We start from the raw sequence: 72,089 nt of genomic DNA on the forward strand, positions 1-72,089 counted from the left end.
CACTACAACCTTTCAATCCTAACTCTTACCCTTTGAGTTATCCTTCCTCTGAGTATGAAAGTTATAATCCAACCCCAATAGAGAAGAAACCTTCCCTAAAAGATGTGTTAAAAGAGTATTTTTTCAAATATAAGGTGGAGAGTTTTATTAGAGAAGAGAGAGAAAGGTTAGCTAGGACCTCAAGTGGTAGAGAATGAGGCCACTCTAAAGTAGATTGTTAATCAACTTAGTCTAATAGTTTATGCACTTTAAGCCTTGAATGAGGAGAATACTTCTGGTGCCACCAAGGTAGGGGAACCTAGGATTATTTACTTTGATGATGAGGATGAATTGGAGGGAAGCGAGTCAATTCAAGATGAAGGTTGTGAGTGTAGAAACTTGTGAAAGCCCTGAGCAGAAATGTGGATCGGTCAAAATTTTGTTTCCACATAATACCAAAATTTTATAGAAGAAAATATGCATAGAATCAACAATTTGCAACATGCCATAAAAGAAAATTAAATAAAAAATAAATTAGGGTCTGAAGAAACCCTTACATTTGAAGAACCTTTTCTTCTTGAATCCTCTTCTCCGGAATTGGTCATGAATAAAACGCAAACAAACCAAATTAGGCACCACAAATTAGAACCTTCTGTATTCTCTATTGGGATGAGAATCACTATGGAGTTTGTGGGCTCTTAGATATTTGGAAGAGAGAAAGAGAGATTTATAGGAGATTGAGAGGAAAGGGAAAGCAATCTGCGGAATGTTTTCCAAAGAATCCTACTATCTAGTTCTCTGTATGATTCCCTCTATAAAAAGAAAGCCACTCATAAAATTTCACGTAAAATCCCACTCATTACGTTAGTTGGGAGAGATCAGGGGAAGAAAGTTATTTCCCCCAATTAATTCAAAATTAAAATTAAAATAAAAAAATAATTAATTTTGATTTAAATAAAACTATTATATACATATAATAACTACCTTATTTTATATATATATATATATATGTATATATATGAAGGAACTATTATTCAAAGAGAACCAATGATTGGAAGCAAGATCTTTCCAAGCCCATTGTGAAAGAATAAACGTATTCACAAACATACAAGAACAGTTATGCAACTTAGAGAAAATTATAGCATGCTATCTTAATAAAATGCAGGGAATCAAGAAACATACCTTTGACGAACTCTTCTTCACGGATTCCCTCGATCTACACTGGTTCGGATCCCAGCAAAGTCTACATGATCACGAACACAACAAACACCCAATGTAATCAAGAACTATCTGATCCTCGAATGGAAAAGCTCGACACTACCACTCCATTTCCTTGGTATTCTCGGAGTGAAAATGCAGGAGGTATGGGCTCTATATGAATTTGGTAGAAGGAATGAGGATGTATACGATCGAGTAAGTGGGAGAATGGTTTAGTCTATCGTATAGATAGTAGGTACTCGATCGTTTAGCAATCTCTCGCTCTCGCTAGCAATCGTGTAGCAATCATCTAGCAATCTCTCGCTCGATCGATTAGGTCTCGCGCTCGATCATTTAGTCTCTCAAAACTATTGTATATTCTCTGTGACCGATCGATAAGTAATGAAGCGATTCTCACAAAAATGAAAACTCTTTTCATTTTTATTCTTCAGTTATCAAAAATTGAAAATAACCTCCCATTTCACGGTTAATGAAGAAAAGAAATAACCAACCAAACAATTATCTCATAATTTTTTTAATTATAAATAAATATAATAACTAACTTATCATATTATATTTATAACCTATAGTTGTAATATCACATCATACGTAATATTCGTTTCTCCTTTGTTTAATATAGATCATATTTATATCATTTCCTCCAATTAATGTATCTAATACATCAAATCAATTATATCACATATAATTGAACCAATTTAATTATACCATATATAATCAAATTCCCTCTTGTTATTTTGAATACTTCAAACTAACCCAAAAAATAATTCTCAACTTGAATCCATTGAGCTACCAAGGGGACCTTATGGACCTGTAGCTTGAAGTTTCAACGGTACATGAATAACTGACTAAATTCTTTAATCACGAGATCCACCATCCGTTAAATGTCAGGCACTCCACTAAAGATAAAGAGTTGCACTCTTCTCACTACATATATATTTCTGTGTCCTTTGAATATAACCAATCAACAGTACGATAACCCTTCATAGATCGTTCGTAAGTACAGTTGAGCTAATTTACCCTTTTTCCCCTGTAGTTACATCTAACTCCTTAAGTACCACTGATTCCTCTAATGAACAATACATCATAGTACTACCATGAGTGAATATCTCTCGAACCATGAGAAAGTGTGTGGTGTCACATCGTTCAAGCCTTGAAATCAACCCTTAAGGGAGCAATCTATCTGCTTACCCCTGCTTTGGAGAAGGAGTGAATTTCATTTCATGTAGCTGAGTTCCCATCTCCCCAATCAAACAAACCCCCAAAATGGAAGTTTTGAATCGCATTCTGGCCATTCGCACCCATGCAAATTGAAGGACCGCTCTCATAGGCAGGAGTTCCCAACTCACTTAGGATTAAGGTCATGTTACCTATGGTCATTCTAGTGAAACGAAAGTCTCTGTCATGAACGTCGTTATATAACAAGACCAAACATTTCCTGGTCCAGTCTTATACAAACTCCTTTGTATAGGATACCCTCGCTCACATATCTTCACATGAATGGTCAAGTAGTGAAAGAAAGAACCCAACATTCATTTCTTCATCAGACCATCTGTAGCACTTTACAACACTTGTAACATCTATAAAGGTCGTATCCGTAGTGTCACCAGGATAAGGTTTCCCTCTTTTATCCATATACTACAGACCATTTAGGTTATCACTTAAGACATGATCCACTTGTATGTCTCCACATGTATGCTTAAGTTACAACGATAACCAGGGATCTTAGTTTACTGGTTTGTGGTTAATGCAACTAAAATATCCCATATTTCATAGACAATAGTGAAGAAATTATCTCATATTATTACATCACAAATGTTTGTTTATACACATGTTTACATACTACAGGACTCTATGAGATTTAGGGCATCAACCCCAACAATCTCCCATTTATCCTAAAGTGAGTGGGTGTAAAGATAAATACAAGTACAAAACAATAAATTAGGGCACTAAGGCCCAGTACAAAATCTCCCACTTGCCCGAGTCCATCCACAGATGGTTCCATAGACCCATGCTCTAAAGGTGACCCTAAAAAACTGTAGCCGTGAGAGTCTTTATAAATGGGTCAGCAACATTGTGCTCTGACGCTATCTTTGTGACTATCATGTCCCCTCGATGCAAAATCTCGCGGATGAGATGATACTTTCGCTCTATATGTTTGTCATGCTTGTGACTCCTAGGTTTCCTGGAGTTTGCCACAATACCACTATTATCACAATAAATGGTGATGAGCCTAGACATGTCTGGAACGACTTACAAATCAGCCAGAAACTTCCTAAGCCAAACGGCTTTCTTACCAGCTTCAAAAGCCGCTACATACTCGACCTCCATCATGGAGTTAGCGATGCTTGAGGATTAAATCCTTAGATCCATACACAAGCATGTAGTCCCTCGTTCTCCAAAGATACTTGAAGATGTTCTTAATGGCAGTCCAGTGACCCTGTCCTGGATTAGACTGATATCTACTTACTATCCCCATAGCATAGCAGATGTCAGGTCTAGTACATAACATCACATACATAAAACTGCCAACAAAAGATGGATAGGGGACCCATCTCATTTCCTCAACCTCTTTCGGTGTCTTAGGACATTATTCCTTACACAATGTAACTTCATGCCAAAAAGGCAGTAGGCCCCTTTTGGAGTTCTGCATCAAGTACTTGATCAACATCTTGTCAATGTATGATGCCTGAGATAGCGTTAACACTTTGTTCTTTCAATCCCGAAAGATCTGAATACCAAGAACAAACTGAACCTCTCCCAAATTTTTCATTTGGAATTGGATCGCTAGCCAGTTCTTAATTGAAGTCAGTAAATCTACATCATTCCCAATGAGTAGGATATCGTCTACATACAATACTAGAAAAACTACTAAACTATTGATGATTTTCTTGTAGACACAAGGCTTATCAACATTTTGGTCAAAGTCGTAAGATTTGATCGCATTATCAGACCTTAAATTCAAACATCGAGACTTCTATTTCAGTCTATAAATGGACCGATTCAGTTTGTAAACCTTTTGCTCTTGACCTTGGGCTATGAATCCCTCGGGCTGTACCATATAAATGGTCTCCTCAAGATTACAATTCAAAAAGGCGATCTTGACATCCATTTGTCATATCTCATAGTCATAATATGAGGCAATGGACAGGAGGATGTGGGTAGACTTAAGCATGGCAACAGGCGAGAAACTCTCCTCATAGTCAACTCCCTCCACCTGGGTATAACCCTTTGCCACAAGTCTAGCCTTGAAGGTTTGCAACTTCCCATCAGCACCCATTTCCACTTGTAGATACATTTACAACCTATAGGTTTGACCCCATCAGGTTGATCAACAAGATCTCATACTAAGTTGATGTACATAGACTCCATCTCAAGATCCATAGCTTTAACCCATTCATCTCGATCAACATCCTCCATTGCCTTCTGGTAAGACAACGGATCCTCAACCTCACCATCGACTACCATAGCCAGGATTTCAGTGAAACCCATATAGCAAACAGGTGGGTTTGCAACCCTCCCAGTATGTCGAGGTTCCCTTAACTCTTGTGTCGATTGGACTTACTAGATGAACTTCCAGCAACAACTCTTATTGATGCAACAGACCCTTAACAACTCTTGTTGAGGTTTCAGTAGTTTCATTGGAAAGTTCACGCAACACGATTGTACTACGTGGACTATGCTCTCTCATATGATCAACCTCAAGGAAGGTAGCATTTTTCGACACAAACATCTTGTTTTCCTATGAATCATAAAAGTAACCTCCTCGTGTCCCTTTGAGGTAGTCTACAAATAGGCAGCCTCGAACATGGTTCCAGATTCTTAGGATTAGCCTTAAACACGTAGGTTGGGCAACCCCAGATGCGAAAGTGACGCAAACTAGCCTTACGCCTGTTACAGAACTCCAAAGCTGTTCTTACAACACTCTTGGAAGGAACACAGTTGAGGATATAAGTTGCAGTCTCTACTGCAAAACCCCAAAACAAGTCTGGTAAGGAAGCGTAACTTATCATCGACCGAACCATGTCCAACAGGGTTCTGTTTCTCCTCTCCTATACACCATTTTGTTGAGGTATACCAAGCGGTGAGAGTTGGGAAACGATTCCATGTTCTATCATATAGTTTTGGAACTCAAAATCCAAAGACTTTCCACCCCAATCTGATCGAAGTGTTTTAATCCGTTTATCTAATACGTTTTCAACTTTAGCCTTGAACTCTTTGAACTTTTCAAAGAATTCTGACTTTTGTTGCATCAAATAAACATACTCATACAGTGAGTAATCATCAATAAAAGTGATGAAATACTCGTAACCTCCCCTGGCTCACATATTCATCAGACCACAAAGGTCGGAATGCATTAACTCTAGAGGCTCTTCGGCTCGATAACCTTTTCCAGTAAAAATTCTTTTAGTCATCTTGCCTTCAAGGCATGCCTCGCACATAGGTAAAGAATTTTCCTGTAACTCGCTTAGAAGTTCATTCTTTACCAACCTCTCAATCCTATAGAGATTGATGTGTCTTAATCGAAGGTGCTAAAGTTGGGCATTTTCCTTAGGAGAAACTTTAAGTCGTTTATTTTGAGTTATGGCAATTTTAAACATCTCTATGTTATGGAGGGAATTTGTTGCTAATGACCTTAGCACATACAAATTATTTTCCAGTTTTTTTTAACAAATCTCAACACTATCTTTCAGAATAAACACTTTATTCACCGAAAAGTTGAGAGTATATTTACATTCAATCAAATACTTTAAAGAAACTAAGTTCCACTTTAACTCGGGAACAACATGTACATCATTTAGAATGATAAATTTATTCTGTAAATTCAACTGGAGCTCTTCCACTGCCATAGCTGAGACGACGTGCCCGGTCCCTACTCGCATCATCATCTCACCATCTTCAAGTTACCGTCAGGATCTAATCCCCTAAAAATAAGATCAAACATGATTAGTGGCCCCAGAGTCTATAATCCAGGCGGAATCATCATTCTTCACTAAACAAATTTTAAAAACTAGTAAATCATATTTACCTTGTTTTGCCTTGGCCTTAGCCTTATTCTTTTCCTTCAGCTAGCGAGGACAGTTCTGCTTCTAGTGGCCATTCTGGTTGTAATGGAAACATTTTCCTTTTTCAACCGGCATTAGTCACTTACCCCACTATGTCGCGGGTTGTGGGTTAGCAGGTGCTTTCCCTTTCCCCTTACCACCGTTCTTCTTCTTTCACTTGGTAGTGTTAGAAGTAAAGATGCAGACCTAGTTCCTGAGGTCGAACCTCGATGGAACTTCTTAGAAGATGAAGCAACATTTACCTCACCTTCCTTCTTCTCCTTGCTTTTCAGTAAGGATTGGAATGTCTACAACTCGTTGAGGAGGGTTATAAGGGAATAATCAACTTTGTTCAGCACAGTATTGCTGACAAAGTGTAGGAAGCTTTTCGGCAATGTTTGCAAAATGATGCTAACCTGGCTACCCTCATTGATGCAGGCCCCATTCATCTCTGCCACATTGAAGTGAACCATCATGTTCAGAACATGTTCTCGAATAGATGTACCCTCCTCCATTTTGGAGTTGAAGATGCATTTCAGAGCTTCATGCTTGAGCCATCCAGATGGTTATCCCAACATTCCCCGCAAGGACTTCATGATCTCATGCGCAGAGACCATAGGCTCATGCTTCTTGGCCAAAATGTCATTCAGACTGGCCAAGATGTAAGCTCAGGCCTTCTCATTCACCCGTGTCCATTTCTCCTATGCCTCTTGAACATTTCGAGTGGTGGTCTGAGTTGGAATAGAAGGACACTCCTCCATAAGGACAAACCTCAGGTCATCGATTATAAGAATGGTATTTATCATGTTTTTCCAACTAGCGTAGTTTTCGCCAGTTAGTTTGTCGGCACTTCATAGAGCTAACATGACGATATGCATTTTAAAGTTGCTGAAAAACATGAACAAACTTAATAAGTCTATGCATTACCACTTTTAACACCAATTTTAGTTTTAGCAAAATAGTTCTAATGTACCCTATCCCCCAGCAAGGCAGGACAAAAGTCACAAGTGGAGTGATCAATTGCCCATTCACTAGGATGAGACATTCTCAACCATTAGATAGAAATAACTCTTGTAACTAACTCTAACAGTCATCATTTTTCGGTCCAGAACTGTTAACCTTTAACAATTTCGCATAAGTGTAATCCCTCATTTTAGGCCCTAGACTCCCACCCTAATGTGTCCATCATAGGGAAAAAGCAGATTAGAATAAGAGAATAAAGTGACCTTATCCCACATAGGAGATCAGATAAAGAGTCGTGCAAAACTACCATCCTTTAGGGGGACACTCTTAAGGTGCCTCGAGACGATGCATGAAAACGTTATCTAACCTAATGAGAGAGACCGTGGGATATGTTGTCACACGTCCCGCTCCCATGTACTATGAATATTATCTCCCTTCACCTTGGTATTGACCTACCCAAATACCATCCTTTAGGGGGACACTCCCAGGGTGCCTTGTGGCCGAGGATAGATCTCACAGTGTGAACATTTAAGGGAAAACATGAAGAGGTTAAGTGAAGTATCATATACCCCAAGTACCTCCCACTAAATATTCTACCTAGGGATTCATTAACTTAAACAATCCGGCTACTGATTTTATCTAAGTGAGTTTAATTTTCTAAAAACCAACTCTTGCTTTTGATAATTAAACAAGTTCAAATCAAGTCCCATTAAACACTTTAACAGACTATCATCAAATTTGCATGCATGTAACAAATCTATCTAATTCACCTTTCCAGGTAGGTTCCCAGGTAGGGGTATTCCGTTTCCGCCCGCTTAAGTACCCCAGTCTGGACAAAACCTACCTTAGACAAAAGGTCCCTTATAGATAGATGTGGTACATTTTTAATCTTTTATTAGTCAATTTAATTTAATCCTATTAAACTGATAAAAAGAATAACTTAGGTTTCTAAACTCATTAAACACTTATGAAAGCCTAAGTTTGCATACATATCTTTCTTGTTGATTTTAGTTCTAATTTCCATTATAATACATATTAAAGGAAACAACCAAAATCATCCACATTGCTAAGCTATTCTAGGTATTTATAACTCTTATAAATTTAATCTATGTGTCATGCTTCATGCAATGTCCATTCATTACTATATATAACTCTTATAAAAAATGTAATGAACTGAGCATACATGTTTCCATACGCGCTTATACTATAACATTTATAATATAAAGATGATGCATGAATATGCTTAATGCATGCATAAATACAACTCTTATATTATATGATTTATGAGCATGCTTTTGAAGTAATTTCATCACGCAAGGTACTATATCATAACTCTTACAATATAGAAATGATGCATGACAAATGCATAACCTATGGCGGGATTTAAAACTATATGGCATACCATATAACATATAAAATAAATATACATCTCATGTACATTCACTAAAATTAATGGACCAGGATGATTTGTCTAAAAAACCAGAATTAAATCTATCTATTACATTAAAACATCGAGTAAACCAGTTCAAACGGGTGAATCAAGTCTTGAACCGCTCTAGTGAAGCCTCGCTCCTGATCGTGTAGCTTTTCCTTGTGATTCGCTAGTAAAATTTGTTGAGTAACCACGATCGTATAGCAACGATTGAGTACCTTTGACTATGCGATGAAGCATGAAGGCTACTTGATCGTGCAGCGCACCAAGTTTAAATGCAAGCCTAAACAATCGTGTAGAAGACAACTATGCCATGAAGCATAATCGTCTAGAAGATCGAGAAGCAAGTGTCGTGTAACATTTACTGAGTGATCGTGTAGCCAGTGACTATACGATGAAGCATGCTGGCCTACACGATCGTTTAGTGCGCGCGCGTACCATGCAACAAGTATCCCATACTCAACAATCATTTACCCCCATTGTTTACAAGATTGAGTAGCCAATGCAAACAGATTGAGTAAACACTTTACTTGTTCATTTAGCATCAGCCATATGATCGTTTACTAAATGCTACACAATCAAGTTAGAACTTTTCTACTCAGTTGTTTAGCCAAATCTAAACGATCATTTAGCCTAGGCTACACGATCTGACCAACTCTTGGCCTTCTTCTTCCTCGAAGAACAATGCATCTCCATGCCTTGAAGCTTCATCATGAGCGACTCTTATAGACTCAAACTCTTTGAATTACAGACTCGATAGCAAGTTAATATGCCCAAAAAAATATCAGAACAATCTGGCTCTGATACCAATTGAAAGAACTCTTATTCAAAGAGAACAAGTGAGTAGAAGCAAGATCTTTCCAGGCTCATTATGAAAGAATAACACATTCACAAACATACAGGACCAGTTATGCAACTTAGAGAAAATTATAGTATGCTATCTTAATAAAATGCAGGGAATCAAGAAACATACCTATGAAGAACTCTTCTTCACGGATTCCCTAATTTTTCACTGGTTTAGCATCCCAACAAAGTCTACATGATCACGAACACAACAAACACCCAATGTAATCACGAACTATCTGATCCTCGAACAGCAACCCTCGACACTACCATTTGATTTCCTTGGTATTTTCGGAGTGAGAATCTAGGAGGTGAGGGTTCTATATGAATTTAGTAGAGGGAAGGAGGATGTATATGATCGAGCTACACTATCGAGTAAGTGGGATAATGGTTTAGTCTATCGTATAGACAGTAGGTACTCGATCGTTTAATAATCCCTCTCTCTCGCTAGCAATCGTCTAGCAATCTCTCGCTCGATCGTTTAGTCTCTCGAAACTATCGTATAGTCTCTCATGAGCGATCGATAAGTAATGAAGCGATTCTCACAAAAATGAAAACTCTTTTCATTTTTATTCTTCAGTTATCAAAAACTAAAAATAACCTCCCACTTCGCGGTTAATAAAGAAAAGAAATAACCAACCAAACAATTATCTCATAATTGTTTTAATTATAAATAAATATAATAACTAACTTATCATATTATATTTATAACCTATAGTTGTAATATCACATCATACGTAATATTCTTTTCTCCTTTGTTTAATATAAATCATATTTATATCATTTCCTCCAATTAATGTATCTAATACATCAAATCAATTATATCACATATAATTGAACCAATTTAATTATACCATATATAATCAAATTCCCTCTTATTAATTTGAATACTTCAAACTAACCCAAAAACTGATTCTCAACTTGAATTCATTGAGCTACCAAGGGGACCTTATGGACCTGTAGCTTGAAGCTCTAACGGTACGTGAATAACTAACTAAACTCTTTAATCACGAGATCCACCATCCGTTAAATGTCGGACACTCCACTAAAGATAGACAGCTGCACTCTTCTCACTACATATATATTTCTGTGTCCTTTGAATATAACCAATCAACAGTACAATAACCCTTCACAGATCGTTCGTAAGTAAAGTTGAGCCAATTTATCGTTTTGCCCCATGCAAATCGAAGGACCGCTCTCATAGGCAGGAATTCCCAACTCACTTAGGATTAAGGTCATGTTACCTATGGTCATTCTAGTAAAATGAAAATCTCTGTCATGAACAACGTTATATAATAAGACCAAACATTTCCTGGTCCGGTCTTATACAAACTCTTTTATATAGGATACCCTCGCTCGCATGTCTCCACATGAATGATAAGGATTAGACCATCTGTAGCATTTTACAACACTTGTAACATCTACAAAGCGGGCCGTATCTGTAGTGTCACCAAGATAAGGTTTCACTCCTTTATCCATATACAATAGACCATTTAGATTAACACTTAAGACATGATCTACTTGTATGTCTCCACATACTTGCTTAAGTTATAACGATAACCGGGGATCTTAGTTTATTAGTTTGTGGTTAATACAACTAAAATATCTCATATTTCATAGACAATAGTGAAGAAAATATCTCATATTATTACATCACAAATGTTTGTTCATACACGTGTTTACAAACTACAAGACCTTACAAGATTTAGGGCATTAACCACAACACTATAGATTACATGACATAAAACATATAACCTATAATTTAATATTGTATAACATAAAATATAACCTATAATTTTACTTCTCTCATCAATGGTATTTAATATAAATCCCATTTATATTAAATTTAATTATATGAATCAAATTCATATAATTAATATTTGAATCATATTCAAATATTTATTTTCTCTCAAATAAACATTATATTATAATGTATCATAAAAAATGTGGTGGAAAAATGGTTTTCCATCTATCCCCACAACATGAAGCCAAACCTACAAAATAATCAACAATTTTTTACTCAAAAATCAAGACTGGTGGTTGGGTCAAATCTCTGTTTTACCCCCGAATTTACCTTTTGTTCCTTAAGTCCCCACTGATCCCCTAATGAACAATTGTTTTGTGATCCAATCACAAAACCGAGTCCCTCTTATGTCCACCCTTATGTCAAATTTCTTCTTAACTAAAACTCTCTTTAGTTTGTGTATTCAGTCTTCCATAAGTTAATTTGATACACTGGGTACATGTGAGGTTGTAATTATATGATATATGATTAAATAAAATTTATTATATAACATATAATTAATTCGCTCAAAGAATTTGAACGATTCAAATTAATCCAAAATTGATTCTCATTTAATCCCTATTGAGCTACAGAGGGGACCTCGTGAATCTGTAACTTGAAGCTCTAATGGTAGTTGAATAATTAATTAAACTTCTTTAATTAAATTATTCAACATCCATTAATTGTCGAACACCCTGATGCTTGATTTTGTGATGTGGATTATGGATGATATGCGATGATGAGATTTCATTGAGCACTCAAGTTTCCTTAGTTAAAACCAAGTGTAAACCCCACTGAGTTTCCTGGTAAGTCCAAGGTCAAACGCAGGGACTTGGGAAAACATATTACGATGGTAATTTTTATGTAAACCTTGCGATAACCGGTAACTTAATTAATTATTGGTTTGTTGTTGATTCCATTAATGAAAAAAATAAACAAATGCAGTGGATTTGAGAAAAGTCAGTTGTGTGATAGATGCACTGAGTATGTGGATGAACGGGTTGAGAAGGTCTTTAGCTAGCGTTACTTGGGAATGCGTCAGACTATGCGATCATGCTACAACCATGCACAGTAAGTCATTTTCCAATGCAAATGTGATGCTTCTAAGTCTAGGACGCATGTGTTGAATGCAAAAGTGTCTATAGAGCTTATTCCTAAGTCTCTACTCTTTTTCTATGCGATGATGCAAAATGCATAAAGGCAAGGTGACCGCATACAATCATATCCTATCTCTTGGATACATGCGATGCGTTAATAGCGAATAGTGCTTATTCCTAAGCTCCTATCTCTTAATTATGAATTCTAATCTGGCTTTCCCGAACCTAGATTCTAACCTGACCTTCCCAAGCCTAGATCATAGTCTTAGATTACCCTCCCGAGTATCTCTAATGGACGAATGAAGCATACATAATACAAGATAATCGCATAGAATGAAGATTTCCTAGTTGTGCTATCTAAATGCTTCTCAGTCCATTCAACTAATTTAGCTACTCATGCGTAAATAATAGAGAATGAACAGATATAGAGAAGTAGATTCCATTTCGATAAATGAGTGGAGTACAAAATAACAAAGGAAGTTAAAGGTAAAGAGCCTAGTAGCAATTCCTTGCTGACCGAGGCTTTTACACTGTAAATCTCTCATCGGTTCCAAAGATGTTCCTGCTTCCACAGGCGTTGGCCCTCTCTCTGTCCTTGAAGTAAAAGAAAATCTATGAACCAGGCTAAACTCGTAAGATGGTGAACTCGTGAACTCGTGAAACCCCTTTTCTAAAGGATGCCTTTGGTATTTATAGAACTTCTAGGGTGAACGGTGGCTTCTCTCTCATGATTGCTCAGATGGGACGGCTTTAATTTCCTGAATGATGTGCCGAATATTTCTCACCGAAAAGTTGGATGTACTTGTTATCGTTAGCGGCTGTCAACTTAATTCAGATTCGACTGTCATCAGCTTTCTGTCCCATCGCGATTAATTAGTCTTTCACCCAGATGCGCCCACCATGTTGAGTTGACCAAGTTGCGGCAATCCTTCTTGAGCGAATGTTTGCGAACACAATCACCGCAAAGCCTTGCAGTGAAGTTGCGCTCGACCAATGATTTCCTATGATCGCAATTTTTGCATTGCATCAACGCATAATCTGCATAAAAATACAAAAATCAACTGTTCCTATACAATTAACACATGTAACTGCAATGTAATAAACTTAATACTTTTTGGATGCAATCTAACACATTTTATCAATGCAAGCCAACATTGTTTAAGAACTTAACACTATGATAACGTGCATTTCTGCCCGTTATCACACTTCACTAAAGATCGACAGCTGCACTCTCCGCACTACAGATATATTTCTGTGTTTATTAGATATAAGCAGTCAACAGTACGATGACCCTTCACAAATTGCTTGTAAGTATAGCTAGCAAAATTACCATTTTTCCCTATAGTTACATCTAACTTCTTAAGTACCACCGATCACTCTAATGAAAAATAAGTGATAGTCCAACTATGGCCAAACCCCTCTCGAACCAAGAGAGTGTGTGGCACTACATTGTTTTAGCCCCAACACCATTATTATCACATTGAATCCATTTAGAGATCCATATCTTTGTTCCACTCGTCCTTGTAAACAACCTCCATTGCCTTCTTGTAAGACAACAGATCCTCAACATCTCTAACAGCTACTATAGCTAAGATTTTTGTTAACCGCATATAAAAGATAAATAGATTCGTAACCCTCCAACTACATCGAGGTTTCCTTAACACTTGAGGTGGATTTGACATACTAGATTAACCAACTTCAACAACTCTTGTTGAGTTGTTGTGTTCATGACCAACTCTTGTTGAAGGTTCAGTAGTTTTCTTGGAAAGTCATTCAACACAATCTTACCGTGGGGTTTATGCTCCCTCATGTGATCCTCTTCTAAAAATGTAGCATTTGTTGATACAAACACTTTATTTTCTTTAGGATTGTAGAAGTAACCACCTTTCATTCATTTAGGGTAACCTACAAATAGGCATAATTTTGAATGAGGTTCCAATTTCTTAGGATTTTTCTCAAGCACATATGTCAGACAACCCTAGATTCTGAAATAGCATAAACTAGCTTTACGACCATTCCATAATTCCAAAAGTGTTCTCATAACACTCTTGGACGGAACATAGTTCAAAATATAAGTTGCAACCTAACTGCATAACCACAAAACGAGTTTGGTAGGGAAGCATAACTCATCATAGACTGAACCATGTCTAATAGGATTCGATTTCTCCTTTTTGATATACCATTCTGCTGAGGTGTACCAAGTGCTAAGAGTTGGGATGTAATTCTATGTTCTATCAAATAGTTATGTATGTAAGATCCAAAAACTCTCCATCTCGATTAGACAAAATGTCTTAATTATTTTATTTAATGCATTTTCAACTTCAGCCTTAAACTCTTGAAATTTTTTAAAAGTTTCAGACTTTTGTTGCATTAAATAAACAGACCCATATCATGAATATTCATCGGTAAAAGTGATGAAATATTCAAACCCTCCTCTTGCTCTAACATTCATTGGACCACAAATGTTTAAATGTACAATTTCTAAGGGTTCTTTGGCCCTATGACCTTTTCCAGTAAAAGATCTTTTAGTCATTTTGCCTTCAAGGCATGATTCACACACATTTAAAGAATTTTCTTCTAACTTGTTTAGAAGTCCATTCTTAACAATTCTCTCAATCCTATTGAGGTTAATGTGTCCAAACCTTAGGTGCCAAATACGGGTATTTTCTTTAAGAGAAATTTTAAGTCCTTTATTTTGAGTTACCGCAGTTTTAAACATTTCAGTGTTTAGGAAGACTTTAGTTGCTAAGGGTCTTAGCACATATAAAATAAATTCCAGTTTAGCAGAATAAAGATCTATACCATTCTTTGAAATAAACGCTTTATCTACAGAGAAATGCACATAATAGTTTTGTTCAATCAAACATTTTACAGAAATTAAGTTTCTCTTTAATTCAAGAACAACAAATATATTTTCTAATAAAATATATCTATTCTGTAGAGTAAGCCAAAGTCCTCACACTGCCACAGCCGAGACGACTTGGTCAATTCCAACACGCATCATCATCTCCCCAGCTTCCAGTTGCCACAAAGAACTAATTCCCTGAAATCAAGAATAAACATGGTTAGTAATGTCTGAATCAATTATCCAAAGCAGAATCATCATTCTCCACTAAACAAGTCTCCAATACAAGAAAATCACATTTACCTTGCTTGGACTTCTTCTTTTCTATCAAGTATTTGGGACGGTTCCTTTTCCAATGTCTCTCATGATTGCAATAGAAACAGATTTTATTTGCAGCCTTGGCTTTCTTACCCTTCTGGCAGCAGCTGGTGGGTTAGCTTTTCCCTTTCCACCTTTCTTCTTCTTCCACTTTCTGATGCCAGAAGAAAAAGGCACAAATTTAGTTCCAGAGGACGAACCTCTATATAACTTCTTAGAGGACAAGGCAACATTTGTCTATCCTTTTTATTCCTTGCTTTTCATCAAGGACTGGAAAGTCTGTAGCTCATTGAGCAAAGTGGTCAAGTTGTAGTCAATACTATTCATAGTAGCATTGCTCCGGAACTGTAGGAAACTTGCAAGAAAATATTCCAAGATGAAGCTAACATGACTGACGATGATGACAGACTCATTCATTTCTGCCACGTTGTAGTGGACCATCATATTGAGAACGTGTTCTCTAACAGATATCTCCTCTTGCATACGGGCATTAAAGATGTGTTTTAGAGTTTCATGCTTGATTTTTGCGTACGGTTGTCTGAACATTCCCCACAGGGACTTCATGATCTCACAGGAAATGATCATGGGCATATGCTTCTTGCTTGTATCCAACGCTCATATACCTCTCGAATGTTTCGACTGACATTTTGAGCTGGTACAGGAGAACAATCCTCTATAAGGACAAATCTAAGGTCATTGATGATTAAAATTGTGTTGATTGTATTTTTCCACGTAGTATAATTTTCACCGGTAAGTTTGTAGACAACAAGTTTAATGTCGCGGAAGTCATTATGTAATTTTCTGAAACCATACAATTTATTTATATCAGTACTCTATGCATTAACCCATTTGCAAAAACCAATCAAATTTAGCAAAATAATCTAATGCACCCTAAGTAACATCTATTTTGCAATGATGTTTCGGTGAAACGGGACAAAAGCCATTGTAAGGTGATCAAGTTCCCCTTCACTGAAATGAGACTATCTCAACCAATAGATAGAATAACTCCTTGTTACTGTAACTATCAGTCATCATTGTTCGGTCCAAAAATTGTTAAACTCGATTAACATTTTCTTGTAAGTGTAACTCCTCATTTTAGATTCTAGAGTTCCACCCCAATGAGCCAATCGTAGGGAAGAACCGATTGTGGGAAAAAACTAAAGAAACCCCATCCATTTTTGAAGTTTGAAGTAAAAAAATCATGCAAATATCATCCGTATGGGGACACAGGCAAAGGTGCCTCGAGGGCAAGTATAAAACTTTATTACAAACTAATGAGAGAAACTGTGGGATGTGTTGACACACATCTCGCTCCCACTTACTATAAATACTTCCTTCCTTCACCTTGATATTGACTTATACAAACTACATCCGCAGGGGAACATAAGCAAATGTGTCTTGAGGCCGAGTATAGATCTCACAATGTGAAATTTTAGGGAGAAACGTAAAAAAGTAAAATGATGTATCATATACCCCATTTTCCTCCCACTGAGTGTTTTACCTAGGGTTATTTAACTTAGGAAAATCCGGTTACGGATTTTAATTAAATGGTTGTTTAAATTTTCCCAAAAGTAACACTTACTTTGGATGGTTAAACAACTTTGATTAATGTTTATTAAACACTTCAATAAACCTCAATCAACCATTGCATACTTGTAACAAATCTATCTAATTCACTATTAAGGTTTTTTTTTTTCCAGAGAATCCTACATCTAATTCTCTGTATCATTCCCTCTGTAAAAGGAAAACCACTCATAAAATTTCACGTAACCTCCCAATCATTACGTTAGTTGAGAGAAATCAAGGGAGGGAAGTTATTTCCCCTCATTAATTCAAAATTAAAATTAAAATTAAAAATAAATTAATTTAAATTTAAATAAAACTATTATATTTATATAATAACTACCTTATTATATATATATATATATATATATAGGTTACATGACATAAAACATATAACCTATGGTTTAATATTGTATCCCATACAATATAACCTATAGTTTTACTTCTCTCATCAATCGTATTTAATATAAATCTCATTTATATTAAATTTAATTATATGAACCAAATTCATATAATTAATATTTGAATCATATTCAAATATTTATTTCCTCTCAAATAAACTTTATATTATAATTTATCATATACATTATAGTAATTATATAATATATAATTAAATAAAATTTATTATATCACATATAATTAATTCACTCAAATAATTTGAAAAATTCAAATTAATTCAACATTGATTCTCATTTAATCCCTGTTGAGCTACATAGGGGACCTCATGGACATGTAGCTTGAAGCTTCAATGGTACTTGAATAATTAATTAAACTCCTTTAATTAAATTATTCAACATCCATTAATTGTCGAACACCCCACTAAAGACCGACAGCCGCACTCACTACAGATAAATTTATGTGTCCATTGGATATAACCAATCAACAGTACGATGACCCTTCATAAATTGCTCGTAAGTACAGCTAGGCCAAAATTACCGTTTTACCCTTGTAGTTACATTTATCTCCTTAAGTACCACTAATCCCTCTAATGAACAATAAGTTACAGTCCAACTATGACTAAATCCCCTTCGGGCCGAGAGAGGGTGTGGAGTCATATCATTCAAGTCTCGAAATTAGCATTTAAGGGAGTAATTTAACTACTAAACCCGATGTCAGGGAAGGAGTAAATTTCGTCTTGTATAGCTGTGTTCCCAACTCCCTAAAGTGAGAATCTCCAAAATAGTAAGCTTATTGAGTCGGTGATCTGAAAACTCTCACCCATACAAATTAAAGGACTGCCTTCATAGGCAGGAGTTCACAACTCACTCAGAATTCAGGTCATGTCACCTATAGTCATCCTGGTGAAATGTAAGTCTTAACATAATGAGACTAGAAATTTCTTGGTATGGTCTTATATAAACTCCTTTATACATAATAGCCCCGCTCACATGTCTCCACATCAATGATTAGGATCAGATTATTTGTAGCACTTTACAACATTTGTAACATGTACAAAATTGGTCATACTCGTAGTCTCACTAGGATAAAGTATCCAGCCTTATCCATCTATTACAAACTATTTAGGTTATCACTTAAACATAATCCGATCTTCTTCACGAATTTCCTCTTCTCCAAAATTGGTCACATATTGTAACAAACTCGAAACCTCAAACGATCCAAATGGCCACCACCAATTAGAGCCTTTTGTATTCTCTGGGATGAGAATCCAAGGAGTTGTGGGCTCTTGGAAAAATTGGAAGAGAGGGAGAGATTGAGAGGAGGGGGATATGAATTGGGTTTTTCTCAGGAAAAAAACTCTCAGAGAACACTTCTCTGTAAAAGAAAAATGTCACGCCAAATCTCACATAACCTCCCACTAGTTACGTGAGTTGAGAGAGATCATGGGAGGGAAGTTATTTCCCTCCCTAAAATTCAAAATTAAAATTAATATAATTAATCAATTAATTTAATTTAAAATAAAACCATTATATACATATATATATAACAATTAACTTATATATATATATATATATACATACACAACTATACGTTATATCATATATAACATATAACATATGGTTTAATATTGTATCATATACAATATAACATACAGTTTTAATTCTCTCATCAATGGTATTTAATATAAATCCTATTTATATTTAATTCAATCATATAAATCCAATTCACATAACTAATATTTGAATCACATTCAAATATTTATTTCCTCTCAAATAAACATAATATTATAATATATCAAATACATTATATTATTTATATTATATAATTTGAACAATTCAAATTAATCCAAAATTGATTTTCATTAAATCCTTGTTGTGCTATAGAGAGGACCTCATGGACCTATAGATTGAAGCTCCAATGGTATTTGAATCATTAATTAAACTCCTTTAATTAAATTATTCAATATCCATTAACTGTCGAAAACTTCACCAAAGACCGACAGTTGCACTCTTCGCACTATAAATATATTTCTGTGTCCATTGGATATAAACAGTCAATAGTGTGATGACCCTTCACAAATTGCTCGTAAGTGAGATCGATAGTGAAGTTGTACTGAATTTTTATGAAGAGGCCCAAGAGATTAAGTTTGAGGTTGAAATACCTATTGTACCATCTCTAGAGAGTCTTCCCATCATTGATCCTTCTCTTTGTTTGAATCTTGTCAAGTAGAGTCAACCAAGGAGTTGGTTTATGAGAATGAAGAAGAATTGATGCCTAATCTAGATGAATATTTTCAAGAGATAAAGTTTGAGATTCAAAAGTCAAATTCTTTATTCCTAGAAAATTCTCCAATTTTTGTTGATTCTTTCCTTACATATCATGAGCCTTGTAAATATTTTTCTGATTTTTCTAATTTTGAGTCTTCTTTTTACTTTTCATATGTATATAAGCCTCAACGTGGGGACCATTCTGGCACTCAGGATTATAGCAGGAAACGTTAGACAAATTTTTCACGTTGGTTGTTGCAATTCCTCGTGATCACCTCATATGTGTTTGATATTCCTTCGCCGGAACTACTTCTTCTACTGCATGATGCCTTCAACTCATAGTTCTTTCTTTCTTTGTTTTATATGTGTTCCTACACATTCAACTTATTAGTGATGTAAATTTGATAAACTCTATATTTGAATTCAATGAATGCATGAAATGAAATTTTACCCTATTTTTTGTGATCTTAATGTTTCTCATTAATAATTTTAGATATTCTAACTCCAAAAGACAATAACTTGTATAAATATAAGTTATCAAATGCTTCCTTTTTACTACTTATTATTGAGATTTATGTCCTAAATCTCGTAGTTTGTAAATTTGTTAACAAATTATTGAATAAATAAAGTATTATTTTGAAATAAATAAAGTGTTATTCATTATTTGAATAACTCAAATCATAAAAACTAAGATCTAAGGTTATTTAACATAGCTTAAACAGTATGTGATTGATATATAAATGGATCATGTTCAAGTAATAACCTAAAAGGTCTATAGTACATGGATAAGTTTAGGTACCTTATCCTGGTAACACTATGGATATGACCCACTTTGTAAGTGTTACAAATGATTTGATTCAAATTGTTCATGTAGACACATGTAAGTGGAGGGTATCCAATACAATGAATTTGTATAAGACTGGACCATGAAATATATAATCTCTCTTTGTAACACTGCTTACTGAATAGATTAATATTTCAAACGATAACCATGTAACTTAATCTCAATCCTGAGTGAGTTATGAACTCCTTCTCATGAGGGTCATTCTTTGATTTGTATGAATGAGAATGACTTTAGTTGTTGACTCAATATGCCTACCATTTTGGGGACACCAAGTGGGGAACTGGGAACATAGCTACACAAGATAGAAAGGTTGTTCCCTTAAGTGCTGACCCGGGACTTGGACAATGAGGCCTCACTTTCTCACTGGCTCGAGATGGACTTTTGTTTATGGTAGGACCATAAATAAAATTGTTCACTAGAGGATCAGTGGTACTTAATGTGCAAAAGATGATTATAGGGGTAAAAGAGTAATTTAACCCAGCTATCATTATGAACAAATTATGAAGGATTTACTTACGCAAAATGGTCAAATCAATGGGTTGACTTATGTAAAATGTTAAAATCAATGAGCACAAAAATAGTCTACAATTCCTAAGAGTGCACTATGGGTCTTTAGTGGAGTGCCACATAGTTAATGAATGTTGATTAATTCAATAAAAGAGTTTAATTAAGTAATTTTGTATCAACGGAGTTTATAATTGTAGATTCATTAGGTTTAAAACCTGAGTTTTAATTACCTCACTTAAGTATGTTTAAGGATAAGGAAATGAAGAGGGAAACGTTTAAGTATGAGAAACTTGGCTCTTGAATACTCATTCAACAAGCCTTGCAAAATGAAATTCTGGCTAAGTGTTAGTCATGATGAGTGGTAGTCGAGCGTCGAGTAAGCATAAGGTAGGCATCAAGTAAATGCCACCGAGCATCAAGTATGAGCAATCGAGGAAGGGTCAAGCATCGACTTCTTCCCATCGAGTATTCAGAGAACCATCGAAATTTCCATCGAGTAATGACCCTTTTCCATTAAGTTTTTCCATCGAGGATTGAGTTTGCTCGAAACATTAGTTTTAAAATGATGGCTTAATCTGGGCCTTCCATCTCCACTAGTGGGTGAGATGGCTTAAAGCGATTTCATGCATAAGGGCTGGATGGTGGAATAAAAAGGGAAGAGAACTTCAAGAGCTCGTCTTGGACGATTCCTTCAAGCAAATAAGATGAAATTGGTACCTGGAAAGCTCTATGACTCTAGTTTCTGAAGCCAAGCCATTGAAGGAAGTTTCGCATGAAGGAGGTCGGAAAATGAAGTAACGATGGGTTTCATTTTTGGGTGAATTTGGGCCGTCGACGAAGAAATTAATATCTAGGCCAAACCACGTGAAATTTCAAGCTGAAAATTTAAGGTAATATTGTTATCACCTTTACGAGTAAGTTTATAGAAGGAACTTTTGCAAGATAGGGTATGGGGTTTGAGTTATATATTTTGGAATCTAAAACTAGATAGTGTTAAAGAAGCAAGCAACTCCACAGTCTAGGGCCACTCGAGAAGATATAAAGCTCCAAATCAAACAATGAACATTTTTATGGTGCAATTTCAAGGTAACATTAACATAATTATGGGTATGTTTGAAGAAGGAATTTTCTTAAAATAATTTATGGATTTCGAGTTATTGACATTAGAAGCTGAATCTAGAATTTGTTAGGTTAACAGGTAACTACTTGCTATATGTGGGTTTTGCACCCGAAAAATCCTACTAAGTACTGGTTGTGGGTGTCAGAAAGGAGGCGACCAGCTGACGTTTAAGTCCTTTTAAATTCGACTAAGTACCCAACGCCCTATGGTAAGTTACGAAGATTTGAAAGCAAAATGAATAATTGTGAGCTTAATTCCGAGTCTAAAAGGGGAACCATGGCTAATAACTAAAGTAATTTGTTATGTTCACATGGTTGACATTAGTAGGAGAAGCTCATCAATCTTAAAAGGATTTTCCAAATACTGTAAGTGACTCTAATGTTTACAAACGTTTATGAATGATTTAACAAGTCATGCTTTTATGAAAGTTACTTATTGATAGTCGCCTTAAACGGTTACTTAGCTATTTACTTTACTGATGTTAGGAATGCTTGATAGGTTAATAACTTATAGAGTATGGATAGGTATGGTTCAGGCATTATGCGAAGGAACTCTTAAACAAGTGTATCCAAGAGCAGATGCGGATCTTTCCGATTTCATTGTGACAGAATTACCACACATACATTCTCATAAACAGATATGCATTGTAACACTAATTGTAGGAATGCTTTAACAATTACAAAACAAAAGACTAAGTAAATGTACCAGTTGAAGACAATCTTCACTCAAACTCAGTCCAGTGAAAGCAAACTCCTCTACACTTCTTATCACCTAGTAAACAGTCGCCTAACAGCACCACAATCGTCTACATGATCGGCAGCACATGAACCAATAGCAACTGGGGACGACACCATTACTCGAAGCCCTCGGTATTCTCGAGGTAAGAATTCAAAGGGTAGACTTTGATGCAATTGGTAGAGGGATGAGGAAAAGACGATCGTGTAGTACGAACAAGCAAATGGAAGATAGTAGATGACTATCGTATAGTCGAGTGCTTATCGTTTAAGAAAAGGTACATGATCGTGTAGGTTTTATTAAACGATCCTTTAGCAAATAGTAAGCGATCGTTTAGGTCTACTCAGTACGCTAAGCGATCATTTAGAAAAGGTAAGCAATCATTTAGTCACGTGCAATGGTTTAGTGCGCAGGTGTGCAATCGTTTAGGATGATAGGTGCTATCGCATAGGCTCTCAACGCAAAGCGATCGTAAAGTTTTCACACCGTGAGTGAATTTTCGATCTCTTATAAAATGAAAAAAAATTTCATTTTATTCTTCAGTTACAAGAACTGAATTCAATCTTCCCACTTTCGCTCGATTCCAGAGAAATTCTCGGCCAATTATCTGCTAACCGCCTAATTAATTAATTAATGAGAATAATCATATTATATTCTAGCCCACGTGCTTCAGATTTGGGGATGTCTAGCCCACGTGCTTGTGGTTAACCCCAAAAAGTTAGAACCTCGTTCGAGAGTTTACCTATTTGTAGGTTACCCTAAAGAAACGAGGGGTGGATACTTCTATGATCCAAGTGAGAACAAGGTGTTTGTATCGATAAATGCTATCTTTTTGGAAGAAGATCACATAAGGGATCATAAACCACGAAGTAAGCTTGTTATAAATTAGATTTCTAGTGAGACTACTAAGAGTTCAACAAGAGTTGTTGAACAGGCTGATAGATCAACAAGAGTTGTTGATGCTGGTTCATCTAGTCAACCATTTCAAGAGTTGAAACTACCTCGACGTAGTAGGACGGTTGTGACCCACCAGAACACTACATGGGTTTGACAGAAGCCCAAAACATCATATATGATGATGGAGTTGAGGATCCATTGTCTTATAAGTAAGCAATGGAGGATGTTGACAAAGATGAGTGGATTAAAGCCATGAATCAAGAAATGGAGTCTATGTACTTAAATTCCGTCTGGGAACTTGTAGATCAACTTAATGGTATAACACTTATAGGTTGTTAGTGGATCTACAAGAGAAAAAGAGGTGTAGATGGAAATGTGCAGACCTTTAAGGCTTGACTTGGGGCAAAGGGTTACACCTAGGTCAAGGGAGTGGACTATAAAGAAACTTTCTCACCTGTTGTCATGTTGAAGTCTATCAGGATTCTCTTGTCCATAGCCACATTTTATGATTATGAGATATGGAAAATGGACGTCAAGACTACCTTTTTTAATGGTAATCTTGAGGAGACTGTCTACATGGCTCAACCAGAAGGATTCATTAATCCAGATCAAGAGTAAAAGGTTTGCAAGCTTAATAGGTCCATTTATGGATTGAAATAAGCATATAGATCTTGGAATATTAGATTTGATACTGCGATCAAATCATTTGGCTTTGATCAGAATGTTGATGAGCCTTGTACTGTATATGGACGATATCATACTCATTGGGAATGATGTGGGTTTTCTGACTGACATTAAGAAATGGCTAGCCACCCAATTCCAAGTGAAAGATTTGGGAGAGGTGCAGTTTGTTTTGGGAATCCAGATCATAAGGGATCGTAAAAACAAAAGGTTGGCCTTGTCTCAGGCATCGTACATTGACAAGATGTTGATCAAGTACTCGATGCAGAATTCCAAGAGGGGTTTAATACCTTTCAGAGATGGAATTTTTTTTTATAAGGAATGGTGTCCTAAGACACCTCAAGAGGTTTAGAAAATGAGACGGATTCCCTATGCATCGACTGTTGGTAGCCTCATGTATGCAATGTTATGTACTAGACCTGATATTTGCTATGCAGTAAGGATTTTCAGTCAATATCAGTCTAATCCAGGATTAGATCACTGGACAACGATCAAAATGATCCTCAAGTATCTTCAGAGAACGAGGGACTATATGCTCGTGTATGGAGATAAGGATTTGATCCTTACAGGATACACAGACTCTAACTGTAAGACTGATAGAGATTCTCCAAAATTGACATCAGAATTAGTGTTCACTTTGAATGAAGGGGCTATAGTTTGGCGAAGCATCAAGCAAGGATGTATTGGAGACTCCACTATGGAAGCCGAATACGTAGTCGCTTGTGAAGCTGCTAAAGAGGTAGTTTGGCTAGGAAGTTCCTTACTGATTTGGAAATTGTTCCAAATATGTCTTTACCTATCACACTCTATTGTGATCATAGTGGGGTTGTGGCAAAATCTAAGGAACCTCAAAGTCACCGAAGAGGTAAGTGGGAGATAGCGGAGACCTATCGTATAGGTCAATGCTCAATCGTTTAGCTAAAGCTATGCGATCGTCTAGCAAAAGCTATGCGATAGTTTAGCTCATCGTTTAGCTCGGTTTGTCGTCTACAGACACTCCATGATCGTTTACTTTGGACAAGCGATCATTTACCAAAAGCTATGCGATCATTTGCTAAATATTGTACGTTCGTTTAGCTCGCCACTGAACAATCATTTATCTCACCCTACTGTTGTTTAATAAATCTGTATTTACTTGACAACTCCTTGAGATTCTTTTTGCCGAGAGAAATCTCAAAAAACTTTTATGAAAAACTTTTCAATAGTTACTAAAATTAGGAAAACCATTTTTCTTTTATCTCAAGGTTACCATGAAAATCCAATAACCACCCACTCACTTGGTTATTAAAGAAAAAGAATTAATTATCCAATAATTAATATTATTATAAATATAAATGATAACCAACTTATCATACTATATTTATAACCTATAGTTTTAATATTTCATCTTATGAAACATATAGACCATAGTTCTTTTTCTATTCCATGGTACTAAATGTAAATCTCATTTACATCAATTCTCCACTAGATGTATCTCATACATCAAACCGATTATATCATATATAATCAAAATACCTCTTGTCAATTTGAACATTTCAAATCAACACCAAGAACTGATCCTCAACTGAATCCATTAAGCTACCAAGGGAACCTTATGAACCTGTAGCTCGAAGCTCCAATGGTACGTGAATAATTGACTAAACTCTTTAGTCACGGGATCCACCATCCGTTAACTGCCAGGCACTCCACTAAAGACTGACAGTTGAACTCTCCTTACCACAGATATATTATGTGTCCATCTTAACCAATCAGAAGTGCAACAACCTTTCACAGATCGCTCGTAAGTACAGCTGAGCCAATAACCGTTATGCCCCTATAATTACATCTATCTCCTTAAGTACCACTGATCCCTCTAATAAACATAAGTCATATTTCTACTATGACTGAGTCTTCTCTTCCAAAGAGAAGTTGTGGTCACTATGTTCAAACCCCGAATCAGCCCTTAAGGGAGCAATCTCTCTACATATCTCTACTTTGGGAAAGAAGTGAATTCCATCTTGTGGATTGAGTTCCCAGCTCCTATATCAGACAAGTCCCCTAAAAAGGTAAGCATATTGAGTTGGCAATCTGGCTACTTTCATCCATACTAATCAAAGGACCGCCCTTAAAGGTAGAAGTTTCTAAAACACTCAGGATTGAGGTCGTGTCACCTATGGTCGTTTAGGTAAGATGCAAGTCTCTAGTATCAACGACGTTATATACATAGTCTAGTCATCTCATGGTTCAGGTCTTATACAAAATCTTTGTATAGAACACCTCTGCTCGTACGTCTCTACATGAATGGTCAGGATCTACCATCTGTAATAGTTTACAACACTTGCTAACCTCTACAAAGCGGGTCGTATCCGTAGTGTCACCAGGATCAAGTATACCACCTTAATCCTTATACTACAGACCTATTTAGATTATCACTTAAGGCATTATCCACTTGTATATCATATATATATGTTTAAGTTCATATAAGATAACCAAGGAGCTTTGTTTATTGGATATGAGTAAATGTCAAAATTAAATAACACTTATTTTATTCATTAAACAATGTGTATCTTTACAAAACAACGAGACTCCGGGAGAATTAGGACACCAATCCCAACAGAGATGATATTGGGGTATAGAGTAGGCACTAGTTTATTGTATATTGTACTGTTTTGTATTATACATAAGTCTACCAATGCTTTAGGACAAGTGGGAGATTGTTGGGATTGGTGTCCTAATTCTCCTGGTAGTCTCGTTAGTTTGTAAACACTTTATAAACATATTATTATTTATAAAATAACTGTTATTTTATAAGCATTTACTCAATCCAATAAACTAAGATCCGAGGTTATTTTATGTAACTTAAGCATGTATGTGGAGACATACAAGTGGATCATGCCTTAAGTAATAACCTATATGGTTTGTAGTATAAGGATATAGAAGGGATACCTTATCCTGGTGACACTACGGATACGGCCCGCTTTATAGATGTTACAAGTATTGTAAAGTGCTACAAATGGTCTGATCCTGACCATTCATGTGGAGACATACGAGCGGGGGTATCCTATACAAATAGTTTGTATAAGATCGGAAAACGAAATGATTAGTTTCTTTATATAACGCAATTGATAATTGAGACTTACATTTCACTAGGACGACCATAGATGACATGACCTTAATCCTGATTGAGTTAGGAACTCCTGTTCATGAGGGCAGTCCTTTGATATGTATGGGTGAGAGTGGCCAGACTGCCAACTCAACAAGCCTACTATTTTGGGGATTCGTCTGATTGGGGAGTTGGGAACTCAGTTACACACGATGGATTTCACTTCTTCCCCGAAGCAGAGGTAAGTAGATAAATTGCTCCCTTAAAGACTGATTGCGGGTCTTGAACATAGCAGCCACACCCTCTCTTGGGAAGAGAGGACTCAATCATAGTAGGACTATGACTTATTGCTCATTAAAGGAATCAGTGGTACTTAAGGAGTTAGATGTAACTACAGGGACAAAAAGATAAATTGGTTCAGCTGTACTTACGAGCAATTTGTGAAGAGTCATAGCACTATTGACTGGTTATATCCAATGGACACAGAAATATATCTGTAATGCGAAGACTGCAGCTGGCAATCTTTAGTGGAGTGACCAACAGTTAACAGATGGTGGATCTCGTGATTAAACAGTTTAGTTAGTTATTCATGTACCGTTGGAGCTTCAAGCTACAAGTCCTTGGTAGCTCAATGGGTTCAAGTTGAGAATCAGGTTTGGGTTAATTTGAAGTGTTCAAATTAACAAGAGAAAATTTGATTATATGTAATATAATTCAATTAATTCAATTATATGGGATATAATTGATTTGATGTATTAGATACATTAATTGGAGGAATTAATATAAATATGATTTATATTAAATACCATAATATAGAAAAAGTACTATGGTTTATATGTTTCATATGATGAAATATTAAAACTATAGGTCATAAATATAATATGATAAGTTATTTATCATATTTCTTTATAATATATTAATTATATGATAATGAATTAATCTTTTTCTTTAATAACCAACTTGAGTGGGAGGTTATGCATGGTTATGGTAATTGTGAGATAAAATGAAAATTGTTTTCCAAATCAGAGGTTGATTGTTCATCCGTATCGTTTCACAAAAGAATTAAATATCGAGTAAAAGCGTTTTACTAAACGATAGTGTCTCACAACATAAATGATCAAGTATCGAGTTTATTATACGATAGTTACTCGATACTACACAATCGAGTGCAAGTCTATACGATAGGCTTCTTCTTCTACATGATCGAGTATCAAGTCTATACGATAGGCTTGTTCCTTCTTCTGTTGTCTACTCTGTCATTTTGTTCCTCCTTTTCTCTTTCCAAAATCACACAAAGCTCACAACTCCTGGATTCTCATACTGAGAATTCCAAGGTAACCCTTGTGGTGGTGTTCTTATTCCATTTGAGGGTCAAGGATCGAGTTGGACTTGATTGTGATCGAGGTTCATCCAGTCATTCGTTGCATTCGAGTTTGTGCTATTGAACGAGTTGTTGAACGATCGATGGATACTTAAAGAAAGGTTCTTCAAATTTTTGCATACTCTATCCCTTGTTTGTTCATTTAAAGAAGCATGTTGTAATTTATAGTATCTGCATAATTGTTTCCATTTAGACTGTAATTATTTGAGTTCTTTAACAATGAAATTTGGAACGATCCGCTTCCGTTCACATGATCTCAGTTTTATGAGAATCCTTCAATATGATTTTAAAGCATGATATGTTTTTAGTAAGTTGGATACTGAAGCATAGAATGTGTCCAGGAAGTACCTAAGGTATTAACGGTACTTAGTAACTCCACGTGCACGTAGAAAGTTCTAAAGAAAAGGCCGAAGTATGAGTCTCTTAGGCTATATTTGAGAGGTCGAAGTATGGGTCTCCTAGGCCATATTTCAGTAACTTCAGGCCGAAGTATGGGCCTCTTGGTTTAATACAGACGTTGGGAGCTTGAGCGATGAATGCTCGTTCTCAACTAAGATTCAGGAAGTATTCACCGAATGTTATTATGTTTTATGCTTCAAGTGTTATGGAAGCTGTTCGATGAGTTACAGCTAAAGACATAAGTAATGGTCAGAAGTGACACACCTCGACTAAGGTTATAATGGAAGGTGGGCCGGAGGATCCCTCCCCCAACCAAGCTTTAGTTCAATAAGGTTATGCTCAAGAGTAGACTAGAGGAATCGCTCTCTTGTAAAGATATTTAATGTTGAAGCTGAGGCCTAAGGATCTCCCAGAGCTGATGTCTATAATGCCTATGTTATGTTTAATTACTAGTAGAGAATTTTTTATGTAACTACTTGCTTGACTAATTTCTCAGTTTTTAGCTACACTTTTCAGTTCATGATCTCTTGTAAAGCATGATTGATATGTATATCTTTTACATTTCAAAGGTTAGTCACTCACTGGGCTTCTACCTCACCCTATCTAAATGTCTTCTCCATAGATAGCGATCACTCCCCAGAAGATGACTCTGTTGTTGCTCTGCCACTCAAGACCAAAATGTTAGAAAGTCTAAGTGTGGGTTATGTATAAAGTAGTACGTATGTATTATGTCATGTAGGGACTAGTTGAGTGTGTTGGGCTCACTGCTTATGTAAAGTGTATAAGTTGTATTATTGAAGAGTAATGTAGAACTCTGGTAATGATTGTCATTATCTTAAGTTGATGGTTGATTATATATGCAGTTCAAGGTTCTAAGTCAGATTAAGTAGGTTAGTGGACAATAAGTACCAGCAAGAGAGTTGGTAATTACTGCGATCACATCTCCTTGCAAGTTTAAAGGGTAATCTGAGAGGGAGTGTGACATTAGGTCTCTCTGCTAGCTCACAAATGGATTAAACAAGGATTTAAATTATTTTAAAGGAATTTTTTTTTTAAAATAAAACCTCGTAGTCACTTTATGGAAATTATAATGGATGACAAATTTAGATGGTGTAATTGCATGTGTGTCATTGATATATGGAAAATTTAGAGATAGGGAAAAATCCTTGAATTTGACTTTTTCTCTTCTATCATATTCCCATTTTTCTCCCACTTTTTTTCTCTTCTATCATATTTGCAAGGTAGTTTTCGGTCTTTTCGATCCATTCTTCTTGGTTTTTCATCTTTTAGAAAGTTTACTATAAAAAATTGTTGGTCAATTGGATTTTTGTTTTTGTTGCTGTGTAAATATTTGTGGGTTAATTGACTAATATCAAGCAATTCCAGTTTTTAAAAATTACAGTGTAATTTGAGATAGATATTTGAGATGTGGTTTTAGCCTTTTAAGTGAATAATTTTGTTTAAAAAAACTAAGAAAAAATAATACTATCAAATTAATAGGTAAGCTTAGCATTAAAATTCTGGTATTTTTAAAGCTTCTAATTTAGATTAAAAAGGCTTAGATTGGTAGTATGGCTATTGTTAGCCTATTGATGATTTGCTTCTTGATTCCTTCATCTCTTCCTGCTAAATGTATTTGCAAACTAGCTTTCATCACATTCTCTTAGAGTGAAAAATGTGGTATATTAATAGTATATCTTACAATAATCAACATTTCAAGTGTGTCGACAATAAATTTAATATCAATCAACATTCAATCAATAACTTATTTTAAAATAAAACATGTGTGTTTTATTTTATACTCATGATATTCCAAGTGTATCAATTCTAAACATGTGTTTATATATATATATATATATATATATATATATATAATTATTTATTCATTTATTTATTTATTTATTGTTTCAAACTTCAAAATTCATATTAAAACCAATAATCAAAATTTCCTAATTCAATTCTAAATTTCTAAATTCCAAATCTTTCAACTTCTCCAAAACCTCAATTATCAAATCTCATATCAAACTACGTCAAATAATAATTTTATCAATTATCTCAATTATGGCTCAAAACATCAAACATAAATTTCATGATAATCAAATAGCAATCACAAAGTACTTAGTATCAAATAGCAATTAGATAACAATCAAATAGAAATCAAATAGCAACCAGTATCACTGATTGCTATTTGATTATTGTAATCAGACAACAATCAGGTAACAATTAGTATCATTGACAATTTGAAAATCATTATAATATAGCAATCTGTATCATTGACAATCAGTATTAGATAGAAAATCAATATAAAATAACAATTAGATAACAATCAGTATCAAATAGCAATCCAACAGTAGTCAGATAATCAATATCATTGACAATTAGTATATCATATAGTAGTAAGATAATAATCATAAAATAATAAATATCAAATGAAAATCAGATAGTAGTCACATAACAATCACATAGAAATCAGATAGCAATCAAAATTTCAGGCTGAAGTCAGTGAATCATGCCGGCATGAGTGAGATTTTTCATATTTGCAAAAAAGAAAAAACTAGGAACACGCTCCAAATTTTTAATTTATTTTGTATTAAAGTTACAATTTCCCCCTTTTATTATGCCTTAAGGGCCAAAAATTTAACTTATGTAATGAAAGATGTAAATGATTTTAAAGAAACTAATATTAATTGTACATGATACAATTAATATAATGTATATAGTTATATTACAATACAAAATTTATTTTTTCGCTCTCTTGTGAAAAAGCGCGCTGCATGAACTTTTATTTTTCAGTCAATGTCCATATGTTGCAACGCTGAATGAGAGAATTGCGGCACTACCCTGTATATCAACATTCTACCTTTTAGCATTAGGCAAGTGTTGGGTGTAGGCATAGCATGAGTGTTGCAACTCTGCGATTTTGAGTTGAGGCACGTAGATTTGTTTCAACTGAGCGGGAAAGTGTAATTTTTCATGGTTTCTTCTTCTTAGTTGATTCTTTGCTCATTTTAACTCTTTTTAGCTCCAAATTTCTTCTAAGGACTCTAAAAGTGTCGGGATTTGATTTTATATATAAATTTGACATATAAGGCAAATTAATAATATAAAATTGAGAGAGTTATATACTAAAATGTAGTTCTTTTCCAGACCTATCATAGGTTAAAAATAATGTGAATAAGATTCATATTAAAAATATAGGTTATGAAAGAGATGAACATTAGAATATGATTCAAATGTTTATATTTAAATAAATGGATTATGTATATATTATTAATTCAGTTCAAATAAATAAAAGAAAATGGAATAACTCACATTAACTCCCCCACAGTTACAGCGCAGTGGAAAGTTATTTTGATAACTCTCCTCAAAGTGAGTTGAGAGTTTATAAAAGGTCTCTATGTGTTCTCTCTGTGTTCATCCTTTTTCCTTCTTGATTTCAAAACAGAGGTTTCCATAAACCATCTTGTCCAAAGAGAATAACAGAGAAGACCCTTTGGTAGTGTTTCTTACTATACATGTTGTGTTCAATTAACAAGTTCAAAAGAAGATCTGAAGTTTTATTTCTTCAAAGGTAAAATTATACTTCTCTCTATATTCTTCTGTAAAAGCATGTTTAATCATATTTTTGTTATGTTTTGTATGTTTAATTGTTGTAACAAAATTCGGGCAAAGTGATCACAGCTTCTACAAAGGAATTCCATTCCTTCACTTATTACATTGTATGCTTAAGCATGACCTTAAAAATGAATGAATGGAATTCCTTTGTGGAATCGTGTGAACTTCATGCAATCATAATTCAATCTGAAACCATGAAAATAAAAAAGACATACATACAAAATTACATAGGATAAACATCAAAATTAATCCTATAAGCATGTTTTCTAATTTGAGAGGAAGAAAAGTATTACTCACCCTTATAGAAATTTTTTTCTTCAAGTAAATCCTCTCTAAGCCTCGAACTCAATATAGCACGAACATTGGAAGTTTTCCAATGAACACGAATACTGCAACAACAAACTTTGGACACCATCACGAAGTTATCTTGCTATTATCAGGTAAGAGATAGGAAATATGGTCTCCCTTTTGCTTTTGGGAGAAGAGAAATGCATAAGGATTAAGAGATAGTGAGAGTTCTTGGGACAGAATTCTTCTGCCAATTTTCACATTATGATCACTACCTTTTTTGTTTTTTGATTTAGACAATTGTTAGGACCGAAAGATTCATCGTCGCCCATGACCTCTAACCTAAACAAAAAATATTTATAAAATAATCGTACTACTTATACTACTAGGTAGCACAAGTAGCTAAAAGAAGGTTGAACCATAGAGAAGCCAAGAATTAAATCTCTTCTAAGTTAAATTTGACTGTAGAAAGCAGTAAAAATAGGTGGGGGGTTGTTGTTTGCTTGACAGAAAAAACTAAATAGGGAAATTAAAGTGCAGAAAGGTAAGATAGATTGAGAAAGAGACGCATCAAACACAAGATTACTTTTGTTGTTTTAGAGATAATAGGGTTTTCTATGAATCTAATCATTGATTAATTATGAAACCAAACTTAAATTAACTATTTTTTAAACCTAATCGAATGTAGAGACAGCCCATACAAACTCTTAATGAGAATCAACATGTTGTTAATCCCTATATTAACTAAGCTCATTACCAAAGCAATTTACTTAGTTCATTGCATTATGCTCTTGGATTAATTAAGACATTAAGCAAGAATGGCCAATTCTATCCTAATGCATTTCCAATCTTTAGGTTTTATTATCAATTAGAGATCCTAGATAATCTAGAAATCATACCATAATTCAAACTAAAACCTATTGCTACTGAATCGAGCATTATTTCAATGCAATTACGGACATCAAGAAAACAAATACCAAAGACAAACATACAAGAAATTTGAGTCATCAATTCATCAATCCTATATGTTTATGCTAGAATTTGAATCAAAGAATGGAAATCACAAAGAAACAGAAACATCCAATCAAAAATTCATAACGAACCTCAAAGAATTCAAGAAAATCCCTACAATTACAACTCAAAATCAAAGGAATTCTCATGGGTTTTGGCATGTAATGGCCAAAACTGAGCAACTTGCTCTCTAAGATACCCTAACTCTCCTTTCTCCTTTTACCTAATTCAGAAAGAAAACTTTTATATTATAGTCGTCAAGTTGCAATGCTAGTAGGAGTGCTGCAACGCTCTTGTCCATCCAGCCGTCGAGCGTTGGGATAGGGTTGAGACAGAGTTGCAACTCTGGTGGAAACTTGAGGCACATAAGGATTTTAGCCCTTTTCTATCAAAATTCATAGCGTTTTAATGTTGATCTTGCATCCACATATTTTGCCTTACAGCGTTGCATTATAATGTCAAGTGAGAGTTGCAATGCTCCAATCAGGGGTATTTCGGCCATTTCTCCTTCTTTAAAGCCCGAATTCACAAATTAACTCTAAATTGCTTCAAATTAAACCCATTTGAAATCTTAAGCTCAATTCTACCTCTTCACTGCTCAATACCTACAAAATAGAATAATAATATTAAAAATCCATTAATGAGCCTAAATTAAGCCCAACGAAATAGTAATTTTATAGCTCTAACAAATACCCTCAACTTAATTCTTCCTCGTCCTGAACAAAGTAAAATCATACCTTCAAGCAAATATATTCATTCTCACAAAGACATGCTCGCTCAAATTGCTAAGGTTGTTACTCTAGTCTCAACAGTCAAATAGTATAAAAATTTGTAATCAAGAATGAAATTTGCTTACAACCAATCAATAAAGCATATTTTAAGTTTGATTCTAAATTCATTCATGCATGAGTGAGCCTAGAGCCTTGCTAGTTAACTTTGCACAGCCCGAAAAGGTTTTATAAAGTTCTCAATCTATATTCTCCTACTCTGGCTCGGTTATCTATCCTGGATATACAAAACTTGCGAAAAAGTGGTAATACTAAGACAAGGGTACCAAAACTCCAACACACAAAACATAGAAGGAAATTGTTTTACCTAGAGGGCTAGCTTTCACACCCAATCGCCGGGAACCTATCCACTCTTTTCTCGCGAGACACTAACTGGACACGATGGAGGTAGTTTTTTACCTTTATCCATGTACAAACACACTATTTTATTTTATTTTGCAGGCAAGCTAGCAATTGCCTGTATATATATATATATACTTAGCAACTAATTTTCTCTCTCTCTCTCTCTTTACTCACATTTGGCCCTTTTTTATTTATCCACTTTATCTAGTTTTGCTCTAAAACAAGTAGGATTACTCCGAAGTCAAAAGTGGGCCTTTCAGGATGACAATAGAAATACAAACTAGATAATACAATTCTAAGCATGCAAGACTTTAATTTAGCAAGAGCAATGACCTAAAGATGCATGAAAGACAAGAATTTTTTTTTAAAATTGGGTTAAAAATCATGATCATGCTCTCTTAACATTATTTCATGCAAAATTTTATCACAAGAATAGTGCATCATAAACTATTATCATAACAAACTAAACAACAAAGCAAACAAAACAATTAAGCACACAACATTATCCGAGCACGGTGCTCAATAACCCTAGGCTAATATCTAAACACTACCTAATGAATATCTCACCACCAACTTAAGTTGATACATTGTGCTCAATTTATCTTTAGTTAAGCTCAATGAAAAATAAAACAAGGGAATAGAAAAACCTCCTTTGAAAATGTTTATGTGCCCGCAATGCTTGTTGGATGTAAAGCTAGAGGTCCTTCTAGGATTCTTGCAAACACTCACAAAGAAAACTAACTTAGATCGAATTTAGAATCGATGATGGTCACTCTTAGGTTCTAAGACAACTCACTCCAGAATTAGCTTGATCAAGACTAATCAAATGAATTGATTTAAACATCAAATCTAAAGCAAGGTTTGAAAGAAAAGACAACACCAAAGGGTTGAATAAGCACAAGCTTTTTTTACTATGGATAATCTGCCTTTTGAAGAATATTACTAGCCATTTTATAGACCAAATAGTCATGGATAAACCAAGAAACTCAAAAGTCATTCAAATACAATTAATTGCAAATTGTAGAAAATAAAACCTAGAAACTTGACACTTAATTGCATACTAAATTATAAGTCAAAATGCAAAATTAGGAATGTAGAAAGTCTTCAAATTACCTAAAATATCTCCTCTAGAAGGTGGGAAAGTAGATATGTACGTTTGACAAGGTTTGACATCATATTTTCCCATGCAGTGCACACTTAACAGCATTTTCTTCACAAAATTTGCACACTTTTCTTGACCAACGTGTCATCTTCCAAACTATATGATTTTTCCCATACCATCTTCATGTCATTCTCTTCTTGACTCATTGAACTAACATTATATAAAATTTTAGTCTCAAAATTATTTGTCGGTTCTTGTGAATTTGCTAGTTTTTAAAGATGTAGTGTGAATGCCTCTTGAATCCTCTTCGTCTTGCTTCTTGTAATTAGTCCTTTAGATACATGCAATGGTTCAATGGTTGAATTCACATCACTAGCCCCAACAAAAAGAAATTATTTCTAGATCACCGAACCACTACTTACTCTACCAGGTAGTATAAGTGGTGAGCACGGGGTCAAACCATAGAGAGATCACAAATTAAATCTCTCCTAAGCTAACTTTGACCGTGGAAAGTAGTAAAAATGGAAGGGGTTTTGTTTGCTTAATAGGAAAAACTAAATGCGGAAATTAAAGTGCAAAAAAGTAAGAAAGATTGAGAAAGAGAGAGATCGAACATAAGATTACCTTCGCCGATTTAGAGATCGTAGGATTTTCTATGAATCTAATCATCGATTAATTAGGAAACCAATCTTGAATTAGCTATTTCTTGAACCTAATCGAATGTAGGGATAGCCTATATAAACTCCCTAATCCATAAATTACCTACGCTCGTAACAAAGGTAATTTACTTAGTTAATTGCATTGTGTTCTTGAATTGATTAAGACATTAAGAAAGAATGACTAATTCTATTCTAATACATCTCCAATCTTTAGGTTTTGTTATCAATTAGGTGATCGTAGATAGCCTACAAATAATGCCATAATTCGAACTAAAACCTATTACTACTTAATTGAACATGCTTTCAATGCAATTACGAACATCAAAAACACACATAGCAAAGATAAACACACAAGAAATTTTAGTCGTCAATTCATCAATCCTACATGCTTGTGCTAGAATTTGAATCAAAGAATAGAAATCACAAAGAAACAAAAACATCGAATAAAAATTTGTAACAAACCTCAAAGAATTCAACAAAATTCCTATAGACCTCAAGAACCAACATCCTGGCTTTCAATCATTCATCAAATCTGACTCACGATGCCAAGATTCACAATTAAAACTCAAAATCAAATGAATTCTCTTAAGCTTTGGCTTGGAATGGCCAAAATCGAGCAACTTGCTTTCTAAGATGGCCTAACTCTCCTCTCTCCTTTTACCTAATTTGGAACTTTGCTCCCGAAGAGCCTAGACCGGTCGGTAGATCTGTTGAATGATTGAAGACTTCCTTTATCCAATGTTGTTTCAATATTGAAACTCTTTTCTTTCCTATTCTTCTGGCTCGATGCTAACTAAAGTCCAAAGGATGACCAAGGTTCCCCCAATAATTAATTCTCACTGACCAAGTCCAATAGGAATCATCGAATCAATAGCCCTACAATTGGATCAATTTCAACTAGCTTGGAACCAAAAGAACATCCAATGGCTGTAGGGGCAATCTTACTAGAAATTGGAACTACTGGAAAATGCACTGATGTAAACTCCAGTCTTAGGCTTTCCAACTTTCTCACTGCTTAAAATCAAAGAAAGAGTTACCACGGCTGGTATAAAAATAAAAAAAAAATATATGTTCTATGTAAGACATAAAGTAGTTCTATTTAGGAAAGAGCCCGAAGAAAGATAGAGGCAAAGAGAAAGAGTAAGAGTTTACTAGAAGCTTCTAGATATATCGGGAAGAACATACAATAGTAGAGGATCCACCATGTGGAACACGACAATCATCAGAAATTCACGAACTATAGATGTTGTAATATATTCATTCTTATAACTTCTCATACCAGACCAACCCACTAAAATGCAAATAGGGATCAGAAATGTGGTCAATATCACAAAGAATAATGAGATACCGTCTATACCCAAATAAAAATTGATGTTTTCATAAGGAAACCATCGAAGGCTTTCCACAAATTGAGATTGGACAAGTTTTTCGTAGTATACTTGGATGATATTGTGGTGCATAGTAAAACTTTCGAGGTAAAAAAAGCACCTACGATGAGTTTTCCAAGTACTCAAGGAGAATGAATTGTAAATGAAGAAGGAGAAGTGTGCTTTTGAACAACATTCAGTCATGACCCAAAATAAGCCATGGACTTGGATCTACCAAATGATAAGAATGCCTCTGAGATTTAATCATAAACCACTTTGCCTCGGTTGTATGTAAACCCCCTCTTCAACCCCACCCGCTAAAGTGGTAAATAAGGCTTTTTGAGGTCTCATTTTCTTTCTATCTGACAGGACAAAAAAAAAATCAGAAGGGATAGTTTTGCTCTCTATAATTAGGCTTCAACCCAGCTACAAACCGGTTTATAGAAAGATTCCTTTATGTATGAAATTTCTTACTTAACAAAGAAACAGACTCTTAGGAAGAAGACATTATATAAGGTATAACGGAAAGAGATAGGATTAAAACTGAAGATCGAGAGACTTGATCAAAAGCCTCAGTTCTACAGGGATGCGCATCCAAAATGAGAAAGATTTCCTCACTTAGAAAGACATAGCACAATTTATTAAAGAGCTATACAATCTAATTAAATGTCAGTAATACGATTCAAAAAAGAAGGAGAATTCAATTACTAGAGCGCTGAGTCACAACAAGACACATTCCCCCACTTTCACTTACATTAGTCTAAGTCGTGGAAAAGAAAAGGAGATTACTGCGGGTTAGCTGGTAAGAAGTCTCAAGGAAACAAAAGGCATTTTCACCTTAGCCTTAGCCGAATTCGATCAAACAAATATACTAAGACCTTGACTAAGTCCTCTTGACGACTAAAAGTCAACAATCCTAGGGTTTGTAAAATTTTTGAGATTGAAATCTTAGCAAGCAAGTTTGTCGAAAAACAGGTAGGCATGAGAGGCTGGAGACACGGAACTATCAGAACTGTAAGCAGAAAGGACTACAACTTCACAGAGGGGTTATTGAGCTAGGTTAGAATCCTTCACTCAAGGATGATGAAAAGAGAGTCTAATTTGACTATCTCAATAAAGAGAGACCCCGAAACCAGCTCTTCATAAAAGAAAGCCAACAATGAAAAGCAAGAAAAAATGAAATAGCTAAAGCGCTTCCTCTTTCTAATAGGGCCTGGTTAAGGCTCGGCTTGTTCTAACTCCTTACTCGATACAATATTTCAAAATATAAAAGCAAACCCAATAGGCTCTAAAGTTAGTCAGTGCCCTACTAGTCTTATGATACTAGGTATTATTTAAACTCTCTCCCAACCTGAGTTATTCTACTTAAGAAAGGAAAGATTAACTTGGTAATTACCTTAGCCTATCTTTAGTAATTACTAAGTAGTTACATCAAATAAAGGAGTTCCCACTTTCAAATTCTATAAAATGCCTCAACTACTCTTTACTCTCATATTGGATCCTTGGAAACCATCACAAGTACGACCGGCCTATATTTGAACGAGAACGTCATGTCGTCCAGCGAAGCCTAGAAGGATCATGGATTACGTATCATACAGATAATTTTACTTGACGAATATTATAATTAACACTTTTATATGATATTCATAGCATTGAAACGCTAGTATGAGCATTGTAACGCTCTTGCTAATCTAACCCTCGATCATTGGGGTAGGGTTGAGACAGCCTTGTAACTCTAATGCAAATTAGAGGTGCACGTGGATTTTAGCACTTATCAATCAAAATTCATAGCGTTACAATGCTGCAGATAGTGTTGCAACACTGATCCTGCATCCATACATTCTACCTTATAGCGTTGTATTATAGCATTGAGGGAGGGTTGAAATGCTCTGATCAGGAGTATTTTGGTCATTTCTCCTCCTTTGAAACCTAGATGCTCAAATTGCCTCCAAATTGCTTCAAATTAACATCGTTTTATTTCTTAAGCTTGATTCCACCTCTTTGGTGCTCAATACCTATAAAATAGGATAATTAAAATTAAAAATCTATTAAAGAGCCTAAATTAAGCCTAAGAAATAGTACTTTTATAGCTTTAACAACAATATATCAAAAAGGGAAGAGCATCAACATGATACAGAATAACTTCCTTAAAGTGAGGAGTTATTGGATTAATATTATACTAATATCATATTCCCAATATAATATTAAATAATCCAATATTATTTATAATATATGGTTGATTAATTAAACATTAGTCAATGAACTATATATTATGCACCTTAATCATATTAAAAGGCAACTTTCCCTTATAACCAAGAGTTTTAATATGAATCTTATTCATATTATTTTTAACTTAGTATTTATATGAATCTTATTCATATAAATAATATTTGAATCTTAGTCAAATATATATCTCTCACATTTTATATGGCTTTATTTATAAATTATATTTATAATTAACTATATACTATAATATATCAATATACATTATACTTTATATTAATAATATTATACTTTATATTAACTAGCAAGGAAACCTTATAGACCTATAAATTATAAACTCCATTGATTCAAGATTAATTAATTAAACTCTTTAATTAAATTAATCAACATTCATTAACTGTCAAATGTCACTCCACTAAAGAACGACAGTTGCACTCTTCAGATTGTAGATATATTTTCGTATCCATGGATATAACCAATCAATAATAAATTGTTCGTAACTACAACTAGATCAAATTACCGTTTTATCCTTGTAGTTACATCTAACTGCTTAAGTACCACTGATCCCTCTAATGAACAATTAGTCCAACTATAAACTAGATCCCTGTCTGATAAGTAAGTGGGTGAAGTGTCTCATTGTTCAAGACTCTGAATAATCCCTTTAAGAAGAAATTCATCTACTTTCCCTTATTAATAAGATTAATGTAATATGGTTAATTATTGATGTGATATATAATTCAGAGAGAAAATATTTGAATAAGATTCAAATATTAAAAAGATGTATACATATAAATATGTGATAATTATATGTTGATTAATTATATATTAAATATGATTTAATATAGTCGTTTAATTGATTAATTAATTAACTAATTTTTTAGAAGTAAAGATAAATAAACATGTGATTTATATTTATTTATCAATTAATTATATATATTAAATTGGATTTAATATATATGGTTATTTAATTATTGGACTGATTAATTAAATAAAAGTTATTTAACTAAATTAGAACTAGAGTAGAAACGAGACAGACCAGGAGAAGGGGGTTACCCCTTCTCTCTATAAATAGTTCTTCATAACCCATGTTTATGACACAGTTGAATTGGGAATCCTGAATCCTACTCTCCTACTACTTCTCTCAACATCTCTCTTCTTTTCTCTACTACTTCTTCTTCCTCTTCCAAGTCTTGGAGGACACACATCCAATTCTTGGGATCCTAAAGAATAACAAGATTTCTCTTCCGGTGATGTCCTTTGATCATTGAAGAGACATTCTGGAGAATAACAAGAATTTGGGAATCTACAAAGGTAAATTTTAGCTCTTCCTCCTTTTCTTCTCTTAAATACATGCTAATCTTGATTGTTTATCCATTATATTATTGCTTTTATAACGTATTTTTTTTAATGTAAAAGTGAAAAAAAAATTGCAAGGCGATCACACGCTTCTGCTTGAGAGCATGGTCACTCACTTTAGATCATGCAATCAATGCAAGAGTTGTTTGAGCGAGTGTCCTCATAATTTAAGCAGGATAAGGTTGATATAGACGAAACAGTAATGTCAGCTCCTTATTTGAACTCTAGTCCGTATTGAATGTCAAGGGACAAATAGAGAAGGCAAAAGTTGCTAACTCCAGCGAAATTTATCAAAGAGGTTTGACCTCAAAGGAAAAACATGGAATTCATAATAAGGGTGTTCAAGTTGATCCCACTGCTCTCAAGAATAGGAAAAGATCCAATGACAATAAATATGATTTATTTGTCCTAGAGTCGTGCTTAGTAGAGAATAATTATTCTAACTAGATAATTTATGTAGGAACTACTAAATACGTATGTTCTTCCTACTAGGGGTTTAATTCCTGGAGACAATTAGAAGTTGGGGATATGACTCTTCACATTGGTACTAGTGAGATCGTTTCAGCTGTTGTCATAGGCAGGCTTAAGTTACTTTTGGACAATAAACGAAATATATTATTAGATGACGTATATGTAGTTCTTAATATAAAGAGGAATTTAATCTTTGTTTCTTGTTTGATTAAAAAAAATTATTCTCTCTCCTTCTCTTAAAGTAAAGTGTTTATTTTAAAAAACGGAATGGAGATAGAATTTGCTTAAAAATAAAATAACTTATATGTACTAAGGTCGTCGGTTACAAAGGTTTTTCTAAATACTGAAATGTTCATAACGGCAACAACTGCTAAGAGACTAAGGATTTGTCCTAAAGAAAATATCCACCTTTGGCATCTAAGATTATGTCAGACTAATCTCAATAGGATTAAGAGATTGGTGAAAAATGGACTTCTAAATAGTCTAGAAGAAATTTTTTTACCTATATGTGAATCATGCCCTAAAGGCAAGATGACAAAACGACCTTTACTGGAAAAGAAGCCTTGGAACTTATATATTTAGACCTCTGTAGTCTGATGAATGTAGAAGCAAGAGAAGGGTATGAATATTTCATTTCTTTTATAGTTGATTATTCAAGATACGGGATCTATACCTAATACAACATAAGTCTGAAGAACTTGAAAAGCTTAACGAATATAAGATTCTGGTGGAGAGTATATGGACTTAAGATTCCATAACTATGTGATAGAATATAAAATAATGTCCCAACTCTCAGCCCCTGGTACACCTCAGCAGCATGGTGTATAAAAAAGGAGAAATAGAACTTTGTTGGACATGGTTCAGTCTATGATGAGTTATACTCAACTTCCTGACTCGTTTTGAGGATTTGTAATGGAGACTACCGTTTACATTTTGAACAATGTTCAATCAAAGAGTGTTTTCAAAATACCTTTAGAGTTGTGAAGGGGTCATAAAGGTAGTTTATACCACTTCAGAATTTGGGGATATCTAGCCCATGTGCTTATGACAAATCCCAAAAAGTTGGAACCTCGTTCAAAAGTATGCCTATTTGTAGGCTATCCCAAAGAAATGAGAGGTGGGTACTTTCTTTGATCCAAGTGAAAATAAAGTGTTTGTATCGAGAAATGCTATATTTTTTAAAAAGACCACGTGAGGGACCAGAAACCACGAAGCAAAAAAATTTTTAAGAAAATATTCTGAAAATACCACTGACACTTCAACAAGAGTTGTTGAAGAGGCTAGTACATCAACAAGAGTTGTTGATGTCGGTTCGTCTAGTCAAACTAATCCATCTCAAGAATTGAGATTTCCTCGAGTAGTGGGAGGGTTGTGAACTACCTATTCACTATGTGGGTTTAACAAAAGCCTAAAACATCATTAACGATGATGTTGAGGATCTTGTCTTACAAGAAGACAATGGAAAATGTTGATAAAGATGAATGGATTAAGGCCATGAATCTAGAAATGGAGTCTATGTACTCCACCAATTCTATCTAAAAACTTGTAGACCAACCTAATAGGGTAAAACCTATAGTTTGCAAGTGGATCTAGAAGAGGAAAAAAGGTGTAGATGGAAAGATGCAAACCTTCAAGGCTAGAATAGTAGCAAAGGGTTATACCCAGGGTGAGGGGGTGGACTATGAAGAAACCTTCTCTTCTGTTGCTATTATAAAATATATTGGATTCTTTTTTCTATTGCCATATATTATGAATATGAAATATGACAAATGGACGTCAAGACTGCCTTTTTTATGATAATCTTGAAGAGATAATCTAATGATTCAACCAGAAAAATTCATACAAGGTCAAGAGTAAAGAGTTTGCAAGCTCAATTGGTCCATCTATGGATTGAAATAGACATCTAGATCTTGGAACATGAGATTTGATGTTGCGACCATAACCTATGGCTTTAATCAAAATGTTGATGAATCTTGTGTTACAAGAAAATCATTAACAATTTAATAGCTTTCTTGGTGGTGTATGTGGATGATATCCTACTCATTGGGAATGGTGTAGGTTTTTTAACCAAAATTAAGGAATGGTTAGTTGTTCAATTCCAAATGAAAGGTTTGGGTGAAGCTCAGTATGTTCTAGGGATCAAAATTATAAGAGATCGTAAGAACAAAACGCTATCCTTGCCTCAGGCATCGTATATTAACAAAATTCTTGCCGAGTATTTGATGCATAATTCCAAAAAAGGTTTACTACCTTTTAAGAATGGAATTTTTCTTTCTAAGCAACAATATGCTAAGATACCTCAAGAGATTGAGAAGATGAGACGGATTCCTTATACATCTACAGTAGATAGCCTTATATATGTCATGTTGTGTACTAGGCCTGATATTGTCCATGCAGTGGGAGTAGTTAGTAGATATCAGTCCAATCTAGATTTGATCACTGAACATCAGTTAAAGTCATTCTCAAGTATCGTAGCAGAATGAGAAACTATATAATTGTGCACGGTGTTAAGGATTGAATCCTTACAAGATATACCGATTCTGGTTTTCAGACTGATAAGGATTCCAAGAAATCCACATTAGGACCAGTGTTCACTCTGAATGGAGGAGCTATAGTATGGCGAAGCATCAAGCAAGGATGCATTGCAGATTCCACATGGAGGCAGAATATGTAGCTGCTAAGGATGTTGTGTGGCTCAAAAATTTTCTAGTAGATTTGGAAGTTGTTCCAAACATGACTTTGCTTATCACCCTTTATTGTGAGAACAGTGGTACAGTGGCAAACTCTAATGAGCCTCATAACCACAAACGTGGAAAGCATATAGAGTGCAAGTATCATCTTATTAGGGAGATTGTGCAATGAGAAGATGGGATTATCACATTCAGAGCACAACGTTATTGATCTATTTACAAAGGCTCTCACGACAAAAGTTTTTTAGGGTCACCTAGAAAGCATGTGTCTACAAGATATGAGTCACTTAATCTAGGGCAAGTAAGAGATTTTGTTGGGTATATTGTATGCCCTAGTTTATTGTATTCTATTTGATACTTTACATCACTTTTTTTATATTTAATACTTTATACTCAACTTATTCATTGTATTGTATTTGATGAGGGACATCCCACTCGTTTTAGGACAAGTGGAAGATTGTTGGAGTTAATGTCCTAAATCGAGCGTATCTTGTAGTTTGTAAAGACAAATTATATATCTAATAAAATAAGAGGTATTTTATTAATGTTTAGACTGCATTATATCAACCCAATAAACTAAGATCCAACGTTATCTTATGAAACTTAAACATGTATGTGGAGACATATAGGTGGATCACGTTTAAGTGGTAACCTAAACGGTCTGTAGTAGATGGATAAGGCTGGGTACCTTATCCTGATGACATTATGAATATGACCTACTTTATAGATATTACAATTGTAAAGTTCTACAAATGATCTGATCCTGATCGTTCATGTGGAGACATGCGAGTAGGGGTATTCTGTACAAAGAGTTTGTATAAGACCGGACCGTGAAATAAATAGTCTCTCTATATAACACCATTGCTAAAAGAGACTTACACTTCACTAGGATGACCATAGGTGACTTGACCTTAATCCTGAATGAGTTGTGAACTCCTATCTATGAGGGCATTTCTTTGATTTATATGAGAGTGGCCTTGTTAGCCGAATAGAGAGCTAGGAACACAACTACACAAGATGGAATTCACTCATTTCCCGACCTTAAGAAAAGTAGATAAATTTTGCCCTTAATAGCTGATTTCGGTTCTTGAACATTGAGGCCTCAACCTTTAACTTGCTCGAGAGGTGTTAGTTTATAGTTGAACTATAAATTATTTATTCCTTAGAGGGATCAGTGGTATTTAAGGAGTTAGATGTAACTACAGAGGTAAAACGATATTTTGACCTAGCTATAGTTCTAAGCAATTTGTGCAAGGTCGACTCACTGTTAATTAGTTTTATCCGTGGACACATAAATAAATCTACAATGTGAAGAGTGTAGTTATCGGTCTATAGTGGAGTGATCGATAGTTAATGAACATCAATTAATTTAATTAAGGTGTTAAATTAATTAATCCTATATCATTGAAGCTTCTAATTTATAGGTCCATTTGTTAGCTCACTACACGATATATAAGAGGAATGGTTTGAATTATTTTTCATATTAATGAGATTAATATAATATGATTAATTATAGATGTGATCTATAATTTAGAGAGAAAAATATTTGGATAAGATTCAAATATTAAAAAGATGTATACATATAAATATATGATAATTATGTTGATTAATTATATATTAAATATGATTTAATATAGTCGTTTAATTGATTAATTAATTAATTAATTAATTTTTTAGAAAAAGAGATAAATAAACATGTGATAGTTATTATATATATATATATATATAATTTGAATTTAAGATATATGGTTATTTAATTATTAGACTAATTAATTAAATAAAAGTTATTTAATTAAATTAGAAGTAGAAAATGAATAGGAAAGACTAGGAGAAGGGGGTCATCCACTTCCAAGTCTTGGAGACTACACATCCATTTCTTGGGATCCTAGAGAATAACAAGGTTTTACTTACGATGGTGTCCCTTGATCATTGAAGGGACGTTCTGGAGAAAACACGGAGGGAATCGTGAAGATTGGAAATCTACAAAGGTATGTTTTAGCTCTTCCCTCTTTTCTTCTCTTAAATGCATGTTAATCTTGATTGTTTATCTATCATGTTATTATTTTAGTACGTATTTTGTTTATGTAAAATCAAAAACAAAATTCAAGTCGATCATACACTTCCACTTGGGATTTGATCCCTTCATACAGATCATTTAGGTTATTACTATAATCCACTTGTTTGCCAACCACATACATGTTTAAGTTACATTAAATAAACTCGGATCTTATTTATTGTTATATAAATCTAAATGTCAAAGAAAATAACTTCTCATTTAATTAAATAAATTGATATTTTTTATACATTACAAACCATGGGACTTATGGCACAATCCCCAAAAATCTCTCACTTGTCCTAAAGCTAGTGCGGTGTACAAAACAATAAAAATAACAATTACAATCAATAATGTACATTAATACAATAAACTAAGGCATACACTGAAGGAACTCTTATACATGAGTACCTATGAGCAGAAGCGGATCTTTCCAACTCATTGTGACAGAATTTCCACATATACATTCACACATACAGATATGCATTGATAACGCTAAATTATTGGCATGCATAAAGGATAAATAAACAAGAGATCGAGAGAACATACTAGTTGAAGACTTTCTTCACTTGAAATCTCGCTCTCTCCACGAACTTCCTCTCTCTCTCGCTAAACAAGCAAGTAATCGTCCAGCACACCCCGGTCGTCTACACAAATAGCTTCACTCGAACAACAGGAAATGGAGACGACACCACCACTCTGAACCCTCAGTATTCTTGGAGCGAGAATCCAAGGGGTGGCCTTTGATGGAATTGGTAGAGGTAAGGAGGAAAGACTATCGTGTACTAAGATCAAGCAAATGGGTGAATGGAAAGACTATCGTATAGTCGGGTGCTTGATCGTTTAGTGGGTGGTACATGATCGTGTAGTAAAAGCTAAGTGATCGTCTATACGATCATTTAGTACGCTCAGGCACTAAGCGATCGTCTATGAAATGGTACGCGGTCGTTTAGGAAAATGCGGGCTCGAGTGTGCAATCGTTTAGTAAGCTAGCGCTATCGTATAGACACCGCAAACACTAAGCGATAGAATACTTATCATACCGTGAGCAATTATGCGTGTGTCTTGCAAAATGAAAATCATTTTCATTTTATTCTTCAGTTACTAAAATTGAATTGAACTTCCTACTAACGCATGAATTCGGAGAAAATGGTGGTCAATTACTCATAACCATCCAATTAATAAATTAATAAATATAATCATATTATATTCATAATCTTTAGTTTGATATCATATATCAACCATAGTGTTTTCTCCTCTACTTGATATAAATCATATTTATATCCAATTTCCTCCAAATTAATGTATCTCATACATTTAGTCAATCATATTATATATAATTGATCAGTTCAATTATATCATATATAGTCGAACTCCCTCTTTTCGATTTTAACATCTCAAACTAACCCAAAAACTGATTCTCAACTTGTATCCAAGCTACCAAGGGGACCTTATGGACCTATGGCTCAAAGCTCCAACGGTACGTGAATAGCTGACTAAACTCTTTAGCCATGAGATCCACCATCCGTTAACTGCCAGACATTCCACTAAAGACCGGCAGCTGAACTCTTCTTACCACAGATATATTTCTGTGTCCATTGGATATAACCAATCATGAGTACGATAATCTTTCACAGATGCCCGTAAGTACAGCTGGGCCAATTTACCGTTTTGCCCCTGTAGTTACATCTAACTCTTTAAGTACCACTGATCCCTCTAATGAACAATACAACATAGTCCTAGTATATGTGAACACCTCTCAGGCCATGAGAAAGTGTGTGGCGCCACATCGTTCAAGCCTTTGAATTAGCCCTTAAGGGAGCTATCTATCTACTTACACCTACTTCGGAGAAGGAGTGAATTCCATCTTGTGTAGCTGAGTTCTCAGCTCCCAAATCAGACAAATTCCCAAAGTGGTAGGTTTGGGTCGGCGGCCTGGCCACTCGCACCCATGCAAATCAAAGGACCACCCTCAATGGCATGAGTTCCCAACTCACTAAGGATTAAGGTCATGTTACCTATGGTCATTCTAGTGAAGTGAAGTCTCTGTCATGAACGGATAGTAGTCTATCAAAATCTATCGCGATTTATCGTAGATAGATAATGAAATTTTGCTATATTTATAAATATTTTAGTTTATTTTTCTACCTTCAAAAATAGCCCTTTATCTTCAATCAAAATAGGGCAACCATCAATACCAAATTTGAATTTGTCTCAATTACGTGTTTTAAATAATTTAACAAAATTAGTTATATGAATTAATTTAACGTATCTTCCTTAACTAAGGGATTTTTAGTTAACTTTTAGGCTGAATAATTGTGTAGAATATCTACTAGGGGTATTTTTCTCCTAATATAATTTGTAGATTTCATAAAAATTGTGTTTATCCATATTTGCAAAATCTAATATAATTAGCTATTTTTAAAGTTGAACTATTTAACTTTAGCTATTTTTCTTGTTGATCCCACTTTCAATCTAATAAAATCCAATAGCCTAAAATGGTTTAAATCATCCTTTATTATAAAAATCATAAAAATAGATGTCTAATATTTAGTGTCTTAAAAGTCATATGTCATTTTTCATGTTGTTCATGTCGCTTGTAATAATTCATGTTTGGTGTCCATGTAAGTCCACATTCTACTTGCCACTTTGTCTCTAAATAGTGGCATTTGCTAAATCTTAAAATTATGCACATTGGTGAGAATAAAAAAAGTTTTTCATATATTACCTATTTTCATAAAATCATATTTTCTATTTGTATTATTCATATTTTCATAAAATTATAATTTTAATTATTTTTAATTTAGTTATTTATAAGTTTAGTTATATTTTATTGTTTTATTATTATTATATTTATTATTATTATATATATTATATTTTCTCAATATTCGTTGTGCTCCATTATGCTCCTCAATTTCACAACACATTATCAGCATGAGCTTCTATTGCTTCCATCGCTGACAGTAGGTCCGAAAGATAGGCCGATTTTTTTCCTCTTTATTATAATTAATAAATTAAATGTTATTTTGCATATTTAGTACATATTAAATTTCTAATATAAATACAATATTTTGTGATAATGTTCCCATGATAAACCTTACAAAATTAGAATTCGCAACTCTTGACATTAATGACAATAATTATTTGTCATGGTTGTTCGATGCTAAAATTCAACTAGATGCTATGAACTTGGGAGAAACAATTAAAGAAGTAAATACGACATCCAGCCAGGACAATACAAAAACTATTATTTTCCTTCTTCATTATCTCCATGAAGGATTAAAAATTGAGTATCTTACAATAAAATATCTCTGTATCTCTTGGAAAAATTTGAAAGAAAAGTATGATCATAAAAAAAGAGTTATTTTTCCTAAAGTCCGTTATGAGTAGATGCATTTAAGGTTATAAGATTTTAAATTAGTAAGTGATTACAGTTCTGCATTATTTAAAATCAATTCAAAATTGTTGTTATGCAGAGAAAAAATTACTGATGCTGATATGTTAAAAAAGACATTTTCTACATTTCATGTCTTGAATATGCTCTTGCAGTAGTAATATCGAGAGAAAGATTTTAAATAGTACTCTGAATTAATTTCATATCTTATCGTGGTTGAACAAAATAACGATTTATTGATGAAAAATCATGAATCTCGACCAACCAAAATGACACCACTCCCTGAAGTGAATGCTGTGAATTTTAATAATAATCCTGTTCGAGGACGTGGTTGCGGTCAAGGTCATGATCCTGGTAGAAGGAGAAATAATTATTTTTTTCGTGGTGGTCATTTTAATTATTCAAATTTCGAACGAACTACACAAAATGATGATCACAAAGGAAAATCTCCACGAGATAAGAGTTCAAAAACTGTTGAAAATAAAAGCTTCCGATGTGGAATGACTAGGCATTGGTCACGTACCTGTCATACGTCAAAAAAGCTTAGTTGGCCTCTATCAAGCTTCCTTGAAGAAAAAAGGGAAAAATGTAAAAGCAGATTTTACATACCAGGGTAATGATATATTTAACCCATCTCATATGACAAATTTTGATGTGGCGGACTTCTTTGAATCTCCTGAAGGATAGGTGCAATTGATGGAATATCTAGACTTAATGTTGTTGTTTTCTTTTATCTATCTTCATTTTTTTTAGTAACTTTTTTATATTTTAATTGTTATTTTTCTTATTATAATTATTTTCTTAATGAAGAAACATGGATCATTTTCATAAGTTGGATGTTTAAAAAATGAGCAAAGAAGATTTATGTCTAGCAAACAGTGCAACTACACACACAATACTTACAAATAAAAAATATTTTTCTAAATTGACGATGTTGAAAGCAAAAGTAAATACAATATCAGGTTCTGCAAATTTGATCGAAAGTTTTGGAAAAGTAAATATTATTTTGCCTAGAGGAACAAAATTTACAATTGACAATGCATTGTTCTCTAGTCAATTAAAGAGAAATCTTTTAAGTTATAAAGATATACGTTGGGATGATTATCATATTGAGACTGGTAGTAAGAATAATGTGAAATATTTATATATTATCTCTACTGTTTCAAATGAAAAACGTATATTGAAAAAATTGTCTACTTTATCTTCTGGATTGTATTATACTTATATATGAGTAATTGAAACATATGCAATAATGAACCTGAAGTTCATGAATCCAGATATATTTACAATTTGGCATGACCGATTGGATCATCCAGATCTATAATGATGAGGAGAATTATTGAGAATTCAAATGGACACCCATTGAAGAACCAGAAGATTCTTCAATCTAATGAATTATCATGTGATGCTTCTTGTCAAGGCAAATTAATAATTAGACAATCACCAGCTAAAGTGGGGACTGAATCACCTGCCTTTTTAGAACGAATTCATGGTAATATATGTGGACCTATTAACCTACCAAGTGGACCATTTAGATATTTTATGGTATTAATATATGCATCCAGTAGATGGTCACACGTGTGTTTTTTATCAAGTCGAAATCTTATATTTGCAAGATTACTTGCTCAAATAAATAAGTTAAGAGCACAATTTCCCGATTATACAATTAAGACCACTCGTCTTGATAATGTTTGTGAATTTACATCCCAAGATTTTGATATTTATTGTATGTCAATAAGGATAAGTGTTGAACATCCTGTACCTCATGTTAATACACAAAATGATTTAATATAATCATTTATAAAATGCTTGGAATTAATTGCAAGACCATTACTTATGAGAGCTAAGCTTTCTTCCTTTGTATGAAGACATGCTATTTTGCATGCAGCGTCACTTGTACGCATTTGGCCAATAGCTTATCATAAGTACTCGCCATTGCAGTTAGCTTATGGTCATGAGCCAAATATTTCCCATCTGAGAATATTTGGGTGTGTAGTATCTGTTCCAATTGCTCCACAATAACGCAATAAGATGGGTCCTCAAAGACGAATATATGTTGAATATGATTCCCCATCAATTATTGAATATCATGAACCCCAGATGGATGATGTATTTGTTGCACGATTTGTTGATTGTCATTTTAATGAGACAAAATTTCCAATACTAGGGGGGGAATTAAGAAATTAGAAAAGGACGTTACATGGAATGCCTTTTTATTGTCCTATTTAGATCCCCGAAAAGACCAATGTGAAATTGAAGTTCAGAAAATAATTCATTTGCAAAATATAGCAAATCAATTACCAGATGCATTTATAGATGTAAAGAAAGTAACTAAGTCACATATACAAGCTACAAATGTTCCATCAAAAATTGATATCCAAACACAACAAGCTGTCACTAATGAGTCTAGAACACGCTAGAAGCATGGTAGACCAGTGGGTTCCTAAGACAAAAATCCTTTAAAATGAAAAAGACATAGTTGAGGATGTAAACTGTCACACCCCCACCCAGTTTACCCTTTAAAACTGAAAGGGAATATAACGGCAGTAGTTACCGACCTACATGCCAGCATTTATTGCCTAACTTAAGTAAAACCTACTTAAAACCTTGATATGCAAATACGACTTAGCGGTAAAAGAACTATGACTTTAACTAGCAAAGCAACTTAATTACAATTCAGAAATGGCGACAAACATATGTCCAACAAAACAACGTAAGAACGAAAACATGTGTCCTAAAATAAAATCCACAAGTCCCAAACTTCTCTCAAAACATGTGTACATCAAAATAAGTTTAACCTAAGCTTCCTCCTTCCTAGCCGAGTTTTTGAGTGGAAAGTAGCAGTGGGTTCAACCAGGGGGAATCTGACCGCTACCGAAAAAAGGAAAACATTTGAAACGGTGAGCTGGTTACCCAGTGACTGACTCATAGAAAAATAGTTTGTCTCAAGCCTTTCATACACATATTATATTAAACATATAATCATAATCAAACATACTATCAAACCTTAGTTGAGAACGAGCATTCGTAGCTTGAGCTCCCAACATCCATTCATGGTCATGAGACCCATACTTTGGTCCCACTATAATGACTGTGGCTAGGAGACCCATACTTTGGCCTCTCATTCAGAACTACCTATGAGCACGTGGAGTATACTAAGTACCCTCAATGCCTTAGGTACTTCCTCGGATATCTTCTATACCTTCGGCATCCAGTTTACTAGAATCGTAACATTCATAGAAGATATGAGTACAATAAGCTTTAGGCATAGCATTTACCTAGCTTTCACCATAGGGGCATTATCACAATTCAACACGCATACTTCACGAATTATAAGCATTTAGTTTTAAGATACTTTAGCATTCAACCTTGACATGCGCTAGAATTAGTAAAGTTTATTTAAATAGCTTAAAACATAACGCTTAAGAAATACTATGAAATCTTTAAAAATCATCAGTATAGATTTTAGTTGTTTGAAAAACCCATAAACCTTAGCATGAAATTCAATTGGAATGCATGTCCCTTTTATATATCAATTTAAAAAGACATTTAGTCACTTAGGGGTCTTTAGGCTTGTTTTTCCTAGGCTTTGTAGGCTTGGGCATTGCTCCTACACATAAGAATAAGAATTTTAGTTACTACTTTGGTCTCCCTTTCGAGACTACTCTTTTAAAACCAAGCTCACACTTAGTAAGAAATTGCCTGTTTGTCCACAAATTCCAGATTCAGCTTCTAACGTCGATAATTCGAAAACTAGAACTCATTTTAAGAAAGTTCCTTTTTCAAACATTCTAAGAATTTTGTTAACAATGTTATCTCAAAATTGCAGCATAAAACTCCTTGTGGTTTGACCTGTGCCTTTAAATCTTTCTTGATGGCCCTAAACCGCAACTCCCTGCTTGATCAAAGATTCTAGGTTTAACTTTCGAAATATGTAACTCAACCCCAAGATCTTATCTTATCTTGCAAAAATTCCTTCCACAAACTTACTTGAAATGGTGACAACAATATTACCTTAAACTTTCAGCTTTGAATTCCAAGTGGTTTGATCTTGATCTACGATTCTTTGTCGAGTGCCTGGAAATGCCCAAAAACGACCCTTCGTCTCTTCCTTCCTTCTCCAACCCTCTTTCCAACGAGAAGTCATAGAGCTTTCCAATGGTACGAAGTTCGTTTAATTTTCTCGAAGGAATCGTCCAAAAAAGCTCTTGAAGTTCTCTTCCCTTTTATACTACTGTCTAGCCCTTTTGCATGAAATATCCTTAAGCCACCTCACCCACTAATGGAGATTAAGGGCCCAGATTAAGCCATTTGTCCGGATAATTAAAAGAAAAGTTTAAAGCTGAATGTTTTGAGAAAACTCAATCCTCGATGGAAAAACTCGATGGAAAAGGGTCATTAATCAATGGAAATTTCGATGGTTCTCTACTAAATACTCGATGGAAAGAACTCGATGCTCGATGGGATACTCAATGCTCGACCATTCCTCGATCTTTTAGACTCGAAGCTCAACCCTTCCTCGATCGCTTATACTCGATGCTCGACGGCATTTACTTGATGTCTGCCTTATGCTTACTCGATGCTCAGCCATCACTCATTACGACTAACACTTAGCCATAATTTCTTTTTGCAAGGCTAGTTTAATAAGTATCCGAGAGCTAAGTTTCCCATACTTAGACATTTTCCTTCTTCAAAACTTATCCTTTAACCCAAACCCACAATTCCAATCTAATTTGAATATTTAACCCCATTACTTTGCTAAACTCAATCAATAAACATAATTAAAAGAGGGAAAAAAAAAAAAAGGAAAGTAAGGTGTGGGCTTTACAACCTACCACCCCTTAAAAGAAATTTCGTCCTCAAAATTTACCTATAGAAATTAGATAAAAAGTTGAGGATACTTCTTTTTTACTTTCTCCTCGAATTCCCACGTTGCTTCTTCAACTCCATGGTTGTTCCAGAATACCTTCCCCAATGGTATGGTTTTTTTCTTGAGTACCTTGTCCTTCCTGTCTAAAATCTGAACCGGCTCTTCTTCATACGACAAATTTTCCTTGAGTTGAATCGGTTGTTCCACTAGCACGTGTGTAGGATCAGGTATATACTTCTTCGGCATCAATACATGGAACACATTGTGAATGCGTGTTAGCTTCGAAGGTAACTATAATTTATACGCTGCGGGGCCAATTCGTTCTATAATCTCATAAGGTCCGATGTATTGGGGACTCAGTTTTCCTTTTCTTTCAAACTTGATTACTTCTTTCCATGGAGATAACCGAAGGAATACTTGGTCTTCAACCTCAAACTCTAAATCTCTCATTTGCCTATCAGCATAATTTTTCTTCCTGTCTCGAGCTGTCTTCAAGTTTTCCCTAATAAGTTTCATGGTATTTGACATTTGCTGCACCAATCCTGGACCCAACAGTTTTCGTACTCCAACTTCATTCCAACATACTGGGGTCCTGTAGGGTCTGCCACATAATGCTTCGTACGAAGCCATGCCTATGCTCACGTGATAACTATTGTTATACACAAACTCAACCAATGGTAGTTGTGCATCCCAACTTCCTTTAAACTGAGAACACATGTTCTCATAATGTCTTCCAGTGTCTGTATTGTCCATTCTGACTAACCATCCATTTGTGGATGAAAAGCCGTACTAAAATGTAGCTCGGTACCCAAAGACTTCTGCAAACTAGCCCAAAACTTTGAAGTAAACCTGGATCCCGATCTGATACTATCGACACTAGAGCTCTGAACTGGCTGACTATCGTCCACGAACATCTTAACTAACCGATCTAAGGTAAAGGTAACTTTTACTGGTATAAACTTAGCCATCTTGGTTAGCCTGTCAACTATTACACAGATTCCATCATATCCTGAGGGCATACTAAGTAATCCAAATAAGAAATCTATCGTTACATGTTCCCACTTCCACTCAGGTACTGGGAGCGGGTTGAGTAATCCTTCAGGTCTCTGTCTCTCTCAAGTTTCACCTATTGACATATTAGACATCAGTCTACGTATTCGGCTATTTTTTTCTTCATCCCAGGCCACCAATACGAATGTCCTCAAAGTTCTATACATTTTTGGACTTTATGGACGCATGGCATAAGCTGAACTGTGCGCCTTTTGTAGTATGGCCTACTTGAGCTGCAACACATTCGACACACAGAATCTACCTTCCTTCAATAAAGCACCATCTGCCATTACATGAAAATTGGTTCTTAATCCTTTACCTGCCTCTTCTGCCATCTTCTGGAGGTTAAGGTCCTTCAACTATTTGCGTACAATTTCATCCATTAGGGTGGGTCATACCTGGAATGAGGCCAATAATCCACCTATTTGTTCGACGGCTAGAGTTGCTCTAAATTATTGGATCAACGTTACTCTTACTAGTTGCTTTAGAACCTGTTGACTTCCTAATTAAGGCATCAACCACTACATTGGCCTTACTAGGGTGGTATTCAATCAAACAGTCATAGTCTTTTATCAGTTCGATCCATCTTCTTTGCCTCAAGCTTAGCTTCTTCTACTCGAAAATGTACTTCAAACTCTTATGCTCAGTGAAAATATGGAAAAGCTCCCCGAAAAAATAATGCCTCCACAACTTTAAGGCTAAGACAATTGCCACTAACTCCAAGTCATGAGTGGGATAGTTACATTCATGCTTCTTCAACTATCAAGAAGCATAAGCTACCACCTTCCCATTCTGCATTAACATGCAACCTAGTCCCTATCGGGATGCATCACAGTAAATTACAAATTCTTCACCCAGAGTGGGTAGCATAAGTATGGGTGCTGAAACTAGCCTTTGCTTCAACTCTTAGAAACTCCGTTCACAGTTTGAGGACCATTCAAATTTTACATCCTTCCTGGTCAGGTTTGATAGTGGAAGGGTTATCTTTGAGAAACCCTCCACAAAGCGCCTATAATAACCTGCTAGGCCCAAGAAGCTACGTAACTCAAACACATTGGTTGGTCTTTCCCAATTTGCTATATACGTCAAACCGTCTTTTGAGGGTCCACAATAACTCCAGCTGCAGAAACTACATGCCTAAAAAATGCTATCTAATCTAGCCAGAAGTCACACTTGCTAAATTTGGCGTACAACTACTTTTCTCGCAATGTTCACAATACTATTATCAGATGGTTAACATGATCCTCCTTGTTACCTGAATATACTAGGATATCATCAATAAAGACTATGACAAACTGGTCCAAATAAGGGTGGAATATCCTATTCATCAAGTTCATAAACACAGCAGAAGCATTTGTTAGGCCAAATGGCATCAATAGAAACTCAAAATACTAGGTTCTGAATGCAGTCTTAAGGAAATCCGTCTCTTTCACTTTCAGCTGATGGTACCCCGATCTCAGATCTACCTTCAAAAATACTGCAGCTCCCTTCAACTAGTCAAAGAGATCATCAATACGTGGTAACGGATATTTGTTCCTGATCGTTACCTTATTTAGCTGCCTATAATTGATATATAGTCTAAAGGTACAATCTTTCTTCTTTCAAATAGAACTGGAGCTCCCCAGGGCGATACGTTGAGTCTAACATAACCCTTATCAACCATTCTTGTAACTGCACCTTCAGTTCCTTTAATTTAGCAGGCACCATTCTACATGGAGCTTGCGATATAGGGGTCATGCCTGAAATCGGGTTAATGGAGAATTCTACTTCCTTATCAGGTGGCAAGCCTGATAACTCTTCAGAGAATACATCCAGAAACTCTTGAACTACTGGTACATCTTCAGGTTTCTACTTTTCATCCTGAGAAATCACTACATGAGCCAGATAAGCTTCACATTCTTTTCCTATCAACTTCCTGGCTTTTACAGCTGAAATAAGACTACCTAAAGTTAACCCTCTGCATCCTACAAGAACTACTTTCTGCTTACCTAGCTTCTTGAAGGCCACCTCCCTTTTTTAACAATCAATAATAGCATGATACTTGCCCAGGAAATCCATTCCCAAAATTGCATCAAACTCAAGAAAGTCTAAGGGAACTAAGTTGACATAGAAATCCTGGCCTTCAATCAACAAATCACAACTTCTATCACATTCACTTACTACTACTACATCTCCCATAGGAGTAGAGATATACAAATCTTCTGACATAACCTTTGGCAACCTATCTAAATGTGATGCAATATGCTAAATACAAAGGAATGTGTGGCACCAGGATCAAATAAAACATAAGCAGACTGTTTACATAAAGTCACATTACCAGTCACCACATCTGAAGCTTCTGCAGCTTCCTTGTGCATAACTGCATACACACGCCCCTGCTACTGAGATCAATCTATTACACCCTTCAGCTTTGAACCACTTAATCCTTCTCCTCTGTTCTCAGCAACTCTCGACTAGTTAACAGTCTAAGATGTCACCTGCTGCACTGCCTATGCCCCTCGGGTTAACTAGGGACATTCCCTCTTGAAGTGTCCTACTTGCCCACATTAGAAGAAAACACCACTCCCGCTGTAGCATACCCTAAAGTGCCTCTTACCACAGTTCTAGCACATGGGCTTCCAGTTCATGCTGATGACTGACTCACCAGAATATGCTACATCTAGCCAACTAGTTGTACTAGCCGAGGGTTGAGATCTTCTTCTCCTGGCCTTCTGTCAATCCACACCTCTGAACTTACCCATACTTGACTGGCCTGCAACTAAGGGTTGGAATCCTCTATCTCTCGGCTCCACAAACATAACTTGGTCCTTCTATATTTGTTCATCATCTTCCAAACTCCGCTCAACTCGAATAGCAGTCTCCACTAGCTGGTTAAAGTCTAGCCAATCAGCTGTAGAAGTTACTGGTGTACTAATCTTCTTCCTCAACCCATTTTCGAACCTTCTACACCTGTTCTTTTCTTCCGCTATAATTGGAAGAGCGTATAATGATAGTTCAGTGAACTTCTACACCTGTTCTTTTCTTCCGCTAAACCGACTTTATGGTCTTCTGGACATCCCATCACATTAAAACATTTCTCTATTAGGTCTAATCATACTTCCGCCTCTGCGGGGTCAGCAGTTTCCTCAAAGGCCACAGCACCTAGGGCTCTAAGCCTCTCAATGCCATACTTCTTTTCTGGGTCAGCCTGTATTGAATTCACGTTGGTCGCTAATCTTTGGGCAATTTTGTTAAACACTCTGTCCTCTAATTGAGGATCTACTCTGGCCTAAAGAGTGCTCAACTCTCCCTCAGAAGTCGCTTCCTGATTCATAGGTTCTCTAATCTTTCTTTCATTCACCATTGAATTCCTCTTGACCTCAGGATCACGGTTGGTAAGGTCAATATTCCCATCCACCATCTGTTGGCTTCGTCTGCCACTTTGTCTTGGCATCTTTACCTAATTAATAATACATATATTAGGGACTCATACCACTGGGACCTGGACATATTTGGTGATTTTATTAGATCTCGAGGTTCTAAGAGGTAGAACAGAGCATTATAAGCAAATGGTGCTAAAATGGACCAAATAGAAGATCAAATGCAGAAAGGAAGAAAGAACTATAAAAAAATATTTAGAATTGCCTCTAAGGGAGCGCTGGGCAACAGTGCAGCAGTGCCATGCTTGACGCTTTTTTCAAGAGGTCTCTTTTGACAAATTAGGAGAGTGCTACGATACTAAGAAGTCTGATGAAAATAACGTGTATGTGCGAAGCACTAAGGCATTGCACAGAAGCGTCAATAAGAGGGGTTCCCAGTCCCTTGGCACCACGGCGCTACACCCTAGCATCGTGGCGCTTGTGCATTCCTTTAAATAAAACAAATCAGTTGATTCCACTGGGATCACGCTAATGTTTCAAATTATCTCTATCTTCTTCTCTTATCTATTGTATTAACTAAGTTTACTAAATTAGGAATTTATCATCTTGATTATCTTAGCGTTTTAAGGATGATTAGAGCTAGAGGTAACATTTCTAGCTTGGGTTTGATAGTTTTGTCCTCTTTATATTATTTGTGAGACTTGTTCTTCATTGTAGATTATTCAAAAAGTATTTTTTACAATTTTACTCTAAATTCTCTAATTATGAATGATACTTTCATGTATTTGATTGACAATCAAAAATGAGGAATTCTAAGCTTAAATTTATCCTTGATTAAGGTAATAAATCATAGGAAGAAAAGGGTTAGATTAACTTGATTGTTGTGAAGTCAACCGGTAATAAGTAATACATTAATCAAACATGATGTAAAATCGTATTGAATGAATTAATTAGGTGACTGTAAATTGGTTCTTCATTCTAAAATATTCCCTTAAGCTTAATTTAATTAGTTAATGTGTTTAGAGTGGATTCATCTTCTCATATTGATTAATTAGATAATTAGGACGATCAATTAGGATTCTAATCATCTTGGCTAAGCTTAAGCAATATGTTTGATCTAGAGTTCAGTGATCAATTAAACTAAATGGAAAACATCACATCAAACCTGAGCTATCTTTTTATAATTAATTTCACAATTCTCTCTCTTACTCTCATTTAATTTTTATGCAAATTTACTTTTTGTTTCAAACAACTCTAATCAACAATCCCCTTTCAGTTATCATACTATAAGCTCTTTAATTAAGGAATTCATATGGCTCTCTGTGGTTCAACCCATACTACACTATTCTACTAAGTTTGTGTAGGCACGAAAATATTATTTTATTTGGATTGAAAGGTTTACGATGCCCTTTTGGTTCGATCAATATACTAGCATATTAGGATAGCAATAGAGATTGATGTCGAAGAAACTTAATGAGTTAATTGATTGAAGAGTTTAAGCAATCGAGGTTAGCAGGTCCATTGAAAAAATTAATACTCTATGACGTCTTTTAGTAAATTCCTCATACTTGACCATTTTATTTGCTTTTTTGTTAGTTTAGTTTTAGTTATTTGCATAACAAGTTGGTCCTCTAAATAAACTTGAAATGATCTCTAATATAGCTAAAAGAATTGATAACTGATTCCCTAAGCATGATACTCGACCAATACCATTTTAACAATAATATAAATTGACATGTGTGCATGTGTGTTATCAATCCTTCCCACAGTTCTTGCATAGAAGGCTCTTTCATTCATCATCCTGTTGACTCGTCTTGTCTTGGTTTGCTAACCATGCTTAGAACTCAAGTGTATCTAGTCAAACCTTCTATTCTAATCAGTAGACATACCAACTCCAACAGACATCTTAGCCTCAAGCAGAGCCTGATTATCTAGTAACTCTTCCAATTGTATAGTTGTAGCATAGTTTGATGGCCTATGAGCAGACACTACATCCTGAATTTTTTTTACCTTAGGCCCATCACAAAGAAGTCCACCTTTCTTTTATTCTGCTTTTGTAAAACCCGTGAAATAAATGAGAAAGTCAGGTGAACTCTCTCTCAAAAGCTATCATAGACCAGTCGCCTTGCTATAGGGAAAAAAAAAACACTCTTAGCTTTAGATGTGCAACAACCGATTTGAAGTACTTTCTAAAGAATGCTTCTCTAAACTGGATCCAGGTAAATGGCTCACTATTGGCAGGCTCATCTAGTGGTTTTCCACCATATATAAGTGTCTTATTTTAACACAAAGTTGTCGCACCATGCCTTGAGAGCTTTTGGGCCATTCGTATGGAAAACACTCAAAAAGTGCCTTTTAAGGCTTAGATTTTGGTTGATTTTGTTGTCTATTATTTTCGTTGATGGTTTATTTTATTGGAAATGTAGAAACTGAGACTTGGGATTCAAACGGGCTAAACAGAATGAAAAATGACCTATAGACTTAGAAAGGTCAAAGTTTGACCTAAGGCTTGATAAAAGAGAAAAATAAGCAGAAAAAGGCATCCTATAAGTGTTGAGGGGCTAACCATCCTATAAGTGTTAAGAGCCTAACGGCACTGAGCTCGACGCTCTAAACTCAAGACTGTGAAAAAGGGTAGCACTGCGATACTGTAACCTAGCGTCGCGATGCCTTATGAAGTTTTTTAGCCGCAACTCCACAGCATGGCGATGCGCTGAAGGGAAAAAGTATAGAAACATGGAGCCATCGAAAAAATGGGTTATTTGATTCCCATTCATCATAAATTAAAAAGAAGTTCAATTAGGGTTTGAACCGAGACTGAGAGAGTTTTGTTTAGAGGATTATTTAGAGCTTGATCCCTGGAATTGATTGGTGCTACATAGAGAGAGAGATATTGATGTGATCCCAACAATAGAGCGAGATCAACTACTAGCCTCTCATTTTCTCTATTTATTTTCTTTAGTGTGTACAACATGTTTGTGATGTTTTTTCTGAACATGAATGGCTAATTTTACTTGTAGTTCTAGGGTTAGATTGAATTCTTTGGTATGTAGATATTTTGTCTAAATTAGATGGATTATATTTATGACATTGACTTTCAATCATGTTTGTGCTTAATCAATTTGATGTTTGATCATCATTTGATTGTTGTTAGGTTTTTAATCTTGATTGAACGAGAGAGTTTAGGCTTGAACTAGCATATTTTAGACTAATGGTGGTTTGTTCATGCGAACGACAGGTAAATAGTGGAGATCAGTCATGAAGAGTCTTAAGGTTGTACTTAATTTATTGATTACATGAAATAAGATTAATGATTAGGTATTAGAAATGGTTGAGCTCGATAGAAGAAACTTGGATATTAGGCTTTTGAGGCTAAGTTAATGATTGAATTGATGTAACGAAAAAAATTATATTCCACATACCTATTGAATGCATTTGAAGCCCTAAAACATTCTTAACTAGGTGTTTATTCCAATTAGACTTATCTATTTGGGTTTTTAAGTTATAATTAATATCACCATCAAAATTTCCATCCACAAGTAAAAGTAGAAGGATTTCCTGATAGCTAAGAGAATTGAATTACTAATCTCCTAGAGACGATATACAATTTCTCAACTATTTTAACTATATTATTACTTAACGTGTTTACGTACGAGTGTCGCATATTCTGGAAGATGTATTCCATCGTAGACAACCAAATCTATGCTTCAATGGAATCATCAGATGACCCATCAAAGGTCAAGGGGTCCCACTTCTCAAATAGAATCATCAAGCGACCAATCAAACATCACATGCTAGCAACAGGAGAATTTTGGTTGAGGTTTACCCGACCTCTTCAATCTAAGCTTCAGTTAAAATTTGTCTAATGATTTGCGTTTCTTTGTCAATGATGATTTCTCGAGTTGCAACCAAAACACTTTAACCTCTCTATATGCAACTTCTAAAGAAGATGAGTTAACTTTTATCTCAGCCTCTGATGTCCAAAAATATGTATGGATTATATAGTAATAAATTTGTAAGATCTAGTGCAAGCATATATTATTACGAGCAGTAATCTAGGTTTTATTCTATGTATCATATTCCACGAGATTAGTAAGAATTTCACTTCTTTTTTAAATAATACTTTCAATGCAAACAAATGGTGACCGATAAAAATAGGCGAATTTGTGGTTGGTTGCTAATAATAAAGGTAAACAATAGATCACTATAAGGATTAAAGGTCAGGTTTCAACCCACAGACAATTTGTCTTAGCCTATGCAATCGAATCACAATCGTATCGCAGACTATGAATAAAGAACAACCCCTATTTATTATTAATTTAAAAGTTCTTTTAGGAGGCTATGTAGATAATCATCTCTATAACTAACTAAATTTTAGGTGAATTTACTAAAACTCTTAACTTTTATGGTGCACCTTATGTCCCAGATTACATGACAATCTATGTCTAGATTACTAGTCTCATATTCTTTTGTGAGTTTCGCTAATGTCCTAACCTTCTTAATATTAAGACTCCACTAACATGTTGATTCAAATGGTCAATTCAACTTAACAAGGTATCATTCATTCAATAAGAAAAAAAAATCGAAAGGTAGGGACAATGTGATGGTTCATTGGCTTAAGTCATATTATCCTTGGCGTATCCACATGACCAAATCTCTAACAAAAATCAGCTCATAAGTAAATGAGAATGAATAAAGTTCATTAATTTAAATGTTATGAATTACAAAGTGTCAATTCCAAGAACGTTTGAGAAATAGAGAGAAAAATTTGAAAACAATAAAGAAAGAATTTTAGAAAAATAGTACATAAAAATTCTTGAATCAAACCAACTACTAAGGGTACTCTCTAGGGTGGATTCAATCTTTTTCAAGGTGAATTCTTACTCTACACACGTCCTCACATGTCAGAATGACCTAAAGAACTACACTCTTCAGAGGAACTTTCATTCTTAAAGAGTTTCTGGATGATTTTCGTCGGTTTCCTTTCAAAGGGCAAGGATTGTAGATCATTGAAGACTTCTTTGAAATTTATAAGCCAAGATGGTTGGGTGGAGATTGAATGCCTCTAACAACATTATTCAAAATTATGGCTAAAAAATGACTGAAGATCACAGAACTAGAAAGCGTTGAAGGATTGCAAGAAGCACTAACTCAATCTAGGGCACGATGCGGACACATCGAGTAAGCAATGTGGTGATTATATGCAGTCAGGTTGTAACACGGTAGACATGTAGAGACTTAGAGAAGTCTATAAATGGTAAACTAGAAAAGGGTAAGAAAATATGTTAAGTATGGAACGTTGGGTTCTTAGGTGAAGTAGGAACAAGTTAACACCTAAACAAAGAAGAGGGTTCTATGTGCTGGAACTGGTAGGCGTCATGCAACCAACTTGGTGAATGATGCGGCCAGAGGCCCAAGGATGGCATTGTGGCTAAGTATAGTAAGTGGTATGTAGGGCTTATGTGACCAACTTTGTATGCCATTACTGAGGGCTAAGCTGACGAAGAATGCGACAGATGATCATGCGTTGAAGGGAGAAGTCCTGGGTCGTCGCAAGGCCATAGATTAAGCTTAAGCTGGGGAATTCAGCTTAACTAACGAGTAAGTAAGTCAGATGGCAGTCTTTCAGATGTCAATAAAGGGATAAGCTTTCCAGGTGACGATTAAGTAAGCAAACTCTTCATGCAAACTCAAGTATAAATAGGTGAAGTAAAATAAGCTCAAACATTCAACCATATATTCAATAGCCGTTTACATTTCTTTTTCTTTACAGTCTGTTATTGTAACTACTTGTATCAGACAAATATATAAATAACCATAATTTACAATTTGTAGAAACAACATATAAAAGCTTACAAGAAAGCTAGAAATCTGTAAAGAAAAAGTGTGACTTAGCTCTTAAATAAATACTCTTCCCCTTCCCGTGGATGTAGGCATCGTTTTCCGAACCACGTATATCATCGTGTAGATCTTTTCCTTCTCTTTTCTTTTACAAGATTGCATCTTCTTCATCTTCTTCATTCACAAGGCAATCTGTCACATCCTCTCCTAAATTACCCTTCTGAATCCATAAGTGAATGTGACGACAGTAGTTACCAACCCTTTTGTGGCACTTACTACCTAACTAACATCCTTAACCTGCTTAGATCCCTGGAATACATATATAACGTTCACCAAACTAATGAAACTTTAAAAATAACCTTAGAACACCAGGGATCAACAATAACATAATTACATCATATTAACACATACAGAGTTCAGCGGTCCCAATATACTTTACTAGTCCCTAATATGAGCAACACATATGTATAGACATTTACATAGTAACACCTAAAACTTCTCTCTAGATTTTGGACTTTTAACTGGAGTCCTTGAGTGGTAGAGCAGGATGACAGCTAACCTCTGGGGAGATGACCACTACCTGGGAAAAGAAAAACATTTGAAAGAATGAGCTACTCGCCTAGTGAGTGACTTAATAAAAACATAAATCTCATGCTTAAACTGAAATCTAGAAAACATAATACTGGAACTAAAACATGCCAAGCAAACGTGTACATAAAACTTTTAAAACCATTGTATCTGAAAACATAGCTAAACTGATTCCCGATTGAGAGAAAACCCTCATGGTTCAATCTCAATGTCGGATATCATGTTCAAGAGATAATCCTTTTGTTCAATCTCTCAAACATTAGCCTGGCCTAGGGTGAGAACCCTTTTGTTCAACACCTTCTAGCCAATGCTAGGAAAGAACCCTCATGGTTCAATTTTATCGTTGGGTATCATGTTTAAGAGAGAACCCTTTTGTTCGATCTCTCAAACATAAGCCTGGGCTGGGGTGAGAACCCTTTTGTTCAGTACCTTACAGCCAATGCTTGGAAAGAACCCTCTTGGTTCAATCTTATCATTGGGTATCACGTTTAAGAGAGAACCCTTTTGTTCGATCTCTCAAACATAAGCCTGGGCTGGGGTGAGAACCCTTTTGTTCAGCACCTTACAGCCAATGCTAGAAAAGAACCCTCGTGATTCAATCTTACTGAACTGATTAACTGTCATACGTGAACATAGAGCAAACTGGATTCTGATGTCAAGGATCATAACTGAGGCAAGGTACCACTGCTTATCACTAAACTGAGTGAATTCTTCTGATATCTTCTCTATGTACTTCAGCATCAGAATCATAACATAACTGAAACTAGGTAGTACAGCTTGGATACCTTCTCTTTGTACTTCAGTATTGAGCTGAAAATACCTGATAAGAAAACATTTTCATAAAACATGCTTACTAAAAGCTTGATCTCATAAATCATAGTTTTCACAAGAACATCATTTGCAAACACATGCTCAAATACTTGTAACATAAACATGTCATAGAATCTCCTTTTGGAAACTACCATGGTTCAACCATTGTACCAAAGCATATTTCATAAACTTTGTAACTAGCATGCGTTTATAAACTTTAGAGAAATGCGTTGCTTGGAACAGCTTGTAAAATAACCAACATAAAGTTAACTTTCAATAAAGCATGGATTATTAAAATATTTATAAACCATTTATAAATCATTTATAGTCATTCACAGCTCGTCAAGGCTCTTAAACCGTTTATATGCCTCCCCTAGCTCTTCTTGGCCTGAAGGAATATAATCCCTAGTTAGATTCCTTAGAATTCTCAGCAAAAAGCTTCAGGTAGCTCACTTACTAATGAAACTTTCACCAACAAAACAACATTACTAGTAAGATGATCATTATGAGCGAGATCACCCTCATGAGCGAGAATTACCACTTCTAGCGAGATTTGTGACTTTTCCAGCAAGATTTGTAACTTTCCAGCGAGTTTTGTGACTTTTTCAGCGAGATTTGTGACTTCTAGCGAGATTCAGCGCAAAACCAGTGAGATTTTCATCCTTAGCGAGATCCTCCTCTTTCTTAACTCACTCTCCCTCTCACTCATTTTCTTATCTCGCTCTCGCTCACGCTTACAATGGTGAGCTGCCTGCTTAATCTTCCCAAGAAGCTGCCTACTTATGCACCGATTCCCTATTTCAATTTAAAAAATTCATAACTCAAAATCTAGAACTCTTTTTAAGAAACTTCCTTCTACAAACTTGTTTAGAATTGAGTTAAATTTCTTATTTTTAAAATATCAGCCGAAAATTCCTTGTAGTTTGTCCTGGAGCTTCTAATCTTCACTCAAGGCTTTGATTAATTCGACAATCTGCTCCTTCTGCAAATTCTTCACTTTTTGCTATTCTCCGTGTGAGATCTTTCTCCAGAAAAACAACCTCAAAAACTAGATCCTCTCAGATTTCAAATAGCATTGATCTCATCTAATTTTCTCAAATCATTTTCCAAAATCGAGCTTCTGAATTTTCTCTCCCTTTTATACTTCCTTCCGCCTTCCTTGTTCAATGGTCAACTCGCCACCTCATCCAGCACTTAGTGCTTCCGGCCAATTCTCATTATTGAGTTTCTTCAATTAATTTTTTTTTCCTTCCCTTTCTTCATAACCCACGTTAGGCCTTCTCTTCATAATATAAATTTAGCGTGCATCGCATACTCCATTGTCGAGTGCCCAGCGCCTATCATCTAGTGCCCAGCGCCTATCGTCTAGCACCCAGCATCTATCGTCTAGCGCCCAACGTCTATCGTCTAGCACTTGTCGTGCAGCTCATCGTTTCGCGTTGATGTCGATCGTGTAGTGCCGCTTACACTATCATCTAACGCGTAGCTTCATCATTTAGCAGGATCCTTCGCATCGTCTAGCGCATCGTTCAGCTCCGCGCAATTACTACACAATCGCATACTGCATCGCTTAGCTCTCCGCGCATTTACTATACGATCGCCCAGCGCCCGCGTACATGATCACCTACCTCACCATGTAGTGTCGTTCACTTACTAGACGATCGTTTACTTAATCGTATAGCGTCGCTCATCTGCTACACGATCGTCCAGCACCTTTGCTCACACACACTTGAGGCTGCCGCAAGCCTTATCAACACATTATGCCTTTCAACCCATGCGTTCATCCTTAGTACCAACACATAGTTTACCCTTGCCTTCAACACTTAACCTCTACAAGCCTTGGTTGCTACACACGCAACCCCATGCGTCCATACTTCTCCATCAACGCATGCCTATACTTTGCTTCCATACTTAGCAAATTTTCACTTGTTATATTATCTAAAACTAACCCTTGACTAAGTATTTCTAACACTTAGAATTTTCTTCCTCCATCGGCCTACCTTCTTTACCTCCTTTCATAATTTTACTTAACACACTTGTTACTCACTAACACACTTGTTACTCACTTATGTAGGAAAAATGGAGTACGAGGTTAACACAACCGCTCGAAACAATCAAAAAGAAAGAAAGGGTTAGCAAGTATTCTACAAAACGATAGAGAGAACGAGAGAGAGAAAGAAATTAATTGTTCTGAAAATCCCATCAGAAACAAGAATAGTCATTCACTTCAATCGGGCAGAAGATAGTGGGTTATTCCACGTGGTGCACATCAGTTGGAAGATCGTGGAAGAAGGAGGACCAAGTTTTCTACCAACCAATTCAATTTAGGGCAAAACAATTTGATGGATCACGATTTGGGTCAGCAAACAGGGCCAATATTTCATCATTTGGGCTTTCACAATTCATAATATCAAGTGTGCAGGCCCAAAAAAGTGGTATCAGAGCAAAAGACTTACAAAATTGCAGTTCTTGAAGATTCAAGATTCAAGTTTTTTCACTCCAAGATGTCAATAGCAAGATTCGAAGTAGAGAAGTTTGATGGCAAAGGAGATTTTGGCCTATGGAAGGCCAAAATCAAGGCAATTCTCAGCCAACAGAAGGCTCATCCTTGACACATCAACTCTCCCAGCCACAGTGACAACTCAAGAAAAAGAAGACTAGGAGCTGGTAGCTTATGGTACGTTGGTCCTAAACCTTAGTGATAATGTTTTAAGACAAGTTTTAAATCAAGAAACAACCTATAGGATATGGACTAAACTGGAAGAATTATATACTACCAAAGATCTTCCTAGTAAAACGTACCTTAAGGAGAAATTTTTTACATTTAAAATGAATTCATCAAAATCTTTAACTGATAATTTAGATGAGTTCAAGAAAATTTTTGCTGAATTCAAAACCTTAAGAGAAAAACTTGGTGATGAGAATGAGGCCTATGTGCTTCTTAATTTTTTGCCTGAACCCTATAAGAAAATTAAAAATGCTCTAAAATATGGAAGGGATAGTATAAGTACTGATACTATAATATCAGCCCTAAGAACTAGAGAGCTAGAGTTACAGATTGATAAAAAGTATCATCCTAGTGGTGAAGGGTTATTTGCTAAAGAAAACTTTAAACCAAATCACTCAAAGGACAGAAAACCACATAAATCAGAAGATAATAAGTCTAAACAGAAATTAAAATGTAAGTATTGCAAAAAGAAAGGACATATAATCAAAGACTCTTTTATTTTAAAGAGAAAGAACCAAGAGAAAGAAAAGGACTCCAAAGGCAAACAGCCCGAAGCATTTGTTGTAGAAGGTTCCTTTATCTACTCAGATGCTTTAGCCTTAACCTTAGACAAATCCAACCATGTAAATCCTCTAGGAAAACATGATTGGGTCTTAGATTCTGGATGCACCTACCACATGACCTCAATGAGACTATGGTTCAACACCTTTAAAGAAAGTGAAGGAGAAATGGTTTATATGGGAAACAACCAAGGTTGTAGGATAAAAGGCATTGACTCTGTTTCTATGAAACTTAAGGATAGAACTATTAAACTTCTTAGGAATGTGAGATATGTTCCACTTCTTAAGAGAAACCTAATCTCCTTAGGTATGCTTGATACAATTGGGTGTGAATACAGGGGTAAAGGAGGAACCCTTGAGGTGCTAAAAGATTCCAAGGTAATACTAGTTGGGGAAAAGATAAATACCTTATTTGTGGTCAAAGGAGTTGAAATGATGACAAGGGCATATGTTGCCACCACAAATGAGATCACAGAGGTTGATGTTTGGCACAAGAGATTGTCTCACATTAGTGTTAAAGGCCTAGAAGTTCTATCTAAACAAGGGATTCTACCTAAAGGTCTCTCAAAAAATCTAACTTTTTATGAACACTATGTTTTAGGAAAGGCCACAAGGAAAAGTTTCACTAAAGCACAACACACTATAATAGCTATCTTAGATTATATTCACTCTGACCTATGGGGTCCAGCTTCTACACCTAGCCTAAGTGGCTCAAAGTATTTACTTTCTTTTACTGATAACTTCTCTAGAAAAAGTTGGGTCTACTTCCTTAAAACTAAGGACCAAGCGTTTGATAGGTTTAAGGAGTGAAAACTCATGATAGAGAAGCAAACTTCTAAAGAAATTAAATACCTAAGAACTAACCATGGACTGGAATTTTGTAGTGAAGAGTTTAATAAGTTTTGTAAAGAAACAGGAATAACTAGGTATAGGACTATTAGATTTACTCCTCAACAGAATGGAGTTACTGAAAGACTTAATAGAACAATCATGGAAAGGGTTAGATGTCTTCTTTCAGATACAATCCTAACTGAAAAGTATTGGGCAGAAGCAGCAAGCTACATTGTTTACTCCTTAAATAAGTTTCCTCATTTCTCCCTAAACTTTCTAACTCCTGAAGAAAAATGGACAAAACATCCACCTAACCTAGAAAATCTAAGGGTATTTAGATGTGTTGGCTATATTCACCAAAGTCAAGGGAAACTAAAGTCTAGGGCAGTAAAGTGTATGTTTGTTGGGTTCTCATAAGGTGTTAAAGGCTTTAAGATATGAAATCCTATTGAAAAAAGGTTTGTCATAAGCAGGGATGTCACTTTTAGAGAAAAAGAGATATTTATGCAAAAAGAAAAGACAACTTATGAAGTTTCTAAAAGCCCTAATACTGCTAGGATTAAGGTGGAGACACCTAAAGATTCTTCCACTAGTCATAACCCTTCTAATGAAACTGAAGAAAAATAAGAGGAAAACTCAAATGAGCATACTGAGAATACTGAATTTATACCTGATTTAAGTCAGTATTCATTGGCTAG

General features: G+C 35.1%; 1 protein-coding gene across 1 annotated transcript; it reads right to left on the reverse strand.

The window, feature by feature from the left end:
• Positions 1 to 15,313: 15,313 nt before the first annotated feature.
• LOC150038475 (uncharacterized) lies at positions 15,314 to 56,377 on the reverse strand. Its single transcript, XM_090313342.1, has 3 exons — positions 56,012 to 56,377; positions 55,667 to 55,915; positions 15,314 to 15,400 (listed from the first exon to the last, which is right to left on the reverse strand). Exons 1-3 carry the CDS (start codon positions 56,375 to 56,377, stop codon positions 15,314 to 15,316), a joined length of 702 nt encoding a protein of 233 aa, XP_090169468.1.
• Between the last annotated feature and the right edge of the window lie 15,712 nt (positions 56,378 to 72,089).

This window comes from Benincasa hispida, chromosome 1 (assembly GCF_027475165.1).
Source record: "Benincasa hispida cultivar pf3 chromosome 1, pf3_genome.v1.1, whole genome shotgun sequence".
Lineage (NCBI taxonomy): Eukaryota > Viridiplantae > Streptophyta > Magnoliopsida > Cucurbitales > Cucurbitaceae > Benincasa > Benincasa hispida.

What these genes read in the sequence shown, in the direction of transcription:
- LOC150038475 (XM_090313342.1), bottom strand. Translation starts at nt 56,377, where the DNA reads ATGGACAATACAGACACTGGAAGACATTATGAGAACATGTGTTCTCAG. An exon ending in GGTTATCTCCATGGAAAGAA is followed by an intron (nt 55,916 to 56,011) that starts GTAATCAAGTTT and finishes TATAAATTATAG; the next exon opens with TTACCTTCGAAGCTAACACG. An exon ending in CGTGGGAATTCGAGGAGAAA is followed by an intron (nt 15,401 to 55,666) that starts GTAAAAAAGAAG and finishes TCTTGATTTCAG; the next exon opens with GGAATTAGTTCTTTGTGGCA.